The 67,895-nt window shown below is 40.8% G+C and overlaps 10 protein-coding genes across 15 annotated transcripts; 3 read left to right on the plus strand and 7 right to left on the minus strand.

Moving 5' to 3' along the window:
* Window positions 1-333: 333 nt before the first annotated feature.
* LOC103970129 (uncharacterized) lies at window positions 334-1,296 on the plus strand. Its single transcript, XM_009383786.3, has one exon. It carries the CDS (start codon window positions 334-336, stop codon window positions 1,294-1,296), a length of 963 nt encoding a protein of 320 aa, XP_009382061.2.
* Window positions 1,297-12,536: 11,240 nt separating this feature from the next.
* On the minus strand, window positions 12,537-13,939 carry LOC135652791 (NAC domain-containing protein 22-like). The gene is made up of 3 exons (XM_065174029.1): window positions 13,627-13,939; window positions 13,264-13,547; window positions 12,537-13,180 (listed from the first exon to the last, which is right to left on the minus strand). Exons 1-3 carry the CDS (start codon window positions 13,922-13,924, stop codon window positions 12,842-12,844), a joined length of 921 nt encoding a protein of 306 aa, XP_065030101.1. The 5' UTR covers window positions 13,925-13,939; the 3' UTR covers window positions 12,537-12,841.
* Window positions 13,940-15,744: 1,805 nt separating this feature from the next.
* Window positions 15,745-24,723, plus strand: LOC135653133 (uncharacterized). 4 transcript variants are annotated; one of them, XM_065174659.1, is made up of 10 exons: window positions 15,745-15,973; window positions 16,178-16,306; window positions 16,941-20,223; window positions 20,302-20,382; window positions 21,587-21,739; window positions 21,905-22,068; window positions 22,153-22,300; window positions 22,458-22,580; window positions 22,876-22,963; window positions 24,252-24,723. In XM_065174659.1, the coding sequence occupies exons 3-10, from the start codon at window positions 17,161-17,163 to the stop codon at window positions 24,425-24,427; spliced, it is 3,996 nt and encodes a 1,331-aa protein (XP_065030731.1). In that variant the 5' UTR covers window positions 15,745-15,973; window positions 16,178-16,306; window positions 16,941-17,160; the 3' UTR covers window positions 24,428-24,723. The 4 variants fall into 4 exon arrangements, with proteins under 4 accessions (XP_065030731.1, XP_065030730.1, XP_065030733.1 ...); XM_065174658.1 differs by having other exon boundaries at window positions 16,178-16,248; XM_065174661.1 differs by having other exon boundaries at window positions 15,745-15,963.
* A 394-nt stretch (window positions 24,724-25,117) lies between these two features.
* On the minus strand, window positions 25,118-26,156 carry LOC135652268 (uncharacterized). 2 transcript variants are annotated; one of them, XM_065173097.1, is made up of 3 exons: window positions 26,094-26,156; window positions 25,871-25,985; window positions 25,122-25,793 (listed from the first exon to the last, which is right to left on the minus strand). In XM_065173097.1, the coding sequence occupies exons 2-3, from the start codon at window positions 25,965-25,967 to the stop codon at window positions 25,279-25,281; spliced, it is 612 nt and encodes a 203-aa protein (XP_065029169.1). In that variant the 5' UTR covers window positions 25,968-25,985; window positions 26,094-26,156; the 3' UTR covers window positions 25,122-25,278. The 2 variants fall into 2 exon arrangements, with proteins under 2 accessions (XP_065029168.1, XP_065029169.1); XM_065173096.1 differs by lacking the exon at window positions 26,094-26,156 and having other exon boundaries at window positions 25,118-25,793; window positions 25,871-26,086.
* A 2,605-nt stretch (window positions 26,157-28,761) lies between these two features.
* LOC103970133 (G2/mitotic-specific cyclin-2) lies at window positions 28,762-31,680 on the minus strand. The gene is made up of 11 exons (XM_065172989.1): window positions 31,390-31,680; window positions 31,199-31,295; window positions 31,063-31,119; window positions 30,930-30,975; window positions 30,685-30,855; window positions 30,463-30,603; window positions 30,133-30,222; window positions 29,798-30,019; window positions 29,502-29,600; window positions 29,231-29,412; window positions 28,762-29,134 (listed from the first exon to the last, which is right to left on the minus strand). Exons 1-11 carry the CDS (start codon window positions 31,442-31,444, stop codon window positions 28,990-28,992), a joined length of 1,305 nt encoding a protein of 434 aa, XP_065029061.1. The 5' UTR covers window positions 31,445-31,680; the 3' UTR covers window positions 28,762-28,989.
* Window positions 31,681-33,468: 1,788 nt separating this feature from the next.
* LOC103970134 (probable serine/threonine-protein kinase PIX13) lies at window positions 33,469-36,017 on the minus strand. Its single transcript, XM_009383791.3, has 6 exons — window positions 35,695-36,017; window positions 34,911-35,266; window positions 34,579-34,714; window positions 34,248-34,390; window positions 34,050-34,173; window positions 33,469-33,972 (listed from the first exon to the last, which is right to left on the minus strand). Exons 1-6 carry the CDS (start codon window positions 35,912-35,914, stop codon window positions 33,614-33,616), a joined length of 1,338 nt encoding a protein of 445 aa, XP_009382066.2. The 5' UTR covers window positions 35,915-36,017; the 3' UTR covers window positions 33,469-33,613.
* A 2,832-nt stretch (window positions 36,018-38,849) lies between these two features.
* On the minus strand, window positions 38,850-43,237 carry LOC103970136 (probable serine/threonine-protein kinase PBL21). Its single transcript, XM_009383792.3, has 6 exons — window positions 43,057-43,237; window positions 42,538-42,910; window positions 42,285-42,448; window positions 42,004-42,193; window positions 40,396-40,787; window positions 38,850-39,503 (listed from the first exon to the last, which is right to left on the minus strand). Exons 2-6 carry the CDS (start codon window positions 42,641-42,643, stop codon window positions 39,195-39,197), a joined length of 1,161 nt encoding a protein of 386 aa, XP_009382067.1. The 5' UTR covers window positions 42,644-42,910; window positions 43,057-43,237; the 3' UTR covers window positions 38,850-39,194.
* Window positions 43,238-44,105: 868 nt separating this feature from the next.
* Window positions 44,106-51,242, minus strand: LOC135653278 (uncharacterized). 2 transcript variants are annotated; one of them, XM_065175081.1, is made up of 10 exons: window positions 50,755-51,242; window positions 50,063-50,105; window positions 49,895-49,973; window positions 49,742-49,787; window positions 49,528-49,626; window positions 46,463-46,531; window positions 45,995-46,355; window positions 45,704-45,861; window positions 45,165-45,341; window positions 44,106-45,086 (listed from the first exon to the last, which is right to left on the minus strand). In XM_065175081.1, exons 1-10 carry the CDS (start codon window positions 51,187-51,189, stop codon window positions 44,460-44,462), a joined length of 2,094 nt encoding a protein of 697 aa, XP_065031153.1. In that variant the 5' UTR covers window positions 51,190-51,242; the 3' UTR covers window positions 44,106-44,459. The 2 variants fall into 2 exon arrangements, with proteins under 2 accessions (XP_065031153.1, XP_065031152.1); XM_065175080.1 differs by having other exon boundaries at window positions 44,106-45,341.
* A 1,487-nt stretch (window positions 51,243-52,729) lies between these two features.
* On the plus strand, window positions 52,730-55,539 carry LOC135652278 (cation/H(+) antiporter 15-like). The gene is made up of 3 exons (XM_065173113.1): window positions 52,730-52,939; window positions 53,078-54,136; window positions 54,214-55,539. Exons 1-3 carry the CDS (start codon window positions 52,730-52,732, stop codon window positions 55,537-55,539), a joined length of 2,595 nt encoding a protein of 864 aa, XP_065029185.1.
* Window positions 55,540-57,472: 1,933 nt separating this feature from the next.
* Window positions 57,473-58,800, minus strand: LOC103970138 (protein EXORDIUM-like 5). The gene has a single exon (XM_009383797.3). It carries the CDS (start codon window positions 58,704-58,706, stop codon window positions 57,660-57,662), a length of 1,047 nt encoding a protein of 348 aa, XP_009382072.2. The 5' UTR covers window positions 58,707-58,800; the 3' UTR covers window positions 57,473-57,659.
* Between the last annotated feature and the right edge of the window lie 9,095 nt (window positions 58,801-67,895).

Here is a 67,895-nt window from a genome sequence, read left to right on the forward strand (position 1 = left end):
AACTGTATATTGCATGTGCTGATATTTTCAGAATAAAGCAAATCTTTGGATACCGACATGCTGATTTGGGAGTTGACCCAAAGGCGTATACTGCGTCAGGCGTGTCTCCCTCGGCCGGCCGGGAGATGCAATGGAGCGATCCTAAGGGTAAGCAACCACGAGAAAGAGCTGCTTGCCGAGCCCAAAGAAGAGGACACCCTTAAGAGACCTCTCCCCCCTCCCCCCTCCTGCATCCATGCATTCCTTCGCCTGCCTCTCTAACCTTCCACCTCCTCACTCTGCTACTGCGTCACTTCCTTCATAAAAGGAGGAGGAGGAGGAGGAGGAGAAAAGATGGTCGTCGGGAGAAGGTTCCGCCGGTCAGAATCCTTCCCGGCTCTCAAGGCCGCCGCTAAAAGCGCTTTCCGCTCCCGATGCATCAGTCTCCCCTCCCGCTCCCACCCCTTCGCCGCCCACCTCGCCGACGACCTCCAATCTCTCCGCTCTTGGCCCCTCTCACCCTCCTCCGCCTCCGATGCGGTCCACTGGATCTGTAATGGCCTTGCCCGCCTCCACCTCCTGCTCGCCAGCCTCTCGGACGTCCTCCAGCTCCCCCAGGCGCAAGAACCCCTCCGGCGAGGCCACCGCCGCTCCCCCGCCCTTGCCGACCGCCTCCTCGATGACTTCCTTCGCCTCGCAGACGCGCACGGATCCTTCCGCTCCGCCACCCTCGCCCTCAAGCAAGACCTTGCAGCCGCACAGGTCGCAGTCCGCCGTCGCGACGAGCGGCGCCTCGCGTGCTATGTCCGCGCCCAGCGCCGCGCTCGGAAGGAGCTGGCCGAGCTCGCGGCGGCCGCTCGGGAAGTCAAGAAGAGGCCGCAGCCCGGTCCCGCCACCTGGGCGGCAGCCAACGCAGAGGAGGCGGAGGTGGCGAGGGTCATAGGGGAGGTGGTCGTCGTGGCCGCGGAGGCGTCGGCGGCGGTGTTCCTCGGCGTCTCCGAGATGGCCGCGGCGGCATCGTCAGCGGCTGCGGCGATGGCCCCGTCTCGGTTCGCATGGGCCAACGCGGTGCTCAGGTGGAGGACGAGAGCGACGTCGAAGCCACCGAACAAGAAAGCGTCGCCTGAGGAGAAGAAAGAGGAGTTGGCAGCAGGGGAAGAGGAAGAGGAGGAGGAGAAGTGGAGGAGAACGACGCTGGAGAGGCTTGGGAAAGCGGAGGAAGGCGTCCCGTCTTTGGAGAGCGCCGGCGAGCTGGTCTTCAAGTCGCTGGTCAACGTCAGGGTCACCCTCCTCAACGTTTTGACTCCCGCCCTCTAAGACATTTCTTTTCGGAGAAAAATAAGCAGCAAAAAAAAGGGAACGTAAAACAATAATATCCTTGTAAAAATGTGAAATGATAAAAAAAAACCTTATTTTTAGTTTTATGTATTGAACCAGCAAAAATGTCACATTGATTGACTTATATGTTACGGTGATGATGATGATGATGATATTTGTGTTCCAAGAGTTAATGACTCGTAAAGCTTCATTTAATCCAAACCGATTTTAGGAGAAGGAAGAGAACAACTAACTTGGATTGGTCGTTTGATCCAATCCTAGTTTGGATCTCGTCTTAGCCCGATCATGACATCGACTTAGCTTTCGCTGGATCCAATTGTCGCTTATTTGTATAGAGATTGTTAGTGTAAACAATTTTAAGCCGTGGTCTTGGGGCCGACGCGGCTTCGTTCGGGTCTGAATGTCGAGGAATCGCCCAAACGTCTCCTGGGAGCCCTTCGCCTGCACGCCTGGTATGAGGCGCCTCGTCTCCGGTCCTGGACACGGGTCGGGTCGGAAGCTCGGCCCAACCTCTCTGACGATCAAGTTAGTGATGTGGAGTGGCGTGATCTCCCCCCCACCCCCCCCTTTTGCTTAGAACACGGGGGTATTTATACTGGAGTTTAGCGTTACCTGGAGCGCCTGTCCGCAGGGAGCAGAATCATACATCTGATGGCGTCTGACATTGTGGTTGGCGTGTCGTGAGGAGGCAAGCCTGAGCGGTCGTTAATGGGCCTCCGTTGGCGTTTTGGTCGATGCTGGCCAGGTGTTGTTAGTCTGTCAGAGGCGCGGAGCGTCAGCTGATGTTACGGGAGTCTTATCGTAATTACCACCCCTATCAGAAATGACAATGAATTAGATTTTTTAATATATTTATATCTAATGGAACCATTTAAATTGATGAGGATACATAATTTGGTTTTGGATGAAAAGTGAGAGATAATAAAAATGTATAATAAAAATCATACGATGATATAAGGGATCTAATCCAATAGTTGTTATTTGTTACATGAGAGTCACAGAGCTCCTATCACATTGGGCTCAAAGTTCATATCCAACCTAAGTAAATAATTTATTTGTCCTCAATCATCAAGTATACATAAGCATATATAAGACAAATTACTTGTTTATCATGTATCAAACTCATATATATGAAAATATATTCATAGATAAATTATTATATGTCAGTAAAAACTCATATAAACGAAAATGTATTCATAAATAAATTATTGTATGTCAGTAATGCGTTAAGAGTATCAAGATGAATGCATCCGTGAGATAGAATTGCTTCACATCATAATGTGCCTAGCTCTTTTCACATGTAATTTTTTTTCTAGAACTACTTGTCATATCAATCAACAAAAGTCAGAAGTGCATAATTTATTTTTGATTCAATTTCATAAATAAACATTTTAGATGATCAATAATATTAAGAAGGATAATTGGGGAATACTTTTGGTAATCAAGATCTTAATTTTTATAATGCCCTAAAATATCCCACATGTGAGGATCAAGATCGGGTTGATTGGATTCAACATACATAACTTGATCACGATATAATTCTAGGTACTATATGATGTACGAGTAGATCATCTACAAATTAGATCATATATTAACTTCCATTTAATATCCTAAATTAACATAATTAGTTGTCAATTAATTGCTAGATTTAATTCGATTGCATTAGAATGTTCTTAATATTTTTAGTCTTGCAAAGTAAGAGTTGTTGCATTAGGATCATGTTCTAAAGTAAGCTTGTTGGACTCTCTGCGACTCAAGCAAGTGTTTGCTCATTTGGTCGTCGCATTTGCACCACTTGGTTGGGTGGACACCGCTACACTAACTCAACAAAATAAGCCAAAGATTGTGGGTCAGTTATCCGGATGGGTCGATGAGTAATGAACCATTGGCCCGCTATAGTAGTAGACGACTCCCAAAACTTTGAGGTTCTACGATGATGGATTTAATAGTGTACGACTTATTTGATCAGTCTAGACCTTACAAAATTAATGGGCTTGGACTCCGATCGCACGTTAGAGGATCAAAATAGTGGCCTTGAGCTAGCTTGAGCGATGATACCACTAGGCTCAGGAGGTGATATGTACTGCTTGAGTTGATCGATAAATACAAACAGTGCTTGTCAGCGGTATCGATGGTGGTACCACTTAGGGCGATGATGATATTACCTAGAATTCAAAATTTATGACGGTGATACTGTCCAAAAGTTTGATATTATGGCATCAAAAATTATGATGACAGTACCACCAGGTGTTAGCAATAGTACTGTCGGTATCCTAAAATTTTTGGAGATTTAAAATTTTTTACTCTATTTTAAAGCATTTTGGGGTCTATAAATACCCTAATAAGACTTAGATTGATGGAGCATCAAATTCTAAATTTGCGAAAGGTTATAGCCCTCTCTTTGAGCATCGTTTGAGTTTCTTCCTCCTTCTTGAGTTTAGAGGTGATTTTAAGTTGTAAATGGTGAGAGATATTGTAAAAGAGTTAGCATGAAGATTCTCTCCTAAGTTTATTAAAAGGAATATAACTATAACAAGGGTAGTTAATTTTCATCCATCAGGAAGATCGGTAATAAAAGTCGATAGCCTCGAGGGAAGAGGAATCGAGAGTGGACATAAGTCAGAAAGATCAAACCGCTATAAATCAATTTGTATTTCTTCTCTTACTTTTAATTTGTTGTTGCTTACTCATTTACTTTACTCATAATATTTAATCGTATTTTTAAAGTCAAATAAAAAATTTCTATAACACTAATTTATCGTCTCCTCTTAGTATCATTATGATCCGAGAGTCCTGATATATTTACAAGATGAATGTCACGTATTTTCAGTGAAATATAACTATAATCTATTTAAGAGTCCAAATCTAATTAACTTAGCTTGATTTACAATCTTAATCTAATTAGGAATTTCATTAAATTTTCATCATTTTTAATCAAAATATATTCCTAACCTAATTAGGAGGAATAACATATTTAAGTCAAATTATCAAAATATCCTTTTATTAATTTTATCCTAAATTTAATTATGAAATTTCTAAACTAATCATCATAGGTAAAAATACGAGTATAACAACTTTTAACACCTCAATATTCTTCCTTTGATAGATAGAAAGTGTTATGGATGGCCTCAACCAACCATATTCTTAACATATACAAACTTTCCTAAATTTCTTTAGCAAGATTAAAAACTTATCATTCTAATACCAATTCGATAAGAGAGAAAAGAGAGACGCGAGACTTCGTCGGAGGACATAAACAAAGTTGTCTACAACTTTCATATAAACAAACTCTTTTGCAAAGATAAATTTTTAACTTAGTATAATTTGATTATTTTTGTCTTATATGGTGATTTCATCTCCTTTATGGACTAAGATCATCCTCCTTGTAATAATCATAATCATGGTTGGTTTATTGTTGTTATAGTAACATTTGAAATATAATGACCATATGATGCTTTCATTTGAATTCTCCACATTATGTGACTCTCATTGTTGAGACAAAAAACGTAGAAGCCAATTAATTATAATTTCTTTACCATTATAATTTCTTCATATTTCAGTATCATAAACATCGATCTACTTACAGAATTAGATATTATAGCTGTCATATTTAGGGGTCAAGTATCTATCAAGGATTCATGCACCTTCTTTTTATGATATGATCTCATTCCATATAATCTTCTATTGCACCTTTTCACGTTGCCTTTTTCTTATTATTTATTCTCACAACGGTCTCATGCATGGGTTGGTCTGCCCAACCATTCCTATACCTCCGAAATCTCTACTCTCCTTCCTTCCTTCCCCTCTCCCCATCTCTCTCTCTCTCTCTCTCTCTCTCTCTCTCTCTCTCTTATCAAACAAATCATATAGAAATAAATATTCTGTGTGTGTTTCCTCGTCCTTGTCAAGCTAACTGTCGTGTGTTGGTGGAAGAAGACCGACTGTGTTGGTAGTAATGGTATCTGTGGAAGAGTCCAAGTGATAGGTAGTATATGGGTTGCTCGGAGTCGAAGGTGGAGAAGCAGGAGGCCGTGGCGCTATGCCGCGCCCGGACTGACCTCCTGGAGGCCGCCATTCACCACCGAGCCGCCCTCGCCGACGCCCACGCCGCCTACTCTGACTCCCTCCTCTCCGTCTCCGCCGCCCTCCACCGCCTCCTCGTTCTCCTCCTACCCCCTTCCTACTCCTCCTCCCCCTCCTCCCCTGTTCTCCCACTCCCTGTCTGCCGCAAGCCCGAGCCTTGCCCCCCGCCTTCGCTGGTGTCCTCCGGCCGCCACTCGCACCAGGACTCCCGCGTCAGTTTCCTTCCGGCCGACTCCTGCTACAATGGCGACGACGGTACCCCGTTCTACTCCTGCGGCTCTTCTCCTGTCGACCACCTCGACCACCGCAAAACGGTTCCCAGCCAACGCGGCTTCGGCAGCATCCACTACGCCCGCAGCCGACCTCCGCCGCCCTCCGTCGTCTTTGAGCGGCCACCGCAGAGCTACCAGACCGTCCAAGTTGGCTCCTTTGAGCCTTACGCCGATTTCCCTGGATATTACGGCTCTCTGGGTGGATCCTTTGGCCCGCCGGCGATGCCGCCGCCTAGGACGATGGCGTCATCGGCATTAGGCAAGTCTTACTCCTCGAGGGCAACGCCGCCGCCCCCTTCGCCCCCGAGAACCTCCACCTGGGACTTGTTGAACCTTTTCGAGACTGACAATAACTCCTATTATCGTCATACCCCTAGCCCGAACTACCAAAAGTTGAGGGACGAGGAAGGGATCCCCGACCTCGAAGAGGAAGATCAGCAGGTAAGAATGGAGGCGTACAGAGAGTACGTCGAGGAAGGCTCAAAGAATGACCATTCAAGTCCACCGGCTTCTGAGGTTGCCGATAAGAATGTGGTGGCTGACGAGGTTCAGAAACGACGGGACGAACAGCGGAATGTGGCAGCTCCGAAGAAGTTTCTGAGAGATTCGGCGGTTGCTCGTGCAATTAAGACCCAGTTTGAAAGGGCATCCCAGTGCGCCAGAGAGCTTTCCGAATTGCTAGAGATAAGGGATCACCATTACCACCCTGCGCATTCTCTGTACGAAGGTAAAACTAAAAAGATCATCTGTTTAACACCGCAGTGAAATCTATGCTAATATTATATTCTTATGAAAATATCGGTTTCGTCGAGGATGATGGATGCGATGACTGACTAAATCCAGTTCTGAATTTTTTTCCAACTTTACAGATGATAAGGCAATGGGTTATAGAAGTCTTGCTTCCACGTTACGGACTCTGTACAATTGGGAGAGGAAGCTATACCATGAAGTGAGGGTATGCTTCTGCATCTTTCAAAGTGCATTTTACTTCTTCCTTTTCTTGCTTTCAGTTCTGATTTTGATTGGGAATTCTTTGAAATTGGGTTGATTTAAAATGATGGTGGTACTTGGTGGTCTATAATGCTATAGTAAATTTGAATCAGTTATAAAGTTTGATCGATAAATCTATATTGAAAATACGATTAATTAAAAATATGAATAAGGGTTGCGAGTAAAGTAAATAAGTAAGCAGTAATAAATTAAAAAGTAAGAGAAGGAATACAAATCGATTTATATTGGTTTGGTCTTCTCGACCTATGTCCACTCTTGATTCCTTTTCCCTCGAGGTTACTGACTTTCGCTGTTGATCTTCTTTCCAATGGATAAAGATTAACTACCCTTATTATAACTTTTCTTTTTTTAATAGGTTTAGGAGATAAACCTCCACGATCACTCTTTTACAATATCTCTTATCTCGTACAACTTAAAATCACTTCTAAACTCAAGAAAGAAGCGACTCAAAAGAGAGAGTTTATAATACTTTTGTGCTCATGAATAGGTGCACCATCAATTAAGTTTGAGTAGGGTATTTATAGACTCCAAAAGACTTCAAGAATAGAGCCAAAAATTCAAATCCCTGAAATTTCGAGGTACTATCGGTACTACTACTGGCACTGGGCAATAATACTATTGTAATGAGGCCGTGAATCATGGCTCTGGTAATAATACTATCATCGGCCAAGGCGGTACTTTCGTCGCTCTGGATGGTACTACCATCGACATGGGTGGTACTATCATTAAAAATATCAAAAAAGTACAAATAGAGCTTTTCGACTGACTCAAGCAGTACTACCGCTTCGGCCTAGTGGTACCACCACCCAAGCCTGATTTAGGCAACTAATTTGGCCTTATAATAGGCCCAATTTAGCGCTAGTTCAAGTCGAATAGGTTCCTTGACAAGTTGGCATAGTTTCAGCCCAATACCAACTTAATTTGATCCAAAAAGATCTTGATCAAGACTTTAACAATTCAACCATATATCCTGCATAATTACGAAGCTTTCACCATGTTATATGCCATTCTGTCATGTCATCCGAACCTCCGGCACATCGTTCTTTCCTTCAACATATTGCTCAATCTATCGGCACGTCGACTTTCCCACGACATCCGATCTTTTGGCGCAATACCCAATCCTTCCTGCACGATGCCATGATTGAAGTTTAATCTTTGACACGCCAATAAATCCTCTAGCTCGAAGTCTAATTTTCGACATGATACTTTGCCAGCACAGCGTTCGATTCTTCTGCTTCGACAATTTGCTCTTTAATAGTTCGGGTTCATGATCGAAATATTTCCTGTGTTACTTATCTAAAACGCATATTAGTCAATTAACTCATTAATTGATTTTATTAACAAAATCCATGATTCAACACTACCCCAAAACTATGAACAACTGTTATTTCAATAATACCAAACCTACATCCAAGGCACTTGATCTGCAACCGAGTATACTGATGAGTTCTTATGCCTTTCATCTAGATGTAATTTATCAAAATCAGAAGACCAGTAGACAGCAAGGTAGTTAACGAACTAAATTTACAATTAAAGATAGAATGCCTTAAACTCTAATATGGATAGTAGATGAGTGTAGTAGCTAACAACATAGCTGAGCAAGTATAATCCACCCAAGCTGAAGTAAGGAAGTTGAAAGCTACTAATGTCAAGTACAAGGAAGTAGTTGATAAGCACAAGAGAGAGAAAGTGTTCAAGGAAGGAGATATGGTTATGATATACTTGTGAAAAGAGAGATTTTCCATAGGCACTTAAAACAAATTGAAGCCGAAGAAGTATCGTCTCTACAAAGTCTTAAAGAAAATCAATAACAATGCATATATGATTGATTTACCAGATGATTGGGGGATCTCAAAGACCTTTAATGTTGCAGACTTATATGACTACTTTCCAAATGAGAATCTATTATATTTAGACATAAATTCGAGGGTGAGTGTAGGGGATTAATGTGGAACAAGAAAGAAGACTATTTTCAAAAAGCTTAAAGTTGTCCTCTTGTCATTTTTATGTTTCTTTTATCCCATATTGCTAGTTAACTAGTTTTTAAGGCCTAAAAGTAATATAAATAAATGCTCCCTCTAAGCCTATGAAATCATCAAGAAATAATATCTTAAGTATTGTAAATGTCTTCTTCGCTATAAGGAGTTGATTTCTCTCGTCCTCCCTTACAATATCAGTTTGCTAGAATTTTTTCTGGTAGTATTTTCTTGATTTTGTTTCCGCTCTACATCACTCCATATATGAAGGTTTTAATATTTTTGATGAGTTATTAGCTTATGACTTTGATGGCTAATGTGTACATGCAAGCTATCTGTATAACAGTAATTTGAAATGTTAGATCATGTGTTTAAGTATCTTATTTAATTTTTTCCTTATCTTCTCATTTTCTTATCTATCCGATGACTTAAAAATGTTCTAAAACAAGTTCCCAATGTCGTGGTTGACAAACTAATTTGGATGCCTTTTTCATCGTATCTTACATTATATGCCATGATGTCTATATTTGACTAATAAAGCTTCTGGTGTTATATCTGGCACTTGGTATTTTACAGAAGATCCAAAATCTTATAGGAACACTGGTCAGCATATAAGCAGTCAAGATATCAGTCAATATTCTGCTAAGTTTTCTATTATAACTTAAGTTCCAGTCATTCATTCTGATAGAATATATGCTTTTTAAAAAATTAAATATTTTTGCTTTAATTACTTTTAGGCCTTAAAAATTAAATAGAATGTTGACATACCATCGTATGTCAACATTTTGCATGTAACAGTAATTCATCCTCTTTCTTTGGTTGGTCAAGTGAATATTCTCTTGTCATTTTCTTTATTACTACCAGTCATGTTGTGTTGTCTTGGTGTTATCTCTGTTCTGAAAATTTCTCCTAATATTTCTGCATCTGGTCTTTCAGTTGATAGAACTTTGTGTGCTGATTTAAGTTTGTCATTGAGTTGTCACTGAGACTTTCCTATCTTGTGTTTCAGGCTGAGGAAAAAATGCGCCTGCAACTTAATAAGAGCCATAAGGAGTTGACAAACCTTGTCAAAAGTGGTGGCAACCCTCACAAGATTGATTCCACTGAAAAAATAATTAATAATTTTTCTACAAAAATAGGAATATCCATTCAGGTGGTTGAGTCAATTTCAGGAAAGATAAATAAACTGAGGAATGAAGAATTGTGGCCACAGATAACTGAACTTATTCTAAGGTATGGTAGTCTTCATTATACTTTGTGCATCTGTCAGCAGTACATTCATGTAATTGTTCAACTAGGTACATGAATACCAGTATCTATTTTTCCACAAACATCTTGGTTGTGCAAGTCTGATTGCATAACTACATTATCCGTCTGATATAAGCTGGATTTTTGTTTGAAAGACTGGTATAACTCTTTCTGATTTTTAACTTCACAGAATATTTAATATAGTATATGCGATTTTTGACACTCATTATCTACTTTATCCATAGACACTTTTTAGGTTAAAATTTTAAGAATCTAGTTCGACTGTTTTCTTTACTGTCCTTTTCCATGTTTGGTTAGGGTGAAACTTGTAATTCACATATGTTTTACCTCTAGATAGGAGATGCTATTGTGCTTGTGATTAGTCCATGTTTGACAATGTAGTGCCCACAAAAGAGTTTCTGCAATGAAGTTCACTAATATAGCCTGGTTATAGTTCAGCTTAGCTTTGAAGTTGATGGTATTGTTATTACCAGCCTTAGATTCCACATATCACAAATGATGAAATTTATTTTGAGGCTCTAGAGTTTTGTTAGAGAATTTCTTCAGGTTTACTTTCCACTTCAGTGGGAGTGGAACAGTTTTCTCTTCCTTATTGAATGATTATATTGTCATTTAGGCAAATAGCAAATCTTCTTTTTTTTCATGGCTTTTTTTCATAGAGCATTAATTCCTCATGTGTAATTTTTGTAATTTGTGATGATAGTTAAGGAAAAGGATTTATGATGCACAAATTACATTTTGCATGCATTTAATTTATTAACATTTGATATCAAGTATGGTGTAATCATCATTTGCCGGGAATGAAATATTTTGAAGAAAAAAAAAGCAGCATGTAAGGCCTAGCTTTCTTTTATGTTTATGGTACTTTGAAATTTTATTATTTCTTAAGAGGAAAAAATAATTTTTTGGCAGGTTAATAAGGATGTGGAATGTTATGCTTGAGTGCCATCATATGCAGTGTCTTGCCATATCAGAAGCTAAAAGATCAGATCTAGATATCTCTAGTGGAAAGCTCAGTGGTGATCATGCTGATGAAATGATGCAGTTGGAAATGGAGATACTTAAATGGATCAGCAACTTTTCTGCCTGGGTTAATGCTCAGAGGAACTATGTCAAAGCCTTAAATGGATGGCTTCTACTTTATCTTCATCATGAGCCTGAAGAAACAGCAGATGGGGTCACTCCCTATTCTCCCAGAAGGATCGGTGCTCCACTTGTTTTCATTGTCAGTAACTGCTGGTCACAGGCTATGGACTGGAATTCCGAGAGGGAGGTGCTTGACGCAATGCGGGCTTCTGCTGCTGCAATACACCACCTGTGGGAGCAGCAAAACATTGAACCGAATGAACGGACGATAGCAATTAAAGATAGGGACACATGGCTTAGAGCTCTAAAACAGAAGTCCAAAAATATTCACAGGGAAATCGATTCTCTAAAAAAGAAGCTGGCTATCGTGCCTGGCCATTCTGGTCTCCCCGTTTATCAATGGCCATTTAAAGGCCATACGGCAAGATTAAGCAGTGTGCAGCTCAGCTTGGAAATGATCTTTGAGGCCATGAAAGACTTCTCAGCTAGTTCGGTGAAAGCTTATGGGGAACTACTCCAGCATTGTGGAGAACAGAGGATTGCTAGAGAGAATGCAAAAGCTTCCTTTGACTCTCGATGTCTTCCAGAAACTTGCATGGAGGACATAATTGGCCAAAAAGTGTTCACCACATTTGGGTTTGATTAGTTGCTTCTTTGAGGATAAATTTTTTCAGGTATTAGCTGAGTGTTTCAGCAATCGTATCGACACTGCTGACTGTTGTTTGCTGTTGAGAAGTTCTATGACAGCTTTGTGCCATGCTCCTCTTGTATTACCTATTGGCCAGTGAATTGAAGGAAAATTCGTTTCAATGTGGAATGGAGTAAAGCAGAAGCACAAAGGTCTCTCCCTCTGGCTCCGCGTACTCTTGTTCAGCGGCTGAAATGTGTTTGTCAGTAGAAGCTGTTCTCCGTTCGATATGATGCATATGTGCCTATGATTACTGCACTGCAGCGATTAGCTTGGACTAATTAGTACTATCAAGAGGCGATTTTGGACATAAGCATCCTGTTCTCTTTGTAGATGGAATTATCTGAACATAATATATCTGGGCACAAGACAATAACTGATCTTCCTGTAGATCATCACATAGAGCAACCTACATATGTACATGTGAAAAGAGAAAACAAAAGATCTTTTGCTTGATGCGGCATGATGTTGATCAGATGCTCTCTCGAGTCTTAAAAGAAGATTTCTTAGGAGTGTCGGAAACAACAAGAAGCTCTTGCTGAAATATGAAAAATGCTGTTTAAATTTCTATTGTAAGAAGATTTTTCAAAAGGTTATCTCCAGTGAAATATAATTTCGAGTTTTGTATGATGAATTGCTGTTGTTCTTCTGATACTCTTAAACAAATGTTGCATGAAAGAAAATTTTCTTCATTTAGATGTTATGTTCAGATTCTTAACTTGGTGAATTCATGTCAGTGATGGCTCCAACCCCATCTGTTAAAAGGCTCACCACTGCATTGAGAAGCTGATGGTAGTGGTGGACATGACATATTCTACCAGTTAAAAGCGGATCAAGGGCAGAAGAACACTATAGTGTAAGCTGCTGTTTTACTGCATCTGCTCTCTCTGAGACTGTCAATAGCTTCCTCTAACAACATCACAGGAGCCACAACATGCAGGTGGAGATCACAAGCTACATCAGTAATGATGCTGATCCCAAGGCCTCATCTTGAGAAGAAGCACAGACGATATTTCATCTTATCAAATAAAAGTCTCAATTTTGGATAAAACACTCGAACTATCACGTTCTATAGGTCAGTCGGGAAGGATTCATGTATCAGATCAACCAGCCATGGAGGTTCATGGCTCATGGCTCAGTTAGAAGTGAAGGATGTTGGCATATGGAGACCACTGGTCCAGCCATGGGCTGCGCAACTGTGCCAAGAAGGGGTCCTGCATCCACTCCGTGCCGGACATCGGAACCTGAAGCTCCGGAAGGTTCACCGGCCGGATAACCTCCTGCTTCATCTCCTTCACATCGCAGTCCATTGGAGCCGATCGACTCTGGTAGTTCTCTCGATCGGAGTTGGATGCGCTGTCGGCGGGCATGGAAATGTAGCCTTGCGATGCCTTGGCATCCTCTTCCTTGGCGGCCCTCTGCTCCAACTCCTTCAGCGACGTAGCCTTCCTGTACACCTTGCACAAGACGACGTCCTCCTACATGCGAAGGCAGGCGTATCATCAGGTTAGCAGGTGCAGATCGCAACGCATCGAGTACGTGGATGGGATGCTATTGTTACCTTGAGCGGCATGGCGGAGGAGGCGGAATTCGCCTCCGGCAGCCGGTACTCGTTCATGACCCAGTCGGTCTTGGTCCCCCGCGGGGCGCGGCCCCGGTAGAACACCAGCGTCTTCTTCACCCCGATGACCCGCCCCGGCTCTGCCGCCTTCCGTATCTGCCGGTCGGACCCCGTCGCTTTCCAGAACCCCCTCTCCGTCGTCCGGTTCGGCCGCCCGCCGCTGCCGCTCTTCCGGTCCCTCGGCACGAAGAAGTACCACTCTCGCTCCCCTATCTTGGCCAGCCCTGAAACCAATCAACACAACAGCGCTCAGTCCACCGGCGGACGTTGCTCAGCTCACAGCAGGTAGAAGGCAGCACCAACCTGGGAGTTCCCATGGATCATGGCGGTAGATGTTGAGACTGCCGATCACATCAAAGTGAAGCTTCTGGCCAAGAACAACTCGTCTGAGATAGAAATCCAAGAGCTCCTCCTCCGTCGGATAGAACCGGAAACCCGGTAGATCGAGCTGGGATCCTCTTCTCTCCATTCCTTGTTCTTGTTCGTCTCCTTCTCCTTGCTGTGCCCCATGTAGAGAATGGAAGTCGAAGTGCTTATATAGAGAGGGGATACAAGCATCACCTGGGGTCCACACGCTCAAGTAAATACTCTTGCAAGTCATCGATGACCATTAGAAGCATTACCCATTCTCGATGAGCAAAGAAATTGACTCTTATTTCTCCTCTTCAACCAAAGGAGAAGTGATTCCATAGGCTGTTGACTTGGGAGAAGACTCGAGTGCTTCTTGGATCAGAGAGGAGGGTGTGCATGACGGTGAAGGATGGAGGGAGGAGGGTTTCATGGAAGTTGCAGCAGCTGTTGCCTAAGCAGCAGCAGCAGCAGCCAACCATGGGGTTGATGAGATTCTGAGCACAGATAACAATGTAAGATACAGAGACTGCGAAAGAGCAGTAATTTACGAAGAAATTAGCAGGAAACATTGATCACAGAGGAACATCTACATCTTGTTTAATCTTTCCGATGACAGAACGAAATTTGCAGAAAGTCCGGCATTTGCGCGGCATCAAAAGAAGGTGACTATTCTTTTTCTCTTGTCAAGATGCTCAACACATTTGACGTTTCAACAGTTCTTAGCCAAATGATTCATGGAACATAGCCAGAAACCAACTCAGGCTCCAAATTCTCACAGCACGACTTCCAAGCCACCCTCCCCAAGTCTTCGCAGTCGTCACTGTCATCCCCGCGAGAACGACCCCTACCAACAAGACTTTGTCAATGAACCCCATGCACAATCCACATGACAGACCATCTTGCAGGAGGGATGGAACTTGACCTTGTCAATGTTCATATTAATATTATGTCTCAACTAGCTTGGTTTCATGTCTCTGATTCGCTTGAAATGGATGAAATAAGTCAAGATTTAATGAAGACGATCTCCGCGTTTGTGCCTCTAATGCATTCCAACTTGTCTTTTCCCCTCGTTTTCCAGTGAGGTGGTGGGGACCGGAACATCGGAAGTCAAGAGCAAAGACTTGTCACAGTATATGGTGGACCGACCAAGAGACCTTGACTTGGATACAGAGCAACTGCTTTATGTGTTGGATGAGGTGGCAGGCCTCCATTGGGCAGCAGGATGGCTCAAGATGCTGTGGTGTGAAGTGGAAGGTGACCTGTGAAGATGCTACTTCACTAAGAGCTAGTGCAGTCTGAGGCCTCCTTGAGATATGCCGAGTTCAAGTGCTTCTATATACTTTTACTTGAGGGAGTCACTGCACCTCTCATTGCCATAAAACACAGACTTAGATGTCTATAAACAAACATGGTTATCGTACATAGTTAAAACTCATGTTTGAAATCAAAGCTACCGAGACATCTAAAACAAACCATTTCCTTCTTCATCAACTCAGACTGCAGTCCATACTTTAAGAATCTAATTCTTCTCAGCTCGGTGAAAGAGAATGCTCTCTCTTCCCCCATATGTTGGTTGTCTTCGAAACCTGGTGGCAGCTTCGGTTGACCAGATGCACCGAGTCAACAAAAAATAATTACAGAAAAGAGTGACCAGCATTTCTGCTATGGTATATATTTCCAACATATTCCATATTTTTGCGTCTTTCAGTACTTTTTGAACCCCTTAATCGCCTACCCGGAGATGTTACCCGTGCGATGATTGGAAAGAACAAGATACTGACAACCGACATGAGCGAGACCCGATGTGGGGGTATAGAAACGGGTAACGATGTGTGAGTATATGTTTGCTCTGGCACTTCCACCTTACATCCATGGCAAAGTGATCCGTCAATTAAACCATTCTCCGCGGTCCATCTATCGCCCTTCCGAACCGGCGCGTCCCGGGTCACCCGTTCATCGAGCCGAAAAGCACTTGAACCGCGATCGGACCGGGTCGGCACCCGGCCCGTGGGTTCAGAGAGCAGATTAGTCCATCATGATAGTTTCGGCCCTCGTGTTTGGGCGCTTGTCCGTGACGACTGCGGCCTTCTCCGGACCACTATGCTTGGTCGCAGACGACGTGACACACACAGAGCGCACGCCAAACGAGAGACTCCATCGCGTCGAATCGGATCGATCCTCGCAGATCCCTCTTCCGTGCGGTTCCTCGTCCCGTGCAACGTCTCTCGGCGACGATTCGAGGCTGCGGGTCTTGCATCCTCCGGCTGCGCAACTCAATCCCTATACATCGTTCGACCTGGTCCTGACATTTTCAGTTTTCTGCTCTTTATGATCTAGATCTATGTAGTTTTCCAGCTTGTCTTGTTCCTGCTGGGAATCTTTAGGGTGTAATTCGATCTTGTCTGCCCTAAGAGCTTCAAGTGTTTGTTTTGATGTAGGTCGTGATTTTAGGGATGGTTTCTTCTTGTTCGCAATGTTGATTCTTTTGCCATTTTGCTTGCAGGCTATTTGGAGGTCTTCCGTTTTAATATTGGAGTGAGTTTCCAGTGGAGACTTCCCGACTTCGACTTCCAGGTGGATCATCAAATTATCATATTCATGATGCCACGCATGCCTGTAGAAATTTTTTAAGGTCGTTTGTCTTTGCTCAGTTTGCAGATAATTTGGATTGTTTTCATGTGATTTGTCCTCTTATTAGTGTTGACGTCGGTGTCTCGTTCTGTTGTCAATCAAAATAATATCGTTTGTCTTATTCCTAGAAGTTTTCCGTAGATGATGATATAGATGGATCAAATTTAATGCTTGATAATGTAACCCTTGTTTTATTTAAGTCTCCAGCTTACAGTTGCTGCAAACATAGAGCGGCATCAACTTCTTGCTGAACGTTTATAAGAGGTAGAATGTGCTTGCATCCATGTGGTCATACAAGAATGTGACGTTCATAGGTTTTAGATGTAGTGCACTCCTAGATCTTACTGCTATATTTGAACCTGCGCCATCCCCCTGAAGCTTGTTTGAGAGCGAATGCCTTTTTTTGCCAATAGTATATGAAGCGAATCACTTGTATAACCAACTGGTTAGCGTCCAATACTTTTCCTCTATTGGACAAGAAGGATCATTTTTTTTGTTTCTATCTCTATAATTTATTGATTCTGTTGAGATAAGGGGCCCATATCATCTCTAAATATTCTGCTTCTGAATGTCCAGTTCTTGTTGACTGGTCACTTGATACACTATTTCACTGACCAATTTGTGCTGTCCCGTAGGATCTTTTCTCTTGGAGCTAAGGAGCACCCTGCAAAAGCTTGATCTTTTATGACCCTCGTCTTAAAGTTAGATTTTTGGCTTGGTCAATAATGGCAGCAGGGCCTGCTTGTACACTTAACCATCTTACATGGTGGTCTAGCCCTGGGGATTCTTCCCTTCCAGTTGTAGGTAAAGAGAAAGAGATAAAAGCAAGTTGGTAGAGTGATGTACAAGCTCTGAATGTTTCAATATAATCTGATGGATGCTAGTAAAGGAGTTGGCTCAGCTGACCAAAGACCCAAACAATGTCCAGCCAGCTCTGCTGATGCTAATGTTAGACTACCAGAGGCCACTGCATCAGGTGCTGTGAGGCCTGTTCTAAATTACTCATCTCAGACAGGTGAGGAGTTTGCTCTTGAATTTATGAGAGAACGGGCAATGCCCAAGAAGCCTACTGTCCAAAATGCAAGCAATGATCAAAATATGATCACTAATAACGGAGACTTGAAATGTGGAATGAATATACCACACATGGGGTCTGAAAGTATGAAAGATCCTTTAAAGCTTGTGACTGGAGATGATTGTCAATTGAAGGAGATTGAAAAGAACTTCTCTGATACTGAACAGAAAGGTCATTATGCATCATCAAGGTCAATACAACAAATATCATCTGGTGAGGGAAGTAGTCGAACAGTGTCTAATGGGTATACTCCTGCACAAGCTTCTGATATCTCATCCAGAAGGATGAAATTCCTCTGCAGTTTTGGTGGTAAAATCTTACCTCGGCCCAGTGATGGGAAACTGAGATACGTGGGAGGTAATACACGTATCATACGAATAAGCAGGGATATTTCATGGGAAGAATTCATGCAAAAGACAATGGCAGTATACAGTAGGCCTCATACCATCAAGTATCAATTGCCTGGGGAAGATCTGGATGCATTGATATCTGTTTCATGCGATGAAGATCTACAGAATATGATGGAGGAATACAATGTTCTTGAGGGTGGCGAGGGATCACAGAAACTCAGATTGTTTCTAATTACTCCAGATGACGTTGATGATGTACACTTCAGCTTGGGTAGTGCGGATGGTGATTCTGAGATCCATTATGTTGTTGCAATCAATGACATTGATTTAGGATCTGGAAAATCCTCATATGGACATGGATTGGCAAGTACTTCAACAAGTGACTTGGATCAGTTACTTAATCTTAATGTTGAATCTGGAAGAGCTAATGCTTACACGGTTGTGGCTCAGTCAGCTGGATTTATTACTGCACCTGTAGCATCTCCTGCTGCATTTCCTTCAAAAATCCAAGCAAGCTTATCTGCTCACTATGATAGTCATCCGCAGGGTTTTGAGGATCATAGATACCATTATGTTGAAGGTGAACACTATGCTTACAATTCCATCAATCCACCTGATAGATATCAGAATTTAGATAGCATAATGTCCATTCCTATGTCTGTAACATCTGATTATCAATATAGATCCAATTATACAGACATTGGTTCTTCTGTTCAGCCAGTTCAACAATTTCTTTATCAAGGCATCACTCAAGCTCCATACAGTGGTATAAGTCCATTTGATAAAGAGCCTGTGAAAATGGATTTGAAACTGGCGGTTGATGACTTCTCTCAGAGGAAAATGGAAGGTAAACATGTTGGTTCCCATGATACTGAACCTATTTCAACCATACAGCAACATGATGCTTCAGTTTCAAACTGTTTGCATGCGAAAAATACAAATGTTGTTTCTGTACCAGAGAATTTAACATCTGTGCTACACTTGAAAAGTAAAGGGAAACAACTGGAGCCTGCATCAGTCTCATCAGCCATTTCTGTGACTGTTGGACATGGTTCTGATCTTAACATAGATGACCACTACCCCTCTAGTGAAACTTTGACGTCTGCTTATAATGATGATGAAGCTGATATGACTGAGGGAAACTACAAGAATCCACCTTCAAACCCTTCCCGAGGTTATCAATCTGAGAGGCTTCCTAGGGAGCAAGTGTTCCTAAATCGGCTTTCTAAATCTGATGATTCCATTGGTTCTAATTATCTGATAAATCAGGCATGCTTGATTGCAGCCCAAGAATCTGTTGCTGAAGCAACTGACACCATACTTGAGGAAGAGCTGGGTGCACAGACTGAGAAGCCGCTATCTTCTGCGAAGCCACCACGCCCTAGTAATGCAAGTATTGAAGATAAGAAAGTGAGAAATGCAATCAATCAAGCTAATAAATTCAGACATGTCTCTATTGTAGAGGGTTTGGAAACTGCAAAATTTTCTCAACCTATGACCCCATTAATTAATCAGGATGTGTGTGATCCAGATGAAGTTGTACCAAAATCAGTTGTTCAGGCAGGACCTCATCAAACTGATGTTATCATTGATGAGAAAACTTACAAACAAGCAAAGAAGATTCATAAACCTGAGTTTCAACTTGCACCTTCAAAGTTTGTGTCCGATAAGACTACAGTTGTTGAAGATGGGATTTTGCAGGAAACCAGTATGAGCAGACACATGCAAAAGGTCACAAATGTTGGTGATACAGATATGACCAAAATCAATATCAGAGAAGCATATGTTGCTGGAGCTCTCATTAAGCCCCAGGAAGGTCCTTCTGTAATTCAGAACATTCCGTGGGATGAAAAACCTAACAATGATACGTATAACAATGATGTTGTTGAGCCAGCTTTTACTTGGGTGGAAACTGCTGTTGGAGCTGCATCTCAGGAGGAATCTTCCGCTCCCTCCCTGGAACAACGAGATATTCTTGTTGATATTAATGACCGGTTCCCTCCGAACCTGCTCTCTGATATCTTTAGTAAGGCCGGGAATGCTGAGAATCTCTCAAATATAAATATCCTGCGTAAAGATGACACTGGACTAAGTCTGAACATGCAAAATCATGAGCCAAAGCGTTGGTCTTTCTTCAGAAATCTGGCCCAGGATGAGTTTAATTGTAATGACTTTTCTCTTATGGATGAAGATCACATTAATTACCCAGCCTTTCTTCCTACGGTGGAAGAAGGGATTTCTAGGCCATATCAGTTTTCACCGTTGGAAAATGAGAGAGCTGATTTTGGTCAAATTGATTCACAAATTGATTTCAGTGAGGAAATGCAAGATTCATCCAGTACCGTTGTTGAGGATCCTAATGCTCTGCACCCAGGTTATATTCCATCACAGGTGTCTCATCATCTTGGAATGGACAAGGTTGAAGGGTTGCAGGTAGAGAACCCTTTTACAAAGTTAGGAGAGACATTAAGAATACACATGTCAGAGAATGAGGTATGTGTTTCTCCTGCAGAATAATAATTTATTTTATTCCTTTTACAAAATCATCACATGGCTTTCTTTTGATTTTAGGAATTAAAGTTTGAAGATGGGGAAGATGCTGAGCCAGTGGCAAATGAAATCGCGTATGATTTTGATCTTAGTAATTTGCAGGTATGATGCATGTCCTGCTCAGGATTTGCCTTACCGGTCGGAACTAGTGTATCGGTCGGTAGGCTGGTGGTATGGTACGTGTCGCCTTGTACTAGTGTACCCTGTGTCAGTACGGCGAGGCATACTGATAACACAGGAAAATGGCAAAAATTAACTCCAAAATTTTTTGAAAAATAGAAAAAAAGTTAGATTAGGGGTTTTAAGTTGGAAAACACTATTCAAGGCCTTAATTACTCCCTAGTTAACACTATTCTACCATCTCAGACGTCGTATCGGGCGATACGAGGTCATTTAGCGTATACCACCTGGTACAAGGTGGTCCGTGTACCAATCCTCGGTCAGACCGGTATATACTGCTCGTATTGGGCGGTATACCGCAGCACGACAAACCCTGGTCCTACTATTAATTTGTGAAGGCAACAACTTACTTATTCCTTGTACCCTTGGTGACCTTATAAGGTTGCTATTGACCAAGGCTCAAGTCATGGAAATAGCCTTAAGGTTGCTATTTTATTATATGGTGACCAAGAGCTTGAGTCATGGAAATATCCTTTTTGCTACGGTGCAAATCTACATACATTAACCTTCGAGCCTGATGCACTAAGCCATTTATAACTTTTGATTCCTAATAAATGTCTGACTAATAAAAGCATTTACTTTAATTCTCATAAGGCTCATGCATTAACCTTGATTGTAGAGGGTGGTTCTTTTACCAACGTGCTGACAATGGCTGCTAAATTTTTGAGATAAAATGTTGAGAGAATTGAACTTTAGTTTCCAAGTAAATTGCTGATGAAGTTGGTTGACAGCATCTTTTAACCTCTAATGTCCTTTTTTTTCCTTTGTCTTTTTCACTTTTGAAAAGTAATTCTAGCAAACATTTGCTTAACTTACTATCACATAATGCCTAGACAATGTACATTAGCATTTAAAGAAGGTTGTAGTTTCAGGTAGGAGCTGGTTTGTAGTTAAAGGCAAATTTCCATGTTTGATTTATAGGTAAGGCGAATTACCATATTTAGAATATATTTTGTGGCACAAATGAAACATCGTAAAACAATTACAGAGAAGAAAGAGTTTATTTTATTTTATTTTGTTGTCTTGTGCTGCCCATTTAGTTAGGACCTTCTTTCGTCGCACATTTTTATCTTTGTTTGGTATTATTATTTAAGTATATGCATTTCTAAAGGTTGCACATTATCAGGTAATAAAACATGAGGATCTCGAGGAGCTTAGAGAACTGGGTTCTGGCACTTTTGGTGCTGTATATCATGGAAAATGGAGGGGTACTGATGTGGCTATAAAACGGATAAAAAAGAGCTGCTTTTCTGGACGATCCTCTGAGCAGGAGAGGCTAGTAAGTTGTCCAATTTTAGTTTCATTGTCTTCCAGTTCTTTCTATAATCAGTAACAAGAGTAACCAACCTACTAACTGTGTTATAAATAATAAATTGAAGTTTTAGAAACAATAAAAGTCAACAGGTAGAAACTTTTGGTAGCAGTAACTAGTCACTTTTTGCAGACTATGGAGTTTTGGCGGGAGGCTGAAATTCTCTCCCAACTTCATCATCCCAATGTGGTGGCTTTTTATGGTGTTGTAAAAGATGGACCAGGGGGAACCATGGCAACTGTCACGGAATTCATGGTTAATGGTTCTCTTAGACATGTTTTACTGCACAAGGACAAGTAAACTCTTTCTGCCTTTTCCTTATTAATGGTTTTTTATTATATAAAGTGATTGTTATTTTCTTTAATTGTATAAATTAACAGGTACCTTGATCGTCGTAAAAGACTTATCATTGCAATGGATGCTGCTTTTGGGATGGAATATTTGCATTCTAAAAACATTGTACATTTTGATCTGAAATGTGATAACTTGCTAGTAAATCTTAAAGATCAGTCACGTCCCATTTGTAAGGTATACTCTTTAAAGCTCAGTCATGTTGACCACCTATATATTTGGTTTCTGCATCACTTGGGATGTGAAAATTTTGATCTTGCATGGGATGCCATAAAAGTTGCCATCATGTCAATGATATCCTTAAAGCTGGCTAACTACCAAAGATATTATCCAGGTTGGTGATTTTGGTTTGTCAAAAATTAGACAAAATACTCTAGTCTCTGGTGGTGTCAGAGGCACACTACCATGGATGGCTCCAGAATTATTAAATGGAAGCAGCAATAAGGTGTCTGAGAAGGTACCAGTGTTTTTTTTTCTTCTTTAGTTTGTTTCTCCTTTTTTTTTCTAAAGTAGGACAAGTGCTGCTCTTCCACATAATTATATCACTTTAGGCTGAATTTTAAGCCAAAACCTCAACTACTATCATTTCATTTTCTACCTATATATGAAGCCTGTGTGTCAACCATCTGTTAAAAGGAACTTGATGGTTAAATTGAAGAGTCTGAGACTGCTTTATGATACTTTCTTATGAGCTGTGATATTCATACTTGGTCTTCACCTATCCTGAGTATCAGTTTTGGTGATGGCTGCAGGTAGATGTGTTCTCTTTTGGCATTGTTATGTGGGAAATTCTCACAGGGGAAGAGCCTTATGCCAATATGCATTATGGTGCAATTATAGGTATGCTTCAATTTCTACAGAATTATGTCCAAAAATGGCTCAAGGTTATAATATGCTGTGGTGATTCTCTTCTTCAAAAGTAAAATTTTTCCCTTTTTTGTTTGGAAGCAAAAACTGACTACTGGTAAGCACCTTCTAGGACTAACCTTTGGTTGAACTCAGCGTTTTGGCCCATTGTTTACTTTGGAGTTTGGACCATGTTCAGTTGATTTTGGATCATGCTTTTGCTGTTGGGTTGACCATATTAAATATCAGGGTGTACTAATTAAGATCATGTATTGAGTTTCAGATACATTGGAATCACTACACAATGTGGAGTTTGTTGACTTAGGTGAATTAGAAGTAGAAGTTTAGCTGAAACTGACTAACCAAAAGAGTAGATGTAAAAAGAAAGAGTTCTTAAGCTCTTCATGTGGACTGGACCTGTTGTATCTGCAACATGAATGACAATCTTACATAATTTAAAAGCTTGTTTGAAAAGCTACCTGTGTTTTCTGCTTAACTTAAAAGTATTTTCCTAAATGTCTTCAAACAAATGAATGTTTTGAAAATACACATTATTCGAGGAGGATGAACCTTGGCATTGCTTAATTGCCTTTTTAGTGTTTGATGGTTTGAGTAACAAAAACAAACACACTGCATGTGATGGCAGGGGGCTTATAGTTGGTGGTGCTGGGCAAAGTGTCATATGATTCACCCTCCTTGATTATACATTTTGAGGAGCTTCACATTAGGCACTCCTTTTATCTTTTTATTTAAGATCTGAAAAACGACATTGCAATGATCCAAATGCCTTCAACTAAAAATGTGCCTATATGTAGTTCCTTATTGCCCTGCGGACACTAATGTTATTTCTAATATCAATGCCACATTGTAATCCTTTTATTTTATTTATTTATTTATTTTTACATTGTAATCTTTTTATTGATTGCTGAAACTGCTCCCCTGGATATCGGCTTAAGGTTGTAAAATTTACCATGCACCTAGTCAGGTGTTTGAACTGGTCATCTTTGCTACGTGTTCTTGAATGTATAGCAAGCACAATTGACTTGATCCTGGTGAACAAACAATAAAAGTTGTATGTGTTTTGAAAGATTCAGGGTCCTGACAAACCGGTTTTGATATTATGTGTTGGTAAAGGGTAAGGATTCAGCCATGATTTGTATATTATCAAAATCTTCAATTTGCTTCTTGAAAATTTCTTTCTTGCTGTTCTTTGTTTGTGCTAACTTATGCAAGAGCAAAATTGTAATCTACATCTTTGCATTAAAATTTGTATAATATACAGGAGGCATTGTGAATAATACATTAAGGCCTCCAGTGCCAGCCACATGCGACCCAGAATGGAGAAGGCTAATGGAGCAGTGCTGGGCTCCTGATCCCTTGCAAAGGCCTTCCTTCTCCCAAATAGCTGGTCATTTGCGAGCTATGTCTGTTGCCAGTCAGGTGAAACCGACCAAGTGAGACTATGCAAACACTCTTAATCCTATGGTGCTATTTTCTACCACTTAAGCTGAATTATTTATTGTATAGGAGGTATCATTTGTACTGTTGATTGTCTGCACTCTGCAATATATATGTGCATGATGTGTGTGTGTGTGCTGCTTAGATTATTGCTTTCCTTATAAGGAATTCTTTTTTGTACGAGATGTATGGTTTGCACTATAGAGGATCTTGTCATCATGTAACATGTATTTAGTCTGTATTTAGTGAAGTTATATTAATTTGCTCGCATATTTATTATGGAGCTTATTATTATATGTTAGATGATTTTGATACATTTCATCCGAGGAAAATGATAACCTGTATTTAGTCTGTATTTAGTGAAGTTATTTTAATTTGCTAGTTGATTGTGATTTCATTAAATTTGGAGGTTCTCTCTATTTTGTTGGTTGCACTTCGTTGTCTTCATCCCTGCCTCTATGTGTGTGTGTCCCATAACCCATTTGAAGGACTCGTGCCTTCCGGGTTTGTAATATCTGCAGTTCACCCGAGTGCTGATGTTAGCCAGTTGTAATCTCTCTAGCACCATAGGTTGATTGCCCAATTCCTTTTTCAAAGTCTCTTTTGCTATGTCATCGTGGTTCTTTGAACGACGCAGGAAACCTCGTTAGGAAATAACGTGTAATAATACCAAAATAACAACACCAAAAGAAAAAGTAAAAATAATTAAAGCATTCTTTTCGAATTGTTTGCTTCCTGTGCTTGTTTGTTGCCTTTTGTTAACCACATAAATTGGGGAAAATAAGAGAAAAATTCAAAACCGAGTTACCACAAGGCATTAATAATCTAAAACCCCTGCGTCGAATCGCAACTCAGAGCCTGCGTACCGATCGAGTGCTCGTTCTCCTCCCACCAACAGCAGTACCCTCCGCAACAGCGGCGTACCCATTCTTATTCTTCATCTCCTTGCTGCACCTCAGCGACGACCGCAAGCTGCTCGCGCGGCTCGCCGAAAAGTCCGCCGGCATCGACTTCCGCACCCCCTCGGCCTTCTTCGACACCCTCCTCTTCGCGAGCTCTACCGCGACCCCGGGGTCCTCCGCCACGGCCTCCTCCCCCCAGATCTCTCCCTTCTTCCGCTTGAGCCGCTCGTTCCTCCGCGCCGAGTAAAGCTGGTAGAACCGCCCCCGTTCGAACAACGGGCTCCCGTTACTGGCCTCGAGGGACACCGTGGCGGCAGCATACACGTCGCCCCAGCTTCCGAGTTCTTCCTCTGCGGGCTCCGAGACCTCTGCCAGATCCGGCGAGATCAGCGGGCGTTCTGGCCGGACCGGCGATCCCGTGGGCACTAAGGAGCGGTTCGAGAGTGGCGGCTTCTTAGCGGTGGCTGCACATACACATCGCATTAAAGAGTGAGGGAAAAAAGGGGTGAAGGCAGGCGGCCGTTCTTCGAGGTTAAAGTACCTGATTGCGCTCGGGCTGATAGAGAGTAGGAACCCGGCGGCGGTCGGCGGGGACGAAGGCGGCGCGGAGACACCGCGAGCGGCGGCCGACCATCCATCCGAGGTTCTCTAATGGGCTGCATCAAATTCCATGGAATCAGAGTTCTCTCCCCTCCGAGGCGGAGATGATGATGGACTTGGTGAGGGGATCACAGAGAGAGAGAGATTGGGGCAAATGGCTTTACCTCTTCCGTGTGTGTGTGTAGCGGTCGTGGTTATCGTCTGTTGTGATTCGTTGCTTGTGGTCGTGCGTGTGCGGAGTTGGTGGGAGGGGATTTAAATAGCAGGAGGTGGGGATGTGAGCGAGCGACAGAGAGAGACAGCGGTTGCAACGGTCGAATTTTTTGAAATCCGACCGTTGTCGATTGTGAACCAACGGGGAAACCTCAGCTCCTGCGGTCTCGACGTGGCAATTCATGTGATACGGACAAGGAGGCTCCTGATACGATGGATGTCGACAGCGGACGGTCCGTGATGAATCAATAGAGGTAAGGAAATTTTTGTTGGCTGCCTACGAATTAGAATTATTATTATTATTATTAATGCCACTTGATTTCAAATTTGATGAAGTCGTGTTGGGATTTTGAGATATAATCCCAAAGGATTGATGTTTGGGCTCATAATAATTAGACGATTTGGCACATTTAAATCGGGTGTTGATGGTAGTTGCCGTCGGTAACGCTGTCAAAGAGTCGGAGTGTCATTCTAGGTTCTTAATCCGTGGGAGCAGTAATGGTTGCCGTGTTAGGCAGGCTGCACAGTGGTCGATGACATAAATAGCTAATAATTTATGTTCGCTACCTTTGACAAATGCCGAGGATTGAAATAGAATCCAAGGCAAATACGTTGGTCATGATGCTAAACAAGCATCTATTCCCATGGAATAAGATGGTCCACGATTAATTTGAGGAAAAATCCTCTATTATCCTCATTAAAAAATTAATCTTAACCCGTGTTTAAAAACCTGTAGACTGTGGATTCAATTATCCATTCTTTTATAAAAATCTAATTTTTAATTTATATCAAAAAATTACTTGCTAATCATTTTAAAATTTTCATTGAAAAAATTTAAAAATATTTTTAATTTAATTTTTTTCGTATGGATTTAATCGTCTGGCTTATCTTGTTCCACCAATTAACGGATCAATCCTAACAAATCTAAAATTTTCTTCTTTTATTCCACCAATTTTAATAAGAAGCAAGATATTTGCTCCTTTTTTTCATATTAAAGTGGAAAATTTTCCTTCTAAATATCTTGGCTCCATGATTAGTCTTAAAAGGATCCCTACATTTGCTAACATGACTCAATATGTCCAAGACAAGTTGGGAAATAAAAATGTGTCCAAAGACTTTTGGATAAATGAAAAAGAGTATTAGGGACTTCTTTTGGTAGAAGAGTAGGACAATATCACTTTACAAACCTCTAGTTTAACCTTTCAAGTCAAAAAAGTTAGTATAGTTCTTAATCGGGAGGATAATCTTTGGGTTAGGATTGTTACTATTAAATTTGGCAAAATATCGCTTGGTAGAAATATTGTTTGAGTTGACTTGTGTTGACATCTCTTTTTTACGTGCATATGTCTAATATAATTAAGAATAATTGCTAGGATGAGAAAATGATATTACACTTATTTGATTCAGTGAGTAAGATTTCAGGGGTTGATATTTTCATTAAATACACGATCATAGATGACTAATCTCTTAGGTTTGGCACCTAAGAGATGTCAACACTCAATTTCAAGATTGAGTGTTGACATCTCTTTTTTACGTGCATATGTCTAATATAATTAAGAATAATTGCTAGGATGAGAAAATGATATTACACTTATTTGATTCAGTGAGTAAGATTTCAAGGGTTGATATTTCCATTAAATATATGATCATAGATGACTAATCTCAAAGGACAGTCATCGACCTAGGTTACTTATAGGTTCTTAAAAGATTGTAATAGAGCTAGTGGTATCGAGATGACGAGAGGTAAAAATTCTTTTGGAGAATACTTGTATTTCTTAAAGTGTTATTTTTTGGTTAAAAATTATTATATAAGAGGCTCCCAACCTTAGGGAGGCTTGCCAAATATAATATCTATACTGCTTAATCATTTTTTTTGTTTGGGAATAGGCCAAATGAATAAAATCATATTTTCTTTATTTATCTTTTTACTTATAGTGTGTGAAGGGGATTGGATAGAAAACTTAATACCAATTTTAGTTTTTAGTCAAATTGGTATAAGAGAGCTTGGATTAAGGAGGAGGATGACCTTACTATAACCAATGTCGAGCTCCTAAAAATTTTGATTGCATATAGTGTATGACTAATCTGGAAGGCCAGGAATGATGCAACTTTTAATGGGGTAAAGGGATTCTGATAGCATATATCTTGTGTTGTAAATCTTTACCTCAATCTGAACGAAGTATGGGGAGATGTCAAATACTTGTAACCCAGTCTGAACCCACCTTGGGATTGTATAATCCTTCTATACCCAAGATGATGCAGGAGGAGCAAGTTTTGTCCTAAGAGATTCTGGGGGATCCTATGTACTGATAGGATGTAATTTCTCACCTGATGTTGATTGTTGGATAGCTGAGTTAATGAATGATAATGAAAGTGGGGTTTGGCACCTAATTGATCTATTTCAAGAATGTAAATTTTGCCATGTTTTTAGTAAAGGAATACAAATGCTAACAGTTTAGCATGTTTTGCTTACTTTAATCTGGAGACATTCTTAGCCTTTACAATTAGCATATCTTTTGTGCTCAGAGGAGCATAGTATTCCTGTTTTTAATCTTCTCCAGTAATATGTTTGCTTTTGTTTGGAAAAAAAAAAAAGTTGTTAGTCACAAGGAAAGCTTACAAAATCTAATTACTATTTTGGCCATTTGTCAATGAAATTTTACACATTTTCATCATCAGATTTGACAATAATGAAGTCCATTTTCTATGCAATTTCCATTGCATGATCTGCAACTTCTGTTGCACCCAAAGATCATTCATCATCATCATACAGAATTATACTCTGCCATGGTAAATTTAGGATTTGATGGGGGAGAAGCATCAAGTTACCACCCCCTGACATTGGCACTAGTGACCAGTGTCCAACAAGAAGAGAGCTGGTTCTGACTTTGCTGCATATCCATATCTGGAACTGCTGTATTTTCTATGTACTACTGTCAGCTTCCCTTGTCCAGCCTTGTGGTGGAACTCCACCATCAACCTTGAGCACTCACTGCCATAAAGAACAATTCATGAATGAAAACTATCGATCCTTAATTTCCATGAGATCAAATGAAGAAGGTCAAGGCAGATATGAGAGGGAGCTCACAGAAGCTGCTCCTCTGAATACGTGGTGTGCAGCTCGCTAGTTTTGGTCCAACACTTGAAGAATCCTCTGAGAGAACACTGTGCGGTGTAGATCGCGGCAGCAGCCAGCAAAGAAGGCTGGAACTTGAGCATTTTGTACTCAACCAGACACAGCTCGATGATGAAGAACGAGACAAGCTCGAGCTGGTTTTGTGCAAAAGGCAGGTGATAATAATTCCATTAGATTAATGTCACTGATTTGTATTTATCATAACAAAAGCAAGTCTTATTACCTTCCTGTCAGACTCTGCTGCCTTGAGAAACCTTCTCATGAAAACATAAGGAGTTGGCACAGACAAGTTGAATTGCAATGTGTTGATGATCGATCTTTCCTGCTTGCACAGATCATTTTGTGGTCGATAAGCACAATCTACTACAAGTTTGTAATGTCACCGGAGGCTACTATTTGATAGTGGCATTGTCAACAAGCTACTATGAAATCCTAAGCAGCACTTTTGTCTATGGATCCTACAAATCGCAAGTAAATACGTAAATTTTCTTGGGTAATTTATCATAAGAATACTATTACCATTTCAAGGATTTCTTCCCTGGTGTAAGCACGGTCGGTGATGAGAACAAAATCCTCTACCATCGGCACGGAGAGTTCCTCATACTTGCAAGCAAGAAGCATGGCTGTAACTCCAACCAGCTGAAGCTTCTTCCTCGCTACCGTCATCCTTGCCAAGAACCTGTCTATGATGTTTACGGTCAGAAAAAGTGTCTCCTCCATCAGTTCGAATTTGTAGTGCACCTGCAAAGGAAAGATCGAAGAAATTATAATAAGATTATATTTGGTCATTGACAAAAGATTGAAAGAAGTGGCCATCGACAATCAAGTTTGTATTTGGAAAAATTCTTCGATACCTCTATCAGCCAGTCGACGAGGATAGCTCGCATTTTCTCATTGATGTCAAACTGGTGAGACATGTAATCAGGGCTCACACAACTTGTAACCTGAACAGTAGTGCATTCAGTACATTTCAGGTAAATGCAATCATGTTGATGAAGAACTAGGAGTGCACTGTTACATTGCTTTATCGCGAAAAAGATAACCTAAAATAAGAACAATTAAGACTAAATATCATCCTACAGACTTGACATATAATGATTTCCCATGATATATAGACAAGTGATGAAGAATGAGATCAGATAATTCACTGCAAGTAACTTTAAGTTTTATTTGTAGATGTTCACCTCAGTTTGTCTGTAGAAACTGTATATATCTTCTACGTATTCGACGACGGCAAGCGGATTATTCGAATCACAGCTATCGATGTCCGGAGCTGTCTCGATGACAAGATCCTCCATTTCAATCTCCTTGGGATCAGAGGTATCCTGCAATGATGATTTGCATCAAAATTGGCTCCCAAATGGAAGGCATTTGCCAAAGCGCATCAATGGTAATTCAGAACAGACCACTTCTTCCATTTCGTCTACCATGGGCAATGCTATGTCAGAATGCATATTACAATCATCCACATCTATCGCAGTACAACTATCGAAACAGGTCGAACTTGACACTGTTGATGGCAAGGGTGGATCATACTGGGTCTCATTCCTGACTTGTTCATGCTGTTCTTTGGTCCCCTAAACAAAATCAATCACTTTTCATTTATGCAGAATAAAATGCTATAGATTAGATGATAATTTGATGAAATTACCTGCTGATAAGCTTGAGATTTTCTTTCCAATGTGGCCGTAAATTTCCTAAAAATCCACCCCAAACCAATAAAAACCAGTAAAGGAGCGATAAAAGAGAAGGAAGATGAAGAGAAAGCTGAGTTTGGGCCCAACCTGGTCATGGGTCGTCGAGCTACAGATGTCGGATTTTGATCGTCCACACTGCCCTTGCTGTTGAAAGAAGGGATCGAGAAAGGAATTAGATCAAGAGGAGACAACCATTATCCAAGATCGAAGTTTTATGCATTACTCCAGCATTCCCCTCTTGCGGTTCGCATAAGCACATGGCGGCGCCGCTGCTCCCACCAGATTGTTGATATCCCTCAACGCTCTTCGACTGCCCGTATCTGTGGCAACAAGGGGAGAAAAGTAAGTAGTTAGTTTTCTTCAGCTAAGAGTTCGAATTCCAGAATCCGATTCTTGAAATGACTGACGAATGACCTCGGAAGTTTGCCGGTCCCATCACGCCTCGACCGTTCTCGTCGACCCTCTCCATTAAATCCAAGCACGGCCAAAACCTTACCTTCGACCAGAAACCAAGAAAGCTCGAAGCTTTACACGACGACCCACTAAATCCCACAGCAGAGGTCCGATCAAAGTCCAAGAACCAACGGAACCGACATCAAGAATCGGATCGAAACCTCTAAGCTCCCCTCGCTGCTCCGATAGACTGAGCAGACTCTGCCTCTCGGAAATCGCAGACTTGAGCTCGCGTGAATAGAGAGAGAAGGGAGTCCGACGAACGGAGTCTGCGTCCAAAGATAGTTTCCCCGTCGCATTTAAAGCGAACGGCTGATGGATCCCTACCGTTGGATCTCATATGGACGGCGAACACATGGCCTCAGACACTAACGGTTACTTGCGCTTCAAATTCCTTAGTAGCTGTCTGTATAAACAAACCCTCCAACGAGTGTGATTTCTAAATAAAACCAAAAAGTAAAAGGGAAAAGATTAATTTATATTAATAATAAAAGAGATAATTTTCACTAAAAGGTTCTAAAAAAAGCTCTTTTAAGGTATTTAAATCGTAAAATCCCAAATGATAACATTTTCTTTCCCTAACCATCTATTTTTTTTTTGAAAGATTCTTCTTTTTCTAATTGTGAGGAAAAGAAATCCTCATTGTTGATAACATTAAAATAAATTATCCATGCTTTTCTTTTATTTATCTTACTCGAATAGCTTAGATTGGCAGTAGGGTTCAAAAAGAAGAAGAAAAGCTGAGATTAAGGACCGTTGTTGATGAGTGGTCAAAAGCGTGATTGAGACATGGAAGTGGCAATGAATTATTCGGCATGTGAGCTGTGGCGTGATGGAGAGGCGATCATTCATCGGAATGCTTGTGAGCTCAAAAGTGGAAGTTCTTGATGGGGGTTAAATTAGATTGATGGAATTCTCTGAACCACCACCTTTCTTCCTTCCTGTAGGTGAGACTGATGGATTGTATTCTACGGAAGTTGTTCAAGTGTGTAGCTTTTAATGGCAGTTCAATGGATTTGGCAGCCTGTGACTTAAGAGAGTGTATAGCCAGTCATGGATGCTGTCATCCCAATCTTTCTGGCCTTATTCCAATGTTCTATCAGAAAAAAAAAAGCCTATAATGTCAAGAAAAGAAGGAGTTCCTTTCATCTATATATATTTTTCATATATATAATCTTTCTTTTAAGTGAAAAGAAAAACATATATATATATATATATATATATATATATATATATATATATATTGTTTGTAAACTCTTTTACTATTTAAAAAACTTAAAAAGATTCATACTAAGTTAGAATTAAAGGAGAATCATTAGAGAAACTTTTGACAACTTTTTCTATCTTATCTTATGGTAAGCCCCTTATCTAAGGAAGAATTAATTTCATGAATATCAACATCCAAAATTTCTAATATCCACATAAGCCCCCCCTCATCCAAGAAATAGTAATTTCAATATTTGGTGATCTATCAAGGAGTGTGAATCCGATCAGCTTCATTTGATCCAACATCAACATGCTATCCACTTCTGATGATCTAGAAAAAAAAAGTCCCACAAAAAATGAATCAAAATATAATTAAATAGATTTATTTATGGGAGATATAAGAAAGAAACAAAGATAAATTAACATAATAAATTATGTTATTGATAGTCTACTATTCACTCATCTATGTAGTGAATAAATTATCTTAAGGACGATCATCAAACACCTCTAATACTTAAATAACACTATAAATCATAGTTTATTTTTTAAAAAATATTCTTCTCTATTGCTTCATGCATTTTTGAATACCGACTGAATAGATTATAATAATGACATGATATCTACTAGTGCATATATCATATTTCCTGGTATAATCCAATCTTTTGGAGTTTAAAGAAATAATGCTATTGCAAGAACTTTGTTCTTATACAACTATTGAATATCAAGTGGTTCCTTATACAACTAATGAACTTTGTTCGATTCAATCATTGCAATATGAATTTTTATCGTAATCTCTAATCTTTCATTTATATATTGTGACAATATCGGGATAACATATTTATATGTCAATCATATATTTTACTCTCGAACGAAACATATAGCTATGAATCTTTACCTTGTTCTTGATAAAGTTCAAAATAGTGAGCTACATGTCGCTCATATCTCATCTTTTATTAACTTGCGTGCTCTTACCAAGCCTTTATCTTGATAAAGGCCGGGGAGAACCGGATTTCGACTCCCTCGGCCTGCTCGTCATGACCTCGATATGCTCCAGCGTCTCCACGACCTCCTTCATCGATGGGCGACTCTTCGGGTCGCCGGCCAGGCACCTGACCGTGAGCTGCGCCGCCTGCTGTGCAGCCTTCGACGGGTACCTCCCCTCCAGCCTCGGGTCCATCAGCCGGGCCAGCTTACGTCGATCCGACAGAAATGGCTTGGCGAAGTCCACCAGGTTGTGGTGCCCGCTCGGCCGCGTCGTGTCCAGCGCCCGCAGCCCGGAGAGCATCTCCAGCAACACCACGCCGAACCCGTACACGTCGCTCTTCACGTACAGATGACCTGATCAATGGAACTCGTCTTCCTCGATCACATTTCCATCGACGGGGGAGGAGGTCTCGACGAATCACGGCACATACCTGTGGCGACGTACTCTGGAGCTGCATATCCATAGGTGCCCATGACTCGCGTCGTGACATGGGATTGCCCTCCGGTCGGCCCGTTCTTCGCCAGCCCGAAGTCCGAGAGCTTGGGGACGAAGTTCTGCAAACGAAACCGATGAATCAGTCATCCGCAGCGCACTCGAGAATAACTTAGATGGAGTTGCGGCGTCGGACGGCGTCAAGAAGGATGTTGGAGGCCTTGAAGTCCCGATATATGACTTGCTTCTCCGACAGATGCAGGAAAGCAAGACCTCGAGCCGCACCGATCGCTATCTTCATCCTTAAGTCCCACGAGAGCGGCTCGTAAGCTTTTCCTTCTGCAAACGATGATGATATACTTAGACAATTCTACAAAGATCTGTGAACTCCATGGATTTAGAAGCTCGTGCAGACACTCGAACACATCAGAACAAGAAATCTGAGTCCAATTTAGTCACAGATCGACCGCGATTCTTGTCGGTATTTACTGACAAGAAGAGGAAATCAGAGATGATACAATACTCACTTCTGAAAAGATGATTCTCCAAGCTCCCTTTTGCCATGTACTCATAGACAAGGAGAAGCTCCTTCTCCTCCCAGCAGTAGCCTAAGAGCCTAACAAGATTGGGGTGTGACAACCTCCCTAGAAAATTCACTTCAGACTGCAATCCCAGGCAACAAGAGTTAGCACGCGCACCATTACACATTCGAAGCTGCAACAATTGACTACATCAACATGCAAGTGAAGAGGAAGATGATGTAAGGTTGAATCGGGTCAGCTAAACGCATCAGATCGAGAATAATGAATAGATCAAGCAGATTTATGAAGCTTCTTTTAGGTTTGCTAATTCTACTCACCTGCCATTCCTCCAACCCTTGCAAGCTCTCAGGGTTCAGTTTCTTGACAGCCACAATCATCCCAATCCCACTCTTCGTTGGATTCAGGGTCTTCTCGTCCACCCATCCCTTGTACACCCTACCGAATCCTCCTTCGCCAAGAACACTGTCAGGCTTAAAGTTCCTCGTCGCGCTCCTCAGCTCAGCAAAGGTAAAGATCACGAGATTTGGTGCCTCCAGGATCCGGCCCTCCGGGTATGCGTCACCAATGGTCACGCTGCTGCCTATCGATTGCCCAAGAGATGAGTTGCTGATCGTCGACAGTTTGCCAGTGGTAGCGGTGAGGTCGCTGCCGGTCGTCCTGGTCGTCGATCGCCCTGTGATTGCAGGAAAAGAAGCACAGAACAGAGGTCACCATGTGTTCACACCGCAAAAGTCCAGATCCAAGTTGTGCGTCGTCGTCGGAGGTGGTCAGCCATGATCGAGGTCGAATGATGCTTGCCGATTACAATTGCTTGGCATCAGAAGGAAATGGTCACTAGAACAAACGGAATGGCCTAAAGAGGTCTCATAGCAACCAAGAAACGAGGTCTGGATAAGGTATTGGAAACATCAAACGGAATGGCCTAAAGAGGAAGAAAGCTTGAATCTTGATCACAGAGTGGTAAGGATCAAGAGCAAGAAACTGCCAAAATTAGGAGATTGGAGGTAGTAAGATGGGCACACCATAGGATCAAGAACAAGAAACATCCAAATCAAAGAAGACAAACTAAAAGGGGGAACTTTTATTGTGTTTCGGATATACCTGGACTGGGAATCCTGGTGTCTGTGGGGCTTACAGCCTGCGCAGGCGTCTCAAAGCAGTTCCCCATGACCAAACGGCTGCTGGTTTCTTCCTCGTCTGTACAAAAAGCGGAGAAAGGGAGAATCTCGGGGAGAATGCAGATGAGACGAGAAGGGACAAGGCAAGGGCGGGAGAGGAGGGGAGGAAGGACTAAGCAGTCCGGGGCTAGATTTATAAACATGTTTGCCTCTCTTCTTCGTTCCTCCTCCCCCTTTTCGGCTGTCGCTTTTGCATCATTCTCTCTCTATCTCTGCGCCTATCTCTAACTAGACTTTTGGTGGGAGCTTGGAAGTGAATCTATTAATTGATTCTTAGAATACTCACTCGCTCTCGCCATACATTTAACTGTTACGCGGTGTGGAAGACGAAGTTGACTTGAAAAGCTGCAGCCTGTGCTGGTGTCGAACAGGTGCAAATCGATCACCTGCACACGACCAACCAAAACCCAGCTAGCGATTGATGTCATGCACGTCTGCCACATGTTCCCCCCCTCTCTTACACAGGCAGTCAAAGATAGAACAAGCAGAATAATTTCTAGTGGAATTGATCTCTCTCTCTCTCTCTCTCTCTCTCTCTCTCTCTATACGTATAATGAGGACCATAAATGCTTACTACAGCTCATCTTGTTCATGAATAGTATGTTGAGAGTATTGCGACACAACCATTAATGAAGTTGATATGAATGGCCTGAGCAACATTGCAAGGAGAATGAGGACCAATATGTTAGAAGATTTCATTGGTCCAAGCATGCGTTTCTTGTCATTTCCTCGTATTCACACCATGTTTTCCTGATGACATATCTATGTATATTGTAATACTATTGGAGTCAACCTGCTTTAATCACAAGAAAAAGAAAATGGATGTTGATGTTCCTCTAGTTGAGCTCATTGTCAATTCCTTTTTAAATGCCGTGTCTTTATATGAATTTAGAGCATGTCATCCACTCGTCTGCTTTTTTTGCTTTAAGAAATTAACGAAGAAATGCACGTCCATATAGGTGGGTGTGTCATGCCAATTGAATGCCTACCACCCTCAAAGACATGTATCCATGTCGAACCCATTCAACATGGCAACAATCTTATTAGAATATTCTCGTGGGACGCGGTGGTGGTGAAATGGTCAAAGCCAGCTCAAGTCCTCAGATGTGTTTGTGAGAGTGGCATGTAAGTATGCCATGGCCAATCAAGGAAGAAAATGGTATCAGCGTTTTGGTCTCCTTTGATTTGTTTTGTTGTTTTGTTATATGAAGTACATGATTTTGGTAGTCGGATGCAGTAAATGCCATGTTCATGAGGTAGAAGACAGTCAAATTCACCAAGTCAGCAATTGTTACCTGTTGGATTTCCAAGATTGAGGAAGCCAAACTCATGCAATCACAGAGAATTCTGGTGCTTGGTGTTTTCTTCTTTTTCTCTTCAAGATCTCTCGAGTTGGCACATGGAGCTACTCCAAACTTCTTGAGGATCCACACTTCCATCCATGAAGACTGTCTTCAGCAAGAATTCTTTCTTAAGGGGAAAAAGCTTGCTAATTGCACTAGGCTAGTCAATGAGGTGAAGTCAACTGTTGCAATAAAAAAGGTCAGCTCACTGAAGTCACCATCCTGCATCTTGATCTCTGACTAATGACTCATTAATCTGAGGTTTTGACTAGAACTTCAGAGGCAGATGATGAGAAACTTCTTCCTGTGGGATCAGTAAAGAAGAATGTACAGAAGGGTTGACTTTGCATTTATTGCTTCATGAATCTCTTGCTCTCGAGACATATTTCTGCATGCTTATTTTCTCCAACCACAACTTTGGTTTCCTGGTCAAGTTCATGGTTGAACCAAAAAAGAGGTAGATTAAGATGAACTCATGTGACTTCTTGTGCAGTAATATCATCACAGATTAAAGAAAAATAGTCCAATACTTGTAGTTAAATGTTGGATTTAAGGGGAAAAGAAATGCCTCTTAAGAATTTTACTCACACCTTTGTTTGGGATGACATCTCATGGTCCATGATAGCATCACAGTGACTTGATCTTCTGCATGATGTGATCTCCAACACAAAGTTGGAATTCTCCCAAGCTGACCACTGGCAATTATCCTACAGGTCAAAACTAACTTCAATTCAAATAAATTAGTGTGGAAAAGACCTGAAACTTCAGCATAAAGAAATGTCGTGGACTTCTCAACTTTGAGTCAAATTTGGTGGAGTGGCAAGACAAATGGTTAGGAGTGCATATGACATAAGGCAGAAGCAAATAAAGAAATATTTTAGTTCAGTAGTTGGAAGAAAGGTCCCAAGCACAACTGGGAAAGTAGATATTGATCAACAATTTAAAAAATGATACAAAATCATCCCAAGTTTTTAGTGAGATAAAAAAAAAAAGAATTCAAACACAATGCACTGCAAAAGTTGTGATTCTTCATGTAGCTATAAACACAATGGAGACCTTGGTTTCAGGAACAATCACATGCATGTTCAGAGCTTTTCTTTTTATCTGCTCCCAGAGGAGCATATTTTCTTCCTACAGACACATATAGACATGGCAGCAATTATGTTAGTCTTACTGGAGCATCTTTGAAGTTGTTCATACCAACTCAATTTATTATCTGAATCACAAGTAGGGGGTCTTGAGATGTGTGTGTAAATTAAAACTAATGTGAAGGTTTAAATTGGTGCAAGAGTGTTAATCATGCATGCATCTCAATGTTCATGAGTTGGTATCTGAACAAGCATTGCAGCATTTAGACTGAAGAAATGTAGGCAGACATGAATAAAGAGCATATTTTTCATCCAGTTAAAATGGTCATATTAACATCTAAGTATCACCTCATTTTGTTCTCCTGGCTGCCTTATCAATGCTTATCTGTAAGAAAATAAGTTGACAGAAAAGTTTGACAAGGCAACAGAAGCCAACTAATATCTAAAATACTCACATCACTAATTTGAGTTCTATAATAACTGCCAATTCGAAAAAACTCAGCAGTATGCATAAATACAAACATAACGAAGCAAAATTATTCACAGACACATGCATGTAATACATCACTCTTCAACATTCATTCAGGATGATGTGTAATTGCATTTGAATACTACTTATCAGCAAAAATCAAGTGGAATTCAGATCATGATGTTAACGTAGTCTGGATCTTCACTGCAATCTGAGAAACTTAAAACAGGTTAGACATGTACAAGACCTGTGTCATAAAACCACATATATCAATTACATATCCTCAACCATGAAACCGTCACTGATACTTGATGAAGGCTGCCATAATCATTGCTTCGCTGACCCTTAATAGCTGGCAGTAGTAATAACATCAGTGTGACTAGGTTGAGACAACAATTTACGTATGGTTACATTGGCAACATATTCTTCTAGACCATGATGCACATAGTTTAATGCACTAGCATCTTTTTCATTTTTTTCATGAACTTGCCAGACCTCAACTTGGTCAAACGGAGAGCCCGATTTACATAATACCAAAACCTTTTCCAACACTGCATCCTCTAGAGGAGGCTGTACCGGCTACATTTCCTGAAGGCAAAGATGGAGGGGAGTTCATGACCTTGGAGTTGGGTTCTGCAGTGTAGGGCTGGGATGCCACATGGTCTAGGGCGACAACCACATCAGCTATGATGGGCCGAACATGTGCCTGCTCCTGGAGACACATTGAGGTGATGACAACCAACTGGTGAAAAGCTCGTGGCGGATAGTGGCCTCGAAGAGATGGATCAGCCAGCTGCAAGAACTTCCTCCGATCATTGAGAAAAGGACGTGACTGAAAGAAAAAGCAGAATAAATTATTAATAAAAATTGAAAGATAAGATGGGAAAGGGAGAAAAAAGAAGCAATAGAACAATTTTCAATAGAATTTTGACAGGTTTCCCACATGAGCATGCCTCAAATGTTATCCACCATATGATTATGTGCACACATATTAAGCTCAAAATGCATCTAGCTACTTATCTAAAACTCTAAATAATGTTCTTTGAACTGTATAGATGGAATTGTAAATTGAATTTGACACTTTCATTTTCAGTAAATGCATTTACAAACATTGTTTTGCTTCGGCATAGACAATAAGTTAAATCTTAGGTCTTGTCACTGAGATCAAGGACATGGAGAAACAAACAATCAGTACATCTCTTTATGCTGAAATTTGCACATTGGAGGACTCCAAGATAAATGGATTTTGCATCAAAATTGAATACTAACTGCATCTAATGGGTTGAGATTGCATTTATTTACTCTCCCCATACTCCACATCAGCAGGAGCCTTGTATTTTAGTCATCCTTTTTTATTACAAAATTTGGTTAAAAAGCTGGGAACCATTTCATGATGCTACATGTTAAGTCCAAACAATGAACATCAGAATTTAAATCATATGCAGATACTAAACAACAAAATTTTGCATTTGATACAGTTATAACTTTGATAAAGTACCATTATAAATCCTTTAATTCCAATATATGGTCAACACAACTGTTTGAGGAATTGAAGTTTCTGCAATTATTAAAACAACTAAAAGTCAAAATCTGAATGAAAAGCCAAAAAAAGAACTTGCAGAAGATATCCTCAAGATCCTTTCAACTGTGCAGATTGTTTGAGATAGTCATATAGCCTTGTAAATCAGTCTATTTGAAAATAATAACAACAAAACACTGCTTACCCAAGTCACTAGGTTCTGCTCTGCACGAGTCCTTGAGTAATCAAAAGCTCGTCGTCCGGTTATCAGTTCCAGAAGCAACACACCGAAACTGTAAATATCAGACTTCAGGGTCAGCTTACCACTCATGACATAATCAGGAGCACAGTAGCCATATGTTCCCATCACCCTTGTTGAGACATGCGTTTTGTCACCAACAGGTCCAAGTTTAGCAAGCCCAAAATCAGAGAGCTTGGGGTTGAAATTGTTGTCTAACAATATGTTTGCAGCCTTCATGTCCCTGTAAATAACAGGTGGGCTTGCAACATCATGCAAGTATGTGAGACCTTTTGCAGCACCAAGGGCAATCCTTATCCGTGTGTTCCATTCAAGTGGTGGCTTCTGTGGAGATAGATCTGAATAAACAAGCACTTTTAATTGACAAAGAAAAAAGAAGTAGAAGACTCAAAACAGAGTATTCGGACCATTCATCAATAAAGCAATAAAAGGTGGCATATACTACTAACCAATAAGAAACAAAGAAAAGAACAAACAGTCTTAGGCTCCATCAAACTTGTATCATACATATAACAGATTGAAATGAGGCTGTCTCCATGCATTACAGATAAAAGTTGTCAGATAAACCTTAAAAGTATTAAAATGAAAAGCAAACATGTGATACAGATGAGTTCTCTCTCTTTCACTCTCAATCTCTTTTGATTTTTTACTATGTTAAATTGTGATTATATATATATATATATATATATATATATATATATATATATATATATATAAGAGGGGCTCTCTAAACTGAAGTAGCTACTCATGCTGACCTGTAGTTTTTAATTGAGGAGGCAAGGTGATTCAACAGTTCTCCAGAAATTCTTTACCAAGAAAGAGTGTTTCCTAAATAACTGTAAATCAGAACTGAATAACTGTATGGCGTAACTAATGTTTCTCAAAACTAAAAGAACTAGCTCCTTCATGTCACATGACCAGCCAACACAAAAGGGACAACTATATGCAGGAGAAGGTATCAGTATCTTTTGTGCAACTCATGGAAAAGTGACTTCCTACTTGATGAAGCATATGTTGGGGCTTTTCCTAATAGCGTAAGCGCCCAGTATATGCTTTAAAACTAATTATAACCATGTTCCTTATTATCAGCTTATTATATTATGAAAATTTTGCATATATCCCTCCAAAACTAGTGATTTTCATATTTATCCATCTAAGTCTAGGTTAAATCCTACTGAGTAATACCTGTGAAAAGAACAAAAGGGCAATAAGAAAGTAATAGTCCACCAAATTGTCGGTCATTAAAATTCCTGTCGCATAAAGGGTTGTTTTTTTTTGTCTAAGTTTATCCTTATATCTATAACCCAGACCATGAAGGCACAGTCAAGGATGCTCATTAGGGGAGGCCAGACTCTTCCAAGAAGGGGGGAAGAGGAGGCACATAGGTGGGTCTTCCATCTCAAGAAACTATTTTGGGGAACGTCTCTTTAGCTACACTAACTATATGGGAAGGTCAGTTTTAGCTGTGAGTACTTAAATATCAATCATGATATAAGCAAAGCGAAAACACAAGGATTGGATCTGCAGTGTCGTAAGGTAAAGTACAGGGCTCACCGAATAAGTGGTCTTCTAAACTGCCTTTGGGCATGAACTCGTAGACCAACAACCTCTCATCTCCCTCAGCACAGTACCCTATCAAGCTCACAAGATTAGGATGGCGCAACACAGTCAGCATGAGAACCTCCACCAAGAACTCTTTACTCCCCTGAAGCCCATCTTGCTTCAGCTGCTTGATGGCCAGCACCTGCTCTCCAAAATCCAAGTTGGTGCTCTAATCGTCATAGGAACAACACAGTGCAGACAAACAGAATCAAGCAAGAACAAGATCAACTTGCCTGGCCCGAATCAAGCCGCCCTTTGAAGACCCTTCCGAAGCCCCCTTCTCCGATTAAATTGGCTTCTTTAAAGTTCTGGGTGGCCGTAGCGAGATCCCTGAAGGTGAATTTTCTTGCGGATTTACTCCTCTCGCCGCCCACAGAAGACGCCTTCTTCCCACTCTCTGACGCATGGAGAAAAGCCCAGGATTGAGAACAGAAATCAGAACAAAGCAAAGAAAGATCCAGTTTTGAGGATGGTTGAGGTACGCACCCGAAGCATCGACGACGAATCTCGAATGGGACCGGGAGCCCCCGCTGTCTTCGATCCTACGGCTCACTTCCCTCCGGCGAGGGTTGAAACACGGAAAGCAGCTCATCTACAGCAACACTTCAATCCCGATGCCAACCAAAGCAATCCTAATCCACACCACCTACATTGCCCGCTCCTTCTCTTCCACCGCTCAGCATCACCAACAAGAACCAAAAAGGGGGAAGAGGAAACCAGGGCGATTTGCGTCGCTCTCCCTCCCTTCCTCCCTCGCCTCTCACTTCCTTCTCAGTGAGCAGACAAAAGGCCGCTTTTTATGGCAAAACTACAGGCCGCAGCGGCGATCCATTTCACACCCCGTGAATCTTTGCTTCCACTAAAGAAAAAAAAAAAGGCAGAAACTACCAAAAAAATTAGTTCTTTTACATGGCGAAACTTGCAGAAGAGGGGAAAAAAATTGCTGCTCCATGTGAAATCATTCATAACAACAGGAGCGAAAGGGGGGGAAAATGTGTATTTTACTTGGTTTAGCCCTTCGCACTCCTCACTGGCTTCCTTCACAATGAGGCATTTTGTTCTGTTCTGTATCGAGGAGGACACCTTTTTGTGGCCTGACGGAGACCAGAGGAGGCCTTCTCCTGCGGAGCAGTTTTGCTACATGTGAAGAAACAAAGACACCAAATGAAGGTTTGTCGAATTGGGGATCTTAAACGTTTGCGAGTTGCGTGTTGATCTACGAGGGGTGGAGTTCGTATGAACATGGCTGAGGGTTTGCATGGGATTAGGATCATTCGGTCGAACACATTTCCGCATGCACTGCTGGCACTCAATAAGAGTCAGCAACGCTGACTGTGTGCGTGAATGGTTGACTCGGGAGGTGGGGCTTAGATCACGGCTTGACTTCAGAATGATGTCAGTGGCTAAAGCTGGCACACGCTGATGACAGTTGCATGTATTTATCGGATTAATCATAGATCTGCTCAAATCTCGGGTTACTGAAGTGATGAATTAGTGCCTCGGTCCTATTAGATTTAACAAAAAATCAAAACTAGATAATACAATCTGAAAATAATAAAAGTCAACGTGGTAGCGAGATCTAATTTCCATGGCAGCATCACCTCCACCTCCTACAGAGATAAAATTTTTAGCATATGATTTACAGATATCATATATTAGATACCATAACGAGCACTTGTCCATACACCTACATTTGCCACTTCATCTGCAGAGAAATTCGAAATCGTTATATTATTTTTCTTGCTAAATGTAGCAGAAATTATATTATTTTCTCACACTTTCTACTTCTCAGGCTGAGATTTCTTCCTTTTTTTTGAACTCTTGTTATTTCAGTGATTGATACACATAAATAAGATAACCCTCCTCAGATATCTTCACATGAAAATTGCATCAGAACAGCTTGAAGACCTTGAGGTAGTAAAAGACATGTCCTAGTTTCATTCACCATTTGGAAAAACTACCCATCACCAGTCAAGCAAGAATACCAAGTTCAAGTATTTCAAGTGAGATCTATATCAGAGTTGGATTAGAAGATGCAGAGCAAGAACACAAACTTCAGGTACAAATAATCTATTCTTTGGCAGCAAAGTTCCACATGGTCCCAAACCCTGTCGATCAGTTGGTTCACAGGAGAAGACCCCACAATGATTGTAATTAGCCCATCGGCAGAAGCAAAAACTTCCCACTGCCAGGCCAATGATTTAAATGTTACAAATGGGATTTTAGCTGCAGCATACAGAGATTCATTTTTAACTTTAGTACATTAATTAATCTGTACAGTCCAACCTTGCAAAATGAATAGCTCCATCACAAGTCAGCTGTGTCTCTTTACCTCTCATTGGAGGGTGCAACTCCACAATATTAATCCTTCCCATGTCAACTGAACTGAAGAATCAATTATACTACCTTCAAAGCTGCAAGGCTAAATCAGGTTGTTGTGAGCCAACCACCATATCTGAAGCTGGTGACCCTGGTGACTGGAATCCAACATTCAGATCAGGGGGAGCAGAATCTGATTTCCGTTGCAGTGTGGTAGACTGCCATGGACCCTTTGAATCATTACCAGCTTCTTTCAAGGGCTTACCCGAATTTTTCGTACTTGAATTGTCCACCACTGTTGGCCTTTCTGCGGTCTGGTGTATGTAGTTGTTATTGGCTCTTGAGACCATGTCAAGTGCTCGAGCATGTGACATCTGTGCATCTGAACCAAAGGGACCATATAGCATACCAGCTGGTCTGATCATATTACCAAGTTGAGAAACCATATTAGAATTAAATGAACCACTGAGACCATCAATGGTCGGATGCATCCCTGGGATTTGATGGTGTTGAAAGGGAACCTTGGGCCGTATTGCATCACCATCCACACCACCATTAATCAAGGTACTTGAGCCATTCTCATGACTGGGAACTCTGCTGAGCGAGGGATCCTCTGGAAAACTGGAGACATTACTAGAAACAGCCAAAGTGGAAGCAGGAACTGTGGTTCTGTTGATGTGGCCTTCCTTGACAATGACATCATTGTGGGGCATTTCCTGTCCATGAGAGTGTTTATCAATTGTAGATGAAGCACAGGATTTTGCTAAGGGATGCGGAGGAGATATAGATGGTACAAGTGGCTGAGAATGTTGGGGAGCTTCACCATCTGCAACCCATCCAGGGCCAAATTTGGTACCAGGAGGCAATACCCTTTGAATCTTTGGGGCAGTGAGGAGCCAACCAATAGGACCGAGCTTTGCAGCAAAGCGAGCCAAACTTCTTGCATATGCATATTCCAAATGAAGACCAACCTGATCCCATAATGTGAACATCGTTAATAAGTTTTAAAGTGTCATATACAATAGACATAAATAAACTGGACATCGTTAATAAGTTTTAAAGTGTCATATACAATAGACATAAATAAACTGGTTAAAAAATTAAGCAACATCAGCAAGTGGTCACAAAAGATAACATAAACTATTTCAAACAATTCAAAAAGACCAACTTACGTTCAAATGAAAACAAACTGGCTAAATTTTGAATCACATCACACTTATATCGAGCAAACCATACTAAAATAGATATAGCAGATATACTAACTTGACCATAATTTTTAATGAAGAAAATATATAAATGAAATGAAATTGAATGATTCACCATAATACTTAACTGGCATAAGTTGCTTCTTCTCCCCATTGATGATAGTAAATATCGGTGTCTCATGTGTATAGGTTGATGCAAGGGATTGTTTATAAGTATTACGACGGTTCTCATCTACAACAGTGAGTTTCTTGCCATACTTTGTGTGATTTCCTTTTGGTGCAGACCCTGCAAATATGAAAATGCCAGGTACATACTTGTCACATGATTCTTTTCAGAAATGAAAATGGCTATTTGTATTAGATGAAGCAATTACATTTCTTAAGAAAACAGTTACTAGAAAACATTCTCTATCACAAACCTGAATATTCTTCATCTCTATCTGCTTTCTGCTCAGAAATCCAACCACATGTATCAGTGCAGCGAAGACCATACGAAGCCCTATTGGATGCATTGGCAACACCAGACTTTTCCCCTGAGGATCCTTTTCTCAAGGAGTCATGTGCTAAATTAGACAGGTGATTAGTGTCCCCAGCATTAGCAAGTGTTACATCAGTTGAAAAGTCTGATGCAGCACGATCAGCAGGAGGCCGTCCAACCTTTTTGTGCTTATTTGGTGGTCTACCTCTCCTTACCACTGTTTTTGGTTCTGGTTCATTATCGTTGCCTTCTTGCCTTAAGTTCTCAAAATTCTTTTTAGCAAGCTCATGAATAGACCGTGCCTGTGCAGACGAATTGCTTCTTTAGATAACTTTAGATGGAAACCCAACTACTGACAGGTTCTGACCTATTCTAACAGAAAAAGTACACTCTTAAAAATGATTTTTACCTGTCTAAAGTAGATAGTATCCGGTGCATTATAACGCATAGCATTTGAGCTAATTAAGAAGACATCATTCTGCAAGTTATACCAGAACATGTATGTTAAGCAATCAGGAAGGTGGAAATAAAATTTGAGTTACATGACATGTTTGAGATTATTTAGGTATTTTCATGTAAGTGGGAAACAAAAGCCAAATTATTGAACATAACATAGTTCTTTAATCGAATGAAAGTCCTGAAGGTGTTATCATACATCTTTCTTGAAGAAAAAGAAGGGTTTCCTTTGAGTTATGCAAAAGCTCTACGTAAATTCTTGGAAGTTATAAAAGAGAAGATCATTTTTTCATTTCCACCTCTGAGTAACTCATTTGTCATGACACTTCACTAGTGAGATTGTCATTGAGCATGTTGCCTCGACCATCACTACCTTGCTGAAGGTCGGGATAATGGGTAAAGGCAGCGTTCATCTGCCACTGGAGCTATGTAGGTGACAAAAAGTCTTTCTGTGATGCATTTCTTTCTTCCTCTCATCCTTTTCATGTTTGATGCAAAGATTTTGGCAAATCATGGTGTTGTAATACTTCTTCATTTATATGGTATTGAGCACATGCTGGCAAATTCTTCCTGTCCCAGCAAAAATAATCACAATAGAGTCATATGCCACTATGATGAAAGACCAATCATGAGGACAATCGCAAAAACTGAAACTGATAGAACTAAACGTAATTGGGGTGCTTCTTCGTCAGTCTTCAATTGGTCTATCGGCCTCAATGTAGAAAACTAGAAATACCCTCATGCCCCTTATTTTTGACTCATTTCAAAACGGAAGGCATTTAGGCCCTCAAGGCTACGGGTGAGTGAAGGAAAGGGTAACCTACTTCAGTGATTGCCTCGACAAGAAGGTAAAGTTCCACAACTCAAATCACAAGTGCATTGAGCGAAAACAGCTCTATATGTGAGCAAACTATATTTCCCTTTGAAGAAAAAGCAATACAAATGATGACATACCACGTATATAGTTCTTGCTTTGCTAAGCAGGGAATAGCAATAATGTAAGACTTAAATTGGCCAAAGCTTAGCTCAATGTTCCATTGAGAAATTGCTTAGGATGGAGATCCAATAAAGCACAAACATTTTCAGAAAAACTTTTCAGCAAATCAAATTCTAATTCCAAATCCTTCCATATGATACATAAAAACTAGATCATACTTTGAAGAAAGAAAGTCAAGTACTTAATACTTGACATGGTTCAAGCGACTACCAAAAATCAGTATGAATATTCTAGCACTACCAGAATCTTGGTGGCTGCAACTAACATTATAGAGAACATGCTATACACATTAGTGTGTGCACACAATCTTGCAGAAAATACTAATCAGAAACAGATAATGTACATGGTCACATACGGTCATTAAGAAACTCTTGATTGAGGGATGCTAGAATTTTCTGCATCAAGAAATCCACAAACAATAATTTGCCCCCAACTCCACATAAAAATAAATATCTAAAAAACTTAGAAACCAGAAGAAGATTGGAGTGTGCAAATAGAAAATGCAAATTAGATATTTTTTATGTAGAAATCCATTTTATAAATATAAAGAGAACATTTTTGTCAGTTTGCTGGCAATTGAAATGCTTATAACTCCATCTTGCCACAAAGTGTGTTACCATACAAAATTCATAGTAGATATTTAGACTATGCACAAATAATTAATAACTTGGTATTCTAACTTCAGATAAGAACAAATGGCTTTCAACAGATGATACCCAAATACATTAATCATAATACATGCCGGAAATCTTACACTGATAAAAAAAGACAACTTATATAAACTAACCAATATATATACAAAACAAACCATGCATAGATCAATAACTAGATTGGAGTACTGAGCTACAAAATTGGACTACTATAACTAAACAATTGTTTGATCCCTTGAAATGGGCAATACACCAGCATACCATGGTGAGATGGGTATTATATAATTGGTATGGTCAGATTACTATGATACTTATAACCATTGTTCAAAATAGGTAGTATCTAAAATAAGTTGGAATTTCTCTGAAGTTCTCAGAGTTATGATCACAATGATCCTTTTAAGGTCGGAAAAATCTCTTCAAGATCAAAAAGTGATGTTGAACAGTTGAAAGACTAATTCATATAACCAATGGTCAAAATAAGTAGTATCTAAAATAAATTGGAATTTCTCTGAAGGTTATAGCTTTTCAGAGTTATGATCACAATGATCCTTTTATGGTCAGAAAAATCTCTCCAGATCAAAAGTCATGTTGAACAGTTGAAAGCCTAATTCATTTAGAGTCAGAATCTGATCGGAATGTATAACTCTAACAACAACTTAACTTTGATTTATTGCTTTATTAGGGAAAATAGGTTTAAATTGTGCTAGTATAACCAAAAAATGTGTATAGGAAGCTTCCTTGTATTTTAGATATGCGCAATGCAACTTACAATAATCTACTAATGATTAGACAAGACTTGCCAGCAACAGATTCAAAATTTACAACTGAGAATTCACCTTTATCTCATCTAGAAATAAATTCAATTTAGAGACAAGACTTGCCAGCAACAGCTTCAAAATTTACGACTGAGATGTCGCCTTTATCTCATCTAGAAATAAATTCGATTTAGTTATTTGACAGTTATGCAACAGTCTGAGACAACCACCGATGGATTATCATCCTAACCAGACTACTTCCTCTTCCTCATCTAGGGAGGCTTTAATATCTTTCTCCTTTATCAAATTAGCATAAACAGGGTCCAATAGGGACATATCATAGTAACAGTCAACTAATCTTCTATTTTCCACCAGATAACAATCTACAAGTTCCAACCAAGTTTTGCAAGGAACTTAATAGTGATGCTTCCTTTTCATAATTAGCAGAGCCAAAAGAGAAAAATGAAAGTTTTATGACATATACCAGTAGAATAAAAGAGAACCAGTTAATAACTAGAATACACCTTGACACACTAGATAAACAGAAGAAATGTGTCTCCAACTCTAAGGATAAAGTTGTAAAACTTCTCTACATAACTGCAGAACTTCAACAAACCTCAAACTGTTCCAGATTAAAATATGCTCCGGTAAGCAACTTGTTCCGCACAGTTCCAAAATCCATTGGATGCTCTATGACTTCATGATAGTCAGGAAGCTAAACAACATCATACACAGATATTAGGCCTGAGTATTCTTCGGGTCTATGATGAATTTAACGCTGAAAATACAAGAAAAGAAGTAAACACTTCTTTAATACTTTAAAAACACACCTCTTCTGGATCCACCGGCTCGGAGAAGACACCATAGGTATCTTTCCTGGAGATAAAGCAAATTACAATGAAAATAAATGTTCAGAGCAAAGCATCACACGAGTTACAAAAAGGAGACCACAATTAAAATTCCGAGGAAAACGCAGGACGCACTTCTGGAGCCTATCAAGGATGAACGCCAACAACTTTTTGTCTGGCAGAGGTGTCGTGGGCCCCAAATCTGGTAGCTCCCCTGTTGTAAAACAAACAAATTAGACGTTTCTCACTATCCACTATAGATCTCATCCCGCTTTCGTTTGGAATAAATGCATGAACACCAACCTGGAACCAAGCCCGTCGCTTTCGGAGAATTGTTACACTCAGCCTGAACACAGAAAAAAGAACAAAATATATAAACGTAATTTCTTCAAACAAACCCCCAAAAGCAGTAAGCAAGAAATTAGGGGACGATCGCAGGCCAGTGAACAGATCGTCCAAAAATTACTGGGGACAAATAACAAGGCTGATCCAACCAGAAAAGAGAAGAAAGAGTAGGAAGAAGACAAAAAAACTCTTTTCAACGCAGCGGTCAGATTTCTTTCGAGAAAATCGAAACTTTAACGTAATCAAGGTAACGAAAAGAGGTGTATATGTACGAAATTTCTTCCACAAAGCAGGTGCTTTGGTTTCCCAAAAATGATTGGAGAGTTGACTTAGTCAAAACTCGACCCTATCTCGCCCTGGAAATCCACCAAGGAAAAGAGATCAAAAAGAACGGAACCCGAGAAGCAAATCCACGCGACAACCACGCTAAGATTCCCGATCCATGGCCGAAACCGTACGAAACTCCCGAAATCCCCTTTTTTTATTTAGGTAGGAAAAAAAGTCCCTGAAATCCAGAAATCCAAATCCCAGAAGTCAACTTCATTCCACGCCACACTCCACTCTCCACTCCGTCCTCGGATCTCCGCGTCCCACAGTTGAGACAACCGCCGCACTGCCGACTACTCGGTCAGAAGGGATCAAATCAGAACCTTTTTGACGCGATTTTCGTGGCCGATCTTCCTCCGTTTAGGGTCGGCGTTAGCCGCGCCGTCGGACTCGGAACCGGAGCCAGCGGAGCGGGAGGGGAGGCGGAGGACGAGCTTGAGCTTCTTCTCCCTGCGCTTACCGCCCGAGCCGCCGTCCTCCTCCTCCTCCTCCTCTTCCTCGTCCCGCCCCGCCTCGGGCGGGGGCCGCGGGGGGTCGTCCTGCGAAGGGTTTGGGTTTCGACGGGTGACTCGGCGGGACGCTGAGGGAGTGTTGGATTGGGGGAATTTGGGGGAGGGATTAGGGTTAGGGCTGAGGTTATTCTGCTGCTGGTTCTGGAGGCGCAGGCTGCGCTTCTGGAGATCGAGGAGGGATGGGCGGCCCTTCTTCCTCCTCTTGCGCTTCGACGCGTCTACAGCAGCTCTGCTGCTGTTGCCCATTTTGGCCTCTCCCTTCCTCCCTTGCTCTCTCGAGACGGTGAGAGGTGGGTGGATGTTTTCTTGGGTGCGGAATATATATAATTACTCTTTTGTTCGGGCATCCAATTTGGCGACTTCGTGGGAGCGCGGCATCGCACGTGAAGAGGAGCGCAAGCACGTGAGACCCCAGGCGGGACCCAGAACCGAGCTGAGCTGGCCAGTCCCTACTGGCCTGGAAAGCACGGCGAATACAACACGTCGGCAGTAGGCTCCCAATTTTTAGGCATATTAATTCACATGTCACATGATATATATATATATATATATATATATATATATATATATATATATATATATATATATTATAGAATCCATTTATGTGATGCTCACTACACACCACAACAGTCTTTTATTGCTCACCTTCTACTATAAAATATGAGTATCTTTTATTTTACTTACAAAACGTGGGTTGGAATTGATTATATGGTGTGAGAGGCTAAAGGGAAAGTTTATTTCAAATTTCAAGTAATTTTTTGAATGATAAATATCACTTATTACACTCATGTATATTGGATATCTGAGACGTGTACTTTCGAATAATAGATAGGCAGTGGAACTTCAAACACTACAGAGAGAGAGAGATGCTTTAGCAGACGTAGACTAATTTTAATGCTTATATCTTCAATTAGATTTTCTTAATATTTAAAAATTGATATGATATTTAATTTACTTGAAATAAAGTATATTATATATATTGATATTTATTCACCTACTTATGTGTGTATAGAATTTGGGTGGCAGGAGGAATGACAGAAGCTTAAGTTAATGTTGGGATTGAGTAAGTATTTTTAAATTTCTGAAATTAATATTTTAGTGAAATATTTTTTTTAATACAGTTCTCATAAATAATAATAATAAATATTTATTTTTTATGAATATCAAATATATCTATAAATTTTAACGAGAGAAAATAATATATAAGAAATACTTTTGATGCTTTTATAGGTTTTTTTAGTATCCAAAAAAAAATTTAGGATTTCGAAAGAGAATAAAAAATATAAAAAATTATAGATTTATGTGAGAGAATGATGGTGAAGCTTCGTCAAGCTGGCGGCAGGACCCACCGCCGGTGGAAGCACGTGGAGACGCCATGCGGGCAACGAGAGTGCACGAGCGGCGCGCCGGCCGGACCGGCGTTGACCTGGTGGTCACAGCTGCATGCAAAAGGGGAACCAAATTTAGTGGGTTGGCTGGGTTGAATGGTAATATTGGATACGTTTTTCCGTTGCCTGCGGTCTGAAGTTGACAACTGTAACGCCCCCCATTTAGAGCGCGGCAGCTTCGCAAGTCGCAGGAAATGGCGGAAGACAGAACACCAGCCCGACCAAACGGCGACAAACATCTTGACCTAACCGCCATTTCGAGGACAGATGCTCAAACAACAGAAACTTGATCGTCTTTCCAGCTTCCCTTTAAGAAGCCCTGGGCCTCTCTTCCAATCCCAAGCATCGATTCGTTGGGAGGACGAAGAGAGCTTCTTGTCTTCTCTTTCTTTGAGAAGATGGCCGATCAGGGCAATACGACAGAGCCCATCCTCTACTGCTACAAGTTGGACAGTATATCCAGCGGCGGTGTCTGGAATGAGAGGCCCTTGCACAAGTTCGCCATTCCTGTCCTGCTCTGGCAGATGGTCCTGGCGGTGATAGTCTCCCGCGGCTTGGCCTTCCTCCTCAAACCCCTCCGCCAACCCAGAGTCGTCGCCGAGATTCTGGTAGCCTCTTCCCTCTATGCTCTCGGATTCTCTTCTTCTACCCATGCAATGCCGCCATGTGATGGAGGAATGCTGTATCACGACCTAGTCCTTTCGTAGCTTAGCTTTTGACTTCCTTTTTTCTGGCATCGTTGGCAGACTGGCATCGTCCTCGGGCCATCGGTACTAGGGAAGATCGTGATACACGAGGCCGGCATACCGGTTTCGTTGGGTGAAGTAGTGTATCCGGCGGCGAGCCACCGCCTGCTCGAGACCATGGGGTTGATCGGCCTGCTCTACTATCTCTTCATGGTCGGCATGGAATTCGACTTGCAAATATTTGAGAGTTGGAGGGAGAAGGTGATAGCAATTGCGGCGGCCAACATGGCGCTTCCCTTCATCGTTACCCTCTTGGCAGCCAACGTGATGAACCTGCAGCCCCCGGGGCACGTGAACTACTTGAGTCAGGTCGTTTTCATCGGAAGTGCGACGACCGTCACGTCGTTCACGGTTCTCGTCCGTGTCCTAGCAGAGCTCAAGATCCTGAACAGCGAACTCGGCCAGCTCGTCATGCCCTCTGCCATCCTCTCCGACCTGATGGCCTGGGTCTTACTAGCCGCCACCGTCGTTCTCCCTGTCTCCGCCGGATCCAACCGAGACATTGCACCTACGAAATTCGCGTTCCTGTGGATCTCGGTTTCGGGCATCGCCTTCACGGCGGCCTGCTGGCTGGTGATCCGGCCGACCATGTGCTGGATTCTGAGGCGGACGCCGGAGGGCGAGCCCGTCGACGACGTCTATATCAGCGTCATAGCCACCGGTGTGCTGGCGGTCGGGATTATTACAGACATGATCGGATTCCACGCCGTCTACGGCGCCTTCGTCTATGGGCTGGTGGTACCACGTGGACCGCTCACCATCGGGTTAAGGAACAGGCTGGAGGAGTTCGTGATCGGCCTGCTGATGCCTATCTTCTTGGCCACCTGCGGCTTCAAGGCCGACCTGTCCCTCCTCAATACCGAAGACAAGAAGGGAGCGGCGGTCATCTCCACGCTGTCGATGATTATAGTGCTCTCCTTCCTCGTGAAGCTGGGCAGCAGCATGGCCATCGCTCAGTACAATTCCATGACTGCTCCCGAGAGCTTGTCCCTTGGACTCCTCATGAACACCAAGGGCCCCATCGATATGATCATCCTCAACATCGGCAAACATAAACAGGTACTGATGGCGGCGTTTGTGAGAGATTATTTGCTCTTCGCTCATCCATCGAATGGGCTGGTTGGTGATGCATGCAGATCTTCGACGTGCGAATGTACACCGTGTTGATTCTTGGGTCGATCTTCACGATGGCGGCCGTAACCCCATCTGTGGCGATCCTGAACAAGACGTCGCGGATCCGTGTCGCCCACAAGAGGCGGAACCTGCAGCGGTGCCGGCCGGACATGGAGCTGCGGATGGTGGCGTGCGTCTACAACGCCCGCAACGTCCCCTCCGTCATCAGCCTTCTGCAGATGTCAAACCCCACCAAGCGCTCCCCCATCTTCGTCTACGCCCTCCACCTCTTGGAGCCCACAGGCCGCGCCTCGGCCATGCTCATCGTCCACGAGATCGGCAAAAGCAAAGGCCAGAGGCAGGTCGTTAGCAACCCATCCGGCGGTGCCATGCAGTCAGAGCAAATCATCGCGACCTTCGAGAGCTACGAGCAGCACGCCGGCGGCGTCTCCGTCCAGCCGGTCACCGCCATCTCCCCTTACTCCACCATGCACGAGGACGTCTTCAACATCGCCGAGGAGCGTCACTCCACCCTCATCATCCTCCCCTTCCACAAGCAGCTGTCGGTGGCCGGCGATTTCGAGGACATCAACCCGTCTATTCGCAGCGTCAACCGGAGCGTCCTGGCCAACGCGCCCTGCTCGGTGGGCATCCTCGTCGACCGCGGGCTCAGCGGTGGCGGGCGGTTCTCCGTCAGCCAGTTCGTGGAGCACCACGTTGCGGTCCTCTTCTTCGGCGGGCCCGACGACCGCGAGGCGCTCGCCTACTCGTGGCGAATGGCGGAGCACCCGAGCGTCAACCTCACCGTAGTCCGCTTCCTTCCCGGCGAGGAGGCCCCGGTGCCGCCCAGCCCCTCTCTCTCGTGTGCGTCTGGCGAGCACGCCGCCATGACGGTGGTGGAGGACGACAGCATGCAGCGGCAGCTGGATGACGAGTGCGTGAACGAGTTCCGCCTCAGGTACGTGAGCGACGAGTCGGTCATGTACACCGAGAAGGTTGTCAACAACGCCTCGGAGGCGGTGGCAGCAATACGCGCGATGAACAGCATCCACAGCATGTACGTGGTGGGGAGAGGTCAAGGGAGGGAGTCTTCGCCGCTGCTAGCGGGGCTGACGGAGTGGAGCGAGTACCCGGAGCTCGGGGCGATCGGGGACATGCTCGTGTCTGCCGACTTCGGGGCGCAGGTGTCGGTGCTGGTGATCCAGCAGCACCTAGGCGACGACGTTGGGGGCTTCATGGAGGTGATGGCGGCGTCGGAGAGCCCCAAATTGCAGGTGCCGCGGTACTTCGACAACGTAAACCACAAGTCACGGCCGGGAGGCTTCAGCGACGGATGGAGTGCTATTTAAGCTCCGCATGCATACTTGCCTTCTTGTTTCCATCGTCCATCAATCCGCTTTTTCCATTTTATCTTTCCACATCCTTTTTCTTGTTCTTCGATGCACTGCTTAGATGAACAGATAGTTCCACAAATTAAACTAATGGATTCTTTTTATGTAGTTGATCGATGCACATGAACTATTTCCAGAATCTTTACTAATTAGCACACCATCGTCACCATCATTCAATCCTCTTCCATTAACAAATCAACCTAGATCTAGCTATTTAACATGAAAAGTTATACACGACATCCAAGAACCATCAGATGTTTATGATCATGATCCAGACAAGTGCTAGACGCAGAATATTTGCACGAACACATGGCTATTACACAAGCTGGAGCAAAAAACAGGGTGAAGTCCTGTTTTGTCTTGCTGCAGGAAATTTTAGCTTGCTCCTGCAAGATGATCACACCCTTGCCAGCTTTGTTTTGTGATATTAGTCAGTCAGGCTTAAACTGAACAAATGATGAGGATAATAATGGCGACAAGACTCGGGCTGACGTCAGCTGCCCCAGATGACGTCTCACACTTCGATCGACCCGACACCATCTGGTCAAACGGATTAGAACGTCGACCGAGGCACATTAAACATCCTGCTCGGGCTTGATCGTTCATGCCACGCCAACACCTGCATCAGACGCTATCAGCCTGCCCCCTATAAGTGGGCACATCAGGAAACAGTAAACTTTCCTATAAATACACTCATGAACGATAAATGGGGGAGAAAAGACACACAAAAAAGATCTCTTCACATCATCTAACTTGATCGTCGGAGGGGTCGGGCCGAGCCATCGACCCGACCTGTAGGCAGGTACGAAGATGGAGCTGCTTCCCCCTGAACACCCCGGCAAGGAATCTCCATCCCCCGGACCCGATCAGCACGACCGACTGCCTCGGTAACCCAGAAGGACGCCGAGCAAGACTCTCGCTCACTCGGACCCGAATTAGCCGCGTCGGCCCCGAGGCCACGGCTTAATGTTGTTTACACCAACAGGTGTAAAACCCTCAGCTTGAGACTGCTAAAGATTACCTCATACAAGCATCATCTTCTTCACATATTTATCTGCAGCTGATTCAGTTGAAGCAACTAGGAGTCTTTGTTGTTCACTTCATGAACCTGACTTTGTTGTCCCATAAATTATGTGGAACATTGAAACTCAAGTCTCCTCCTTCCATCATCTTCCTATGTGTGGAACATTTTAACTATGTTGTATTATTTATTACCTCATCTTAAGTTCTTAGAAAATAAGACAAAAAATCAACAATAAACCAATGCTGACAGGGCCCATTTACATTTGTTATTGTAATACAAGATATCAAATCATAATATGGTTGTCATAGGTTTCTAACACAGTGTCAAGTTAAAGAAGTTATGATCCAAGACTAGAGACCATGGATGAAGCCAAAGGATCCAATGCATCACAAGCTCCCACAAGAAAACCTCAATTATATGTTTCCTTAGTCAACCTTCACATGTTAGGGTAGAAAACAATCACACATTGAGGCCTCCAGGCTGTCAAGGTGACCAACTAGAAGGTTGTCTTCCGGTGTCAGAGGGATCAGCTTCCTCGAGCATGAATCCCTACTTCAATTCAAGAACAAAACTGTGAGTTATATATAAGAGATGCATCGATTCTGTACATCATTTATATAATTGGAGGCTTCTTTATGCTTTCCAGCTCCAGCAGAAAGTAGACAGCGAGCAAAAAGTGTATCCAGCCAGCTCAATGTGGACTCCGTATCGAGTGAGCAACAGAGGAGGCAGCCACATTTCCCCACCATTGCAGCTTGGTAGTTGGCAGCATATGAACGCAGGAACAGCCTGTTGATCCACTCGCTGGTCATCGACTGATGGATGGAGTGCAGGACAGCTTCTGCAAGCAGAGCCACGAGGAATCTCTTGCGATGCAAACTCACAGTAGCGTATGGTTTTATTTATAGAGCTTACTTATATGGACATGCAACTGAGATAGAGAGTCCTCGGGGAATCCAAAAAATATGTATGTAGAGTGGGAGGGAATCCAATTCCGCCGTCCGGTTCCAGATCTAAAGGTGATGGAGATCTAGTGGTGAAACATGTTCTACTACTAATCCAGGGCATTGGGTCCTCTGCAAGCCTTGACGACGGGACTCCACACCCACTGCACCAAGAACCTCCTCCCGTTTCTCCCATTGAGGTTGAAGCTTCTTCCCAGCTCGTCCTTGCTCACCTGCCCGGTGTATCCCCCGCCGCCTCCGCTGCCATAGACCCCCTCGCAGAGGTCGGCGATCTCGGTCGGGGCCGTCGGGTCCTCCCCGGCGTACCAAGCGTTGATCAGGGGGTTGGTGGCGAGCTCCGCTAGCTCGTGCGCGAGCACGCTGACCATGCCGTCGACGCCAACGTCGCCGTTGGGGGGGCGCATGGCCCCGACGCCGGTCATGTAGGTGGGGACGGCGAAGGGGTAGGCGCACAAGTCGGGACACTGCACGCCGCTGTGGCCGACCCAGGCGTAGGGGAGCGTGTGACCGACCAGGGAGGGGAAGGTGAAGTAGTGGAAGCCACAGGCGGCGCGGCAGAAATCCTGGACGGTGACCCCGGGGGCGGTGAGGACGAGGTAAGCGCCGCGACCGTGGTCGACGGGGAGGGAACCGGCGGCGAGGGCGTCGGCGATGACGAGCTGCACGTCAAGGCGGGAGAGGGAGGCGCCGCGGGGAAGACCCGGGAGGTGCGCCTCGGCCGCGACGGCGACGCGACGGGAGACGTTGGCCCCGGTCTGGTCGGAGTAGAGGGCGACGGTCGACCACCACTGCGCGGCGGAGGGCGGCGGCGGGGTGGGGTCGGAGAGGGAGAGCAGGAAGTCGCGAAGGGGGGCTTGCAGGGCGGCCGGCCAGGGGCCGTACCAAATGAGGTAGAGGTTGATGGGGGAGGAGAGGACGGGGCCCATGTGGTACCGCAGGTGGACGAGGTCCGACGACCCTTCGTAGCGCTTGGACGACGAGAGCAGCCCGCCGGAGTCCTCTCCCGGCTTGCTGCTCATCCTTGCCACCTGCAGATCAGCTTTGTCCTTGCCGCCATGAGGAAAAGGTGACGCAGCAAGAAGAAGAGTGGGGAGGAGGAGGAGGAGGAGGAGGAGGAAGGAGAGGTTGCAGATCATGTTGGAGGGTTTATGGAGCTCAGGATGGCGGTGGCAGAGAGAAGTCAAGAGGGCGTGTATATATAGAGGGAGAGAGACAGACGGGAAGGTAGAAAACAGTGGAGAGCGAGTGAGGGTGAGAGTGAGAAAGGAGGATGAGGAGGAGAAAGGGAATGGGCTGGCAATGGAAGAGAGCTGGAGACAGCTGCCGTGTGGGGGCACCCATCCATTAAAATCCTTCTTTCACTCCATACACGAATAAATTCCATGGGAGGAAAGGGAAGACGTCTGCGTCCTCAAAGTTCGTGCGCAGGTGATGGTCATAGATGTAGCGCAGCTGATGCACATTAAACCACACCAATTAAATGAACTCGGAGAAAAAAATATATATGTAATAACAAGGATAATAATTATGAGTCACAACCGTAATGCTAAATTATGTGGATTAAGTTATTGGACACGACGCTGACATGGCATCCAAAATACACACGAGTGGACACGTGGTACTGTGACAGGTGTGAGTATCTATCTATCCGGACGCATGGATATTACGTGGACAGCACTGAAGAAAGTTTTAGTAATCTTAATAAGAAATGTTAGATATAGTTTGTAAATTGGGTGAATCTAAAAAAATAATCATAACTTTGATTTATTTATAGAGCATTTCTACTTTCAAAAATAATAATCTAAACAGTACCCTTATGAGTTATTTTACCTATTTAATCTTGCACAGCTAAACCTAAATTTTTTTGAAATGATTCATTCTGGTTTAATAATTGCAGCAAAAAGCTGTTCTTTTATTACTTTTTGTCTCCTTCTTGTTTGTCTTCTCGTTTCTTCCATTATTGCTATTCTTTTATCCTCTCTTTTATTTATTTATTTATTTTTTCTTGAATCGGGAACATAAAAAACTTCATGAAAATATACTGTTGTCTTTTTCATTGTTCGATCATTTAATAGTTATTTAGATAAGATAAAATATGTATATGTTTTATATTCATGAATAGTATGGTATTTAAATCATCTTTTAATAATTATTTAGACAATGAGTATATTACATGTTTGATGTTTGAATAGTGTAATATTTAAAGCATCTTCCCTTGTTTTATGTTTACTGTTAATTTTTTGTGCGTGTCAAAAAATATTACATGTTGATAGGGCGTATTTTGGCCATCATCAACGGACGTTGTAGACCAATGCAATATCGTACGCCACCAGAACCGCGGGTGCATGTCACGTCAAGCTTCAACGATGCAACTATGTGGCCTGACCACCCCAAGAGCTTGGGACAGTGCTGTCTAACACCACTCAAGCGCCTCCGAAGACATCATCTCGTCAGAGAGAGGTTATTCCACCCCCGCAAGAGTCAACGGTCATATCGGACTAGGGCCTAACCAATTTCTGCACACAAGTATAAATACCCCCGACATGGTCCAAAAGGGGGAGGAGAAAAAAAGGGAAAAAAAGAGAGGAGATTCAGAATGAATCTAACTTGCTCGTCGCAGGGGCCAAAGTCGAGACTTACCCGACGAGGGCCATTTTACAGAAAGGCAATTGCCATCAAGCCGCGAGTATCTTCATCGCGAAGTCGGTGCTCGGTATGCAGAGGAGGGTGGCCCAACGGGTCGTGACCTGACCAATGTCAGCCCGTATCTCCCATCTCCAGAAGGCTCCCACATCACGAGGAAGATCATCAACCATCTGGAGGGAAGAGAGGACGCATCTCGTCATAAACAAAGCCCGGGTCAACTGGCTTTGGAGTACTGGCTCCCAGCGAGGCCCAAGCCGATCTTACCACCTCAACCAACGCCCGAGACGCTTGAAGGGTGCAGCCACCTCATAAACCCACGAGTTCCGCCAAAAGTTCCCGATGTCGGCAGATGGGCCTAGCCGTGCTGACTCATCAGCCACGGAACATTTGTTCACCAACATATGTATAAAGGATTTTCATGCTTAGTTTAATATATAAGTAAAAATCAGTGAGTCTATAAAAAAACATCACATATATCTTTATTATTGTTCATTGATTTTTATCAAAAATAATGCATGGAAAAAAAATTTAATAATTAAGTTTTTATCAAGTGTTTCCAATTTAACTAAAAGGTCAAATGTCAACAATCATTATATAAGGGCATGATATTTTTGAAAAAAAATTAAAAATTAAAAAATGACACATTATATAGCACCTAAATAATTTGAGAAAAAAATAAAAATAAAAATAAAAAAATCATCATATGTCTATATGGATTCGGTATCCAAAAACTTTCAAGATATGTTAAGATGTCCTATTAATTTTGGATTTTGACTAAAAATAGTACATAATATATTAGTAAACTTTTGTTGATGGTAAAATTTTTACCAAATGTTTGGGACCTAATTAGAAGGTTAAATGAGAAAAACAGAATGCATGAGTGCATGATATGTTTGAGGAAATTCTATAAAAAATTAGAAAAATTAGAAAATGACACATTATAAGACTTGAATTTTGAGAAAAAAATAAAAATAAAAATAAAAATAAAAAAATCATCATATGTCTATATGGATTCGGTATCCAAAAACTTTCAAGATATGTTAAGATGTCCTATTAATTTTGGATTTTGACTAAAAATAGTACATAATATATTAGTAAACTTTTGTTGATGGTAAAATTTTTACCAAATGTTTGGGACCTAATTAGAAGGTTAAATGAGAAAAACAGAATGCATGAGTGCATGATATGTTTGAGGAAATTCTATAAAAAATTAGAAAAATTAGAAAATGACACATTATAAGACTTGAATAATTCTAAAAAATATTAAAAAATAATGTGTATACAAGAAAATAGTGAGTTGTATACAAGAAAATATTTTCTGAAGCTCAAATTTCTATCAGGTGATTATGACCTTATTAGAAGCTCAAATATAAATCATTATATGGGTGCATGATATTTTTATTAAAATATAAAAAAAATATAGAAAAATAGAAAAAATAACACACTATGCAAGAACTAAATTTTTTTTAAAAAATGTAAAATAAAATAATAATAACAAATATCCATCTAGATCCCATTAAAAGATATCCTAAAACTTTTAGGGAATTTTGATAAGTTATACTATGTGATTATTTTTGGATTTTTACCCAAAATAATACATTGCATATCAGTTAAAAAACTTCGATGACCAAATTTTTTCGAGGTATTTGTAATATAGTTAGAAGTTCAAATTCAAAAAACTTGCATGTGGGCATGATATTTTTATAAAAAAATTTAATTTATTAGAAAATAAAAATGACACATTATATGAGCTAAAATTTTTTGACAAATATAAATAATCCTCTAAAATGGAAAAACACTGACATATGTCTATTGGATCCAATATGAAGGTATCATCTAAATTTCAGAATATTTTTTTTAAGTCTCGCTATAGATGTATTACTTTTTAGTTTGGCTAAAAATAATGCATCATATATTAGGAAATAATTTTTGATGATCCAATTTTATCAACTATTTGGGACCTCAATAGAATATCAAATGTTAAAAAATATATATGAGTGTATGATATTTTGCTAAGAATAAAAGAAAAACCAATATGTTATTACTCATTTTGGTATTGTATTATTTCATGGATTATAAAAATATTATTTTCCTTCTAGTAATCTCATTTTAGAGAGGATCCTATTCTCAATGAAGTGTTTTCAATTTTTGATAACATTGATAGATAAATATTATGTGAGACATCAAGTTTGGGTGAGAGTCATTTCCCAAATAACTTAGGCTTTGTGGCTCTTTCCATACACTTAGAATGACTCATTTTATTATGATGAAATTGGTGATAGTTGTGATATTTTTAAAAATAAAATGATTAAAGAATGAATGTAAGAAAAGGTTAAAGGTGATAGAAATTTTGATATTTACGATACATTAGATGTAGTTGGTGAGCAAGTTGAGGACATGAATAATAATATTGAACAATTGCTCTTGATGAGGTTCATGGTAACTTTGATCACTCATATACAATTTTATTTTTAAGAGAGTTATTTGACCACTCATATACTTTGCTAATTTTATTTTTAAGAGAGTTAAAACCATATGACTATGAGACTCATGTCCAAATGATAATTTCATAAAAAATATTTTTAAAATATTTTTTGGGCTTTCGAAGCTTGTATTAGAAGTTTCAAATTATGTATGCCATATGTTTTTAGTATCAATGCTATATATCTATTAGACAAATATCTTGGTTCTTTGATGATGATGGCTATAGCCATTGATAATTATAATAAATTATTTTTAATTATATTTACTTTTATGAAGATTGAGTATGGGGATTCATGGGAGTGGTTTTTGCATTAATTGAGAATATGTATTGTGGAATGTAAACTTTTGACTATTATCATTGATCAAAATCTAAGAATTCTTTTAGTTGTAAAGGAGATTTTTCCAAAAGTATACCATAGTTATGCATGGTTCATTTATCTAAAAATTTTATGAGTGATGTCCAAAACAATATTTCCCTTACAAAAGTTAAAGAAAAAAATCATATATAAAGTTTTGTTTGGATACCTGAAATTAAGAAGGAGAAATGAGCTCCTCTATTTTTCTTTAATCATCGTTGCACAATAATGCTCACTATAAATATATCAGAAAGTATAAATTTATTATTCAAAAATATTCATGACTTACTCATTATCTTTATAATCGAAATGATTAGGATAAAGATTGTTGAATGGGTTTACATCCATCGTAAAATAGCTAATAATTTAAAATTAATTTAAAAGACAATGATCAATATTATAGTGTCTTTCCTTGTATTCATACCGAATTTTAAACGTAGACATCTTTTGAAACAATTATAGTAGATTCGGAGAAAATAACTTATTTGTGTCGACATTTTGATATTTTAAAAAGTTTACATTCTTATGTGATGGTTGCTATTAGATATAGCTGTGTTAATTCATATTCTTTTATAAAGAATTTTATACAGATAACACCTACAAGAAGACCTAAAATAATAAAACTTTCCTAAAAAATTAATCGCTATTGGATAGGATGAGAATTTGATTGTATTGCATTATCTTCGAGAAATAAAGTGTCTACTAATAGAAGAAAGAAAGCAAGAATCGAATAAACACATAGTGATAATAAAAAGTGGCAGTGTGTTTTTTGCCGGATTTGTATTCCACACTTGAATTTTGTATGCGCGCTCTTCTCCCCAATCATTGATTCCTAATATATATACGTATACGTACGTACAAGGTGATCAAGGCCGTCGATTCTTGATCGGACGGAGACGGTGCATGAGGGGCCACCATGATGTGTAGATGAATAATGCACGCGAGTGAATGATGATGGGGGCCCACATCAATTAACTATATGTGAAGAATGTCGATTTTTATTTTTATTTATTGTTGGTATTTAAAAATGATTTGGTGATGGAGGTAATAAAAATATATTAAGGTAATTTTTATTGCAAAAGAGTGCACCCCGTGACTACATTATTATCACTAGAAACACTGTTGTACAATGAGAGGGACCATCCTAATGTTAAAGAAAGGTCATGATCGCTTATGTTATCATTGCCAAGTACTAGTTTTTGTACATATATTTATTTTGTATACAATTAATCTTATTGTATCTCATCCTTCTAACTTTAAATCCTCATAATGTTCTCTTGTCATTACTAATAACTCCAAATAAATTTTTCTTTAATATAGGTCATTGTTCGTGACATTACATATGGCCCGTCATATACAAAACCCCAAAAATATCAAGGATGATTAAATTAAACTAAAATGATATAATAATTTTTTTTCATGTGATAATTTGTTATTCCTTTTAGCCTTGATTGGGAGAGTAGATTGAAGTTGACGCTCATGCAACAAGTCAACATCAAATCCATCGACAAATCACACTATGACCAAAAGATTCTAGAGGTAGTTGGGTTCAATCAAATGTATCACGTTATAAAATAATAAAGAAAATAAACCCTACTCAATCGCTCTCATTTCTATACGAAAGTTACTATTCATAGTCTAAATCAATCATTTACAATATGTTTACATCAACGTAGAAGTTTTATAATAATATATCTTTTTATAATAATATTATATTAAATTATTAATAAATTATCATAGTCTTCTAGCATTCAGCTCGAATGTAACCAGAAGTATGAGTAACAAACTAATATTATATATATATATATATATATATATATATATATATATATATATATATATATATATATATATATAATATGAGTTATAAAACTCAGCAAGTGATTATCCATAACATAGAGATAACAAGAGTTATATATATATATATATATATATATATATATATATATAGTTTCATTAGATTAATAAATATATAAATATAAGTAATTGTACTCTAATTTATTCAAGTAAAGCAGCACTGTTTGAAAGATATATAAATATACTTTTAAATAAAATAAGTTTTGTATAATTAGAGTTACCTACAAAAAGTTAAAAGCAATTTAAATACAACTAGATTAGAATCATCTTGTCTTTATTTAGTAGAATTCGAAGAATCAATTCAAATATACATTTGGATAGATATTTATACTTTAAATTATTCAAATAAAATATTTTTAAAAAAATCTAATAAAAACAACTTTTTCTAAAACCATAATTTTATACACAACACTATAATTAAAATCATAATCCTGTTTGAGACTCAAATCTTTTGAGACCTAAGCAAGCATATATTGATGATCGGACTAAAGTGGTGCAACAGAAAAGATTTATATAAAAATATCAATTAAATGAACCATGGTACATATATTTTTTTATTTATTTTATGTCATTACGATCCTAACTATAGCTCAATTCGAATCGAAATCGAATCGGCCTAAGCAGTTAGTTGGGTACCAAAACCAAAGTAGAACTCACCTGGGGAGGTTCAGTTAAGATTCCTAATTTTTAGGAACCGAAACCGATGGCTCCCCATTTTTTTTAATATATATATATATATATATGTATATATATATATGTATATATATATATGTATATATATATATACATATATATATTAAAAAAAATTTAATTAAAAAAAATTGATAGTTCAAACCAAATCCAAAACCATCGTAATTGGAACCCGAACTTGTTAGGAACGAGTCAACACTAAAAGGGGGGTGAATTAGTGTAGCGATAAAATTGTGTGAAATCTTCGTACCTTGAAAACCGATCTCGAAAAGTGTTTAACTTTCTTTCGAGATATATTATAATTATGTGCTAATTACGATTCCTAAGATATATTAACCAAATTCAAAACCATCGTAATTGGAACCCGAACTTGTTAGGAATGAGTCAACACTAAGAGGGGGGGGTGAATTAGTGTAGCGATAAAATTGTCAGTTTCGTGAAATCTTCGTACGTTGAAAATCGATCTCCAAAAGTGTTTAACTTTCTTTCGAAACATATTTTAATTATGTGCTAATTACGATTCCTAAGATATATTCTAAACAAGGTAAATCTGATTTCTTCCGGCGAGCTTCCGACGATTTTTTTATTTATTTATTATTTCAACTCATAATTAAAAAATATCTAAGTTCAAAACATGGATTCCTAATTTTTAGGAACCGAAACCGATGGCTCCCGATTTTTCAAAATAATAATAATATTATTATTATTATTATTATTTATTTTTAATTAAAAATAAAAAAAATTGATAGTTCGAACCAAATCCAAAACCATTGTAATCGGAACCCGAACTGACCCTATGCGATTTGGTTTCGATTCTCAAAATTTAGAAATTAAAATTTTCGATTTCGAAATCGAAATTACCAGCTCCAAAATCAAAACTATCGATTCGGGAATCAAATCTAGTCATTGTATGTGTAGAGAGAGATGTTTCGATTTTATGATTTCGATGAAAATTTTACGATAAAAAAATTATGATTATTTTGTTATAAAAAAATTATTTTAATTAATTAATTTTTAAATACCGTTTTCAGTTTAAAATCGACAATTCTAGAATGGGACTCGGAAAAGAAACCGACCTCCATCCCATTTGATTCTCATTCTCCAAAGCCTAAAACTGAACGTGGGCCCCGCGCCACGCCGACGGCAAGGCAGGGTTCGTAGGTCCTGTGCGGTATAAACATGGGTAGAAATGGCTAGTGACCTTGGGATTGTATCTGAATATGGCCCCCACGCCACGTAGACCGCAATGCACGATGCGGAGGGACGTGTGCGATAGCTACGGGCGGGAGGGTGGGGGGGATAAAGAGTTGCAACCAAGCCCTCGGAATTGGGGGAATACTGTTACTGTTACTGTTACGGTCTCTGCGACCGAGCGAGAAGGAGATCTCCGGAACGTGTCGATCTTTTTGTTCGAGTCATAGTTTCTTGCGCTCGGTTGCTATTGTGCTAATCTCTGCAGGTTCTTCTCAGGTCCGCTGAGATGGAGGAACGACCCAACCCTATGGCTCGAGGTGCAACATCTTCCCTTTTTCCTCTCTTTCGTGCGACCTTATTCTTGTTGCCGGACCGTTGGACTATTGGATTACGATGGGATCGTGGTTCTGATAATTTGCTTCTTTTTTTCTTTTCGGTATCTTTTGGAATGATCTGTGCAAGGGCTAATCGCCGCAGTTATTCTTAGTTGTTAATGCTATTGAAGCTAATCATGATAAAAAAAAATACTTTTTTTTCTTCCGTCTTTTGACTGGTTACTCGACGAAGTAGACTGTAAGTCGGAGTCACTGCAGTTATCTTGTTGGTTTTTAACCAACAGGATCAGCAGTCGTGCCAGCGTTACAGAATATCTTGTTTGCAATACCTAGATTTAGTGTGATGACAACATTACAATGTGAATATCATTGGTAGATTTTTGTTCTTCAATGTCAATCTCTTCTATATAAGATACAAAAGGAGTTCGGAGTAGGTTCAGACTGTTTTATAATCTTGAAAGAGTGATAGCCATCATGAGGATTTTTCATTGATATTGATAAGGAAATACAACACTTTTTATATGGTAATATCAGGGGTATTGACTTCCTTGAGAAGGTAGATCGAGCTGTATTGCCGATTATTTATACTTTTTTCTTATCAAAGAATCATATGGCTTTTTTTTTTTTGTCCCCGCACATGATAGGTGAGCGTTGCCACCATGACAACGTTGCTCCTTTGCAGCCTGGGTGATTAGGATTCGAGTCAATGGAAGAACCTCTTTCTAGACCCTATAATGGTAGGAACCTCCATCGTGCCACCCTT

This window comes from Musa acuminata, chromosome BXJ3-11, assembly GCF_036884655.1.
Source record: "Musa acuminata AAA Group cultivar baxijiao chromosome BXJ3-11, Cavendish_Baxijiao_AAA, whole genome shotgun sequence".
Classification (NCBI taxonomy): Eukaryota; Viridiplantae; Streptophyta; class Magnoliopsida; order Zingiberales; family Musaceae; genus Musa; species Musa acuminata.

What these genes read in the sequence shown, in the direction of transcription:
- LOC103970129 (XM_009383786.3), top strand. Translation starts at nt 334, where the DNA reads ATGGTCGTCGGGAGAAGGTTCCGCCGGTCAGAATCCTTCCCGGCTCTC.
- LOC135652791 (XM_065174029.1), bottom strand. Translation starts at nt 13,924, where the DNA reads ATGACTTGCAAGAGTATTTACTTGAGCGTGTGGACCCCAGGTGATGCT. An exon ending in TGATCCATGGGAACTCCCAG is followed by an intron (nt 13,548 to 13,626) that starts GTTGGTGCTGCC and finishes GATTGGTTTCAG; the next exon opens with GGCTGGCCAAGATAGGGGAG. An exon ending in CCTCCGCCATGCCGCTCAAG is followed by an intron (nt 13,181 to 13,263) that starts GTAACAATAGCA and finishes CTTCGCATGTAG; the next exon opens with GAGGACGTCGTCTTGTGCAA.
- LOC135653133 (XM_065174659.1), top strand. Translation starts at nt 17,161, where the DNA reads ATGTTTCAATATAATCTGATGGATGCTAGTAAAGGAGTTGGCTCAGCT. An exon ending in CCTCTGAGCAGGAGAGGCTA is followed by an intron (nt 21,740 to 21,904) that starts GTAAGTTGTCCA and finishes CACTTTTTGCAG; the next exon opens with ACTATGGAGTTTTGGCGGGA. An exon ending in GTTTTACTGCACAAGGACAA is followed by an intron (nt 22,069 to 22,152) that starts GTAAACTCTTTC and finishes ATAAATTAACAG; the next exon opens with GTACCTTGATCGTCGTAAAA.
- LOC135652268 (XM_065173096.1), bottom strand. Translation starts at nt 25,991, where the DNA reads ATGCAGCCCATTAGAGAACCTCGGATGGATGGTCGGCCGCCGCTCGCG. An exon ending in ATCAGCCCGAGCGCAATCAG is followed by an intron (nt 25,794 to 25,870) that starts GTACTTTAACCT and finishes GTGTATGTGCAG; the next exon opens with CCACCGCTAAGAAGCCGCCA.
- LOC103970133 (XM_065172989.1), bottom strand. Translation starts at nt 31,444, where the DNA reads ATGGAGAGGGTCGACGAGAACGGTCGAGGCGTGATGGGACCGGCAAAC. An exon ending in TCGTCGACTGGCTGATAGAG is followed by an intron (nt 30,020 to 30,132) that starts GTATCGAAGAAT and finishes TTTCCTTTGCAG; the next exon opens with GTGCACTACAAATTCGAACT. An exon ending in GGGAAGAAATCCTTGAAATG is followed by an intron (nt 29,601 to 29,797) that starts GTAATAGTATTC and finishes CTGTGCAAGCAG; the next exon opens with GAAAGATCGATCATCAACAC.
- LOC103970134 (XM_009383791.3), bottom strand. Translation starts at nt 35,914, where the DNA reads ATGTTTATAAATCTAGCCCCGGACTGCTTAGTCCTTCCTCCCCTCCTC. An exon ending in GGAGAATCATCTTTTCAGAA is followed by an intron (nt 34,391 to 34,578) that starts GTGAGTATTGTA and finishes CATCGTTTGCAG; the next exon opens with AAGGAAAAGCTTACGAGCCG. An exon ending in TCCAGAGTACGTCGCCACAG is followed by an intron (nt 33,973 to 34,049) that starts GTATGTGCCGTG and finishes TCCATTGATCAG; the next exon opens with GTCATCTGTACGTGAAGAGC.
- LOC103970136 (XM_009383792.3), bottom strand. Translation starts at nt 42,643, where the DNA reads ATGAGCTGCTTTCCGTGTTTCAACCCTCGCCGGAGGGAAGTGAGCCGT. An exon ending in ATTCGTCGTCGATGCTTCGG is followed by an intron (nt 42,449 to 42,537) that starts GTGCGTACCTCA and finishes TCCATGCGTCAG; the next exon opens with AGAGTGGGAAGAAGGCGTCT. An exon ending in GGCGGCTTGATTCGGGCCAG is followed by an intron (nt 42,194 to 42,284) that starts GCAAGTTGATCT and finishes TTTGGAGAGCAG; the next exon opens with GTGCTGGCCATCAAGCAGCT.
- LOC135653278 (XM_065175080.1), bottom strand. Translation starts at nt 51,189, where the DNA reads ATGGGCAACAGCAGCAGAGCTGCTGTAGACGCGTCGAAGCGCAAGAGG. An exon ending in ACGAAAATCGCGTCAAAAAG is followed by an intron (nt 50,106 to 50,754) that starts GTTCTGATTTGA and finishes TTCTGTGTTCAG; the next exon opens with GCTGAGTGTAACAATTCTCC. An exon ending in TTAATCTGGAACAGTTTGAG is followed by an intron (nt 46,532 to 49,527) that starts GTTTGTTGAAGT and finishes TATAACTTGCAG; the next exon opens with AATGATGTCTTCTTAATTAG.
- LOC135652278 (XM_065173113.1), top strand. Translation starts at nt 52,730, where the DNA reads ATGGCCGATCAGGGCAATACGACAGAGCCCATCCTCTACTGCTACAAG. An exon ending in GAGTCGTCGCCGAGATTCTG is followed by an intron (nt 52,940 to 53,077) that starts GTAGCCTCTTCC and finishes CATCGTTGGCAG; the next exon opens with ACTGGCATCGTCCTCGGGCC. An exon ending in ACATCGGCAAACATAAACAG is followed by an intron (nt 54,137 to 54,213) that starts GTACTGATGGCG and finishes TGATGCATGCAG; the next exon opens with ATCTTCGACGTGCGAATGTA.
- LOC103970138 (XM_009383797.3), bottom strand. Translation starts at nt 58,706, where the DNA reads ATGATCTGCAACCTCTCCTTCCTCCTCCTCCTCCTCCTCCTCCTCCCC.